This window comes from Magnolia sinica, chromosome 15 (genome assembly GCF_029962835.1).
Source record: "Magnolia sinica isolate HGM2019 chromosome 15, MsV1, whole genome shotgun sequence".
In the NCBI taxonomy this organism is placed as follows: domain Eukaryota; kingdom Viridiplantae; phylum Streptophyta; class Magnoliopsida; order Magnoliales; family Magnoliaceae; genus Magnolia; species Magnolia sinica.
Genome location: NC_080587.1, coordinates 20,296,875 through 20,368,963, shown reverse-complemented (window position 1 = coordinate 20,368,963; position 72,089 = coordinate 20,296,875). Strand labels below are relative to the sequence as shown.

At 40.3% G+C, this 72,089-nt stretch overlaps 2 protein-coding genes across 12 annotated transcripts; one reads left to right on the top strand and one right to left on the bottom strand.

Moving 5' to 3' along the window:
- Nucleotides 1-40,956: 40,956 nt before the first annotated feature.
- On the bottom strand, nt 40,957-49,225 carry LOC131227673 (uncharacterized). 11 transcript variants are annotated; one of them, XR_009162422.1, is made up of 4 exons: nt 49,093-49,225; nt 48,072-48,540; nt 42,574-42,855; nt 40,957-41,266 (listed from the first exon to the last, which is right to left on the bottom strand). XR_009162422.1 is itself a non-coding variant. In XM_058223470.1 (4 exons), exons 1-4 carry the CDS (start codon nt 49,208-49,210, stop codon nt 40,994-40,996), a joined length of 348 nt encoding a protein of 115 aa, XP_058079453.1. In that variant the 5' UTR covers nt 49,211-49,219; the 3' UTR covers nt 40,957-40,993. The 11 variants fall into 11 exon arrangements, 2 of the variants coding, with proteins under 2 accessions (XP_058079453.1, XP_058079452.1); XM_058223470.1 differs by lacking the exon at nt 48,072-48,540 and having other exon boundaries at nt 40,957-41,053; nt 41,195-41,266; nt 42,758-42,855; nt 49,093-49,219; XR_009162423.1 differs by lacking the exon at nt 48,072-48,540.
- Nucleotides 49,226-67,886: 18,661 nt separating this feature from the next.
- On the top strand, nt 67,887-68,651 carry LOC131226867 (uncharacterized). The gene has a single exon (XM_058222579.1). The coding sequence runs from the start codon at nt 67,887-67,889 to the stop codon at nt 68,649-68,651; it is 765 nt and encodes a 254-aa protein (XP_058078562.1).
- The last annotated feature ends 3,438 nt before the right edge of the window (nt 68,652-72,089 follow it).

The window sequence follows — 72,089 nt, the reverse complement described above, 5'->3', positions numbered from 1 at the left end:
TAATACACCCTAAAGGGGTTGATGGGCCTCTAGGGCCAAATCCAGCCTGGTTGGTAGATGGTCGAACTTTCAGGTCCAAGTCCATCACCAGGCATGAAAATCAAGACCAAGCCTGTAAATGGTTGGACCAGGCCCAAAAGCCCAGAGGCTGGTCTGACCCGTTTATGGCACTTTTGGGTCTCAATTAGAGAAATCAGCTGAGGTTTGGGTGACCTCCCACCCCTAGTCAAGGTGGTTGCAGCTAGCCTGGACTCATAGTTACATCCAACTGCTGTGGGTTCTCCAGCGTATGGTCTTTCATCCACCTGTGAGGTTTTGCCGAGTGTCTAGTGATTAAGTCTAAGTTCAATTCAAATTAACAAGCGAAAATGGGAGCAGCTAGTGATTGAATCTAAGAAATATCCTCCAAGAGACAGAATCATGAGGGTAGTTGTATTAGAACACTTGGGCACTCGAATTCCCCCCATCCAAATAACCCTGAATGTTCTAATACCACTACCCTTATTTTTTAAACTCTCAATTAATTGAAAGCATTTTTCACATCTCATCTTCATGTTATTAATCTTTATTTGTGTTCTTTACTTCATTACTTTCAAAGACCATTCTGTGAGGATGGGGGCGAAGGTTGTTGCGCCTGCTGTGGTTTCCTGCAGAAGTTGCTGTTGGGACTCTTTTTTTTTTTTTTTGGTTCAGCCGAGCTTTCTTCCTTGGGAATCTTCGGGGTTGCTGTGAGGGTATTCCTCTTGCCTAGTCTCAGACATTTTCCTCTTTTTTCTTTTTTTTTTTTTTTTTTGCGCTGTACAGTGGTGTCACATGATTGGTGTGGGCTATTTATTTTGTGGCGCCTGCCCAACTTTCGTAAGCCCTCATGGGAACTTTTCATGAGGTCGAGCTGTGTGGGCCCCACCGTGATGTGTGTTGAGCATCTACCCCATTAATAAGATGCACCATTCCATGGTGGGCCATGGGCTTAAAAATCAAGTCAATCTATGAATTGGGTGGGCCACACCACATACAACAGTAGAGAGGGGTTACCTTCCCATTAAAACATTCATAATCATTTATTGAGCCCACCGAGATGTGGTTCAAAAATCCAGACCATCCATGGTGTGTGTCCCACTTGGATGAGAGGTCAGACTAAGTTTCAGCAGCATCCAAAACTCAGGTAGGCCCCACAAAGTACTTTTATATATTTTATTCATGTCTTCACATGATTTTAGATAATATGGCCCACCTGAATTCCATATATGGCTGATTTTTGGCATACCCATAACCTAAAGGGGACCCTTGAAATGCACGGTGTTGATGTTCAACACACAAGCATCTTGAAGTTGTTACCAATTAGATGATTAGATTAGGCCAATGGACTCGCCCAGGTCATTTATCACTAGCTTTGGCTTGTCCTGGGCCAATCACAAGGTCTAGATTTCTAAGTCCAGGCCTACCCTTGGACATAGTTTAGGGCTCTATGGGGGTGGTTGCCTGATCCATTGCCTAACTCCTCTGTGGTGTTTGAATTTAAATAAGTCAGGCTGTTTGAATTCAATCCCAGCCCATGGCAAAGTGTTGCTAGCATGAACTGTGTAGGCCTAGTTGGGCCCATCCCACTTTCCTGCTATTTGTGGGACCCTTTAAAAGCTTTTCTCTTACATCTTGAACAAATAGCCACGGATTCTTCAACCAGAAAAACCTGTCTCAAGCTAGAGATAGAAGGAGGAGAAGGGAATGGCAGAAGTGTAATTTTCATATGGAACATACAAAATATTTTCTTAGCAGGTAAGAACAATTATTTGAACCATACGTACAAAATATTGGCTCAATAAAATATTCAATGTAAAATTGCTCCCAAAACCACTAAGTTCACATGTTGCAGCTCTCTTGAGGATTTTAACAGGCTGATTTTCGTCTCTTCTCTTTATACTGGTGAGTTAAACCTGATTAATGGGGTTGATGAAAGAAACACCACATGGTGGCCCACACACAAACCTATGGTCGACGTCCCCATCACACTATCCCATATGGTCTAGTCCATCTGAGTTGTGGATCTAGCTGATATTTTTCCTCAAGACCTGACATTGAGTATTCCACTTGGTGGGTACCACTGTATAGATGTCGCTCTGTTCTTTAGACGGGCCACACATACGCTATGAGCCATTGGTGACCTTTCTTAAACCGCACCACATATTGTCATCCTCAAAGTAGGGTGCCATCTTAGGCTCCACTCATATGTCCCATGCACTTGCCTAGTTGGGGCATTTGGACCAGTTAATTAAATGATCCACTTCTAAATGTATGTGCTATAGATGCTCAAGAAAATGAAGTTTAAGTAGGCAGAGAAGGTTGCTCCCAATTCAATTCAAATAAGATGGAAGAAAACAACAATGCTAATGCAGTTGTAGTGGCTGTGGCCATTAATCTTATCTAAAAGAGCTGACGCTAATACTAGTTGCAACACCCGAGCAGGGGCTCGAGCATTGGCTGAAGGGCTATCCATTTGTGTGAGCCGTGGTTTCTCCAAAATTATTGTGGAGAGCGATTCCAATATTGTCGTAGACATGGTTAACAAGGGATACTCTAACACATGGAGGATGTGGTACTAGAGTGCTCAAATAGAATTTCTCAAGCATAGAGCTCAGGTTTGAGTGAAGCACACGCCACGGGAGGCAAATGACACTGCAAACGGTTTGGCCAGATTGGGCAGCGGATCCCAGATGGTTAGGCTCTTCTGCGATGTGTTGGAGCTTCCTTAGGTCATTTTAGGGGCCCTCTTCGTTGACAGGGTGGGTCTGGGAGCGTTCGTAGGGGATGATGGCCTTCCACTCTATTTCTTTCTTTTGTTTCGCTTTGGGATATATGATAGGCGGGCCCTAGTATTTTTGAGGCTAGGGGCTGCTTGAATGTAATCTGTGATGTATAGATTTGAATAAAATCTTCCTTTAAAAAATGTTCAACAAGCGCATTCTCTTGTAAGAAACTTTGGTTTTTATCATCACATCCTATTGAACAGTGCTAGGCAGATGATTGAGAATTGATCACCTACTAACAACGGTACAATGACGTGTTATACCATAACATCTTTCTCCCAACATGCCACCTGTGTAGGAAAGTTCTATTGGCTAGAATCCATTACTTGAATGAAGATAGATCTTGTGGAATCATATTGTCACTTTCAAGATGCCTTGATGGTGAAATGGTAGACACATGAGACTCAAAATCTCATGCTAAAGAGCGTGGAGGTTCAAGTCCTCTTATTTTAACCATTTGTAAGATAAGCTTATCTTATAAACATTTATAGTGGATCCAACCTCTTAAAACTATATTCCCCCTTCTCAAAAATTAGGTTGATCAGATCACTAGGTGTGGCACACCTATATACTATGTCAGACCGCTGTCTGTCCATTGATTACCATGATATGGTCCACCTGGTGGGATGTACTATGTTGGCGAGATATAACACCTTGCCTGTAGGTGATCGGTTCTCAGGATGATTTCTTAAATCGTTATATGATGGATGATGGATTCTTAATACTGGCAAAGTTCTTTTTAAATCCTTGGCCTTTTGAGATTAGAGGCATGCTTAAGGACCAAAGTGGTTAGTGGGGGAGGGACCCTCAAAGAGAGCGGAATTCTTGACTATTAGAACCGGTGTGGAAATTTTCGTGCGCTGGTCATGGATGGAGACTAAAATGCAATCACTTGGGCCTTTCGGAAGTGCATTCCTTTTTCAAAGCAGAGCTCTATTTTGAATGAGTTAAGGTTGTGATCTTGCTTCTTGAAAATCTCATGTGTAGGTTCCATGCAATTGGTTTAATTGTATTGCTGACTCTATGAATACCGGAAAATTTTATTCAGTCATCTGTTTGGATTCTTGTTGGGGAAAGGAAAGGTCACTTCCACGTAACTAAATTTCATATATTTTTGATAGATTTTTTTTTTCTTTTTTTGGCAAGAAATGCATTTTTCCATACCAGGAATTTTCTTGGAAAATGGCCCATTTATTTTCTCACCACCCCCTTTAGAAACAACAATCCCCACACTCATAGGCAAGAGAATTTTCAATGTGCCAATATGTTAGGCGAGTGAGTTTTCCATTGTCTATCTCTAAGTGCTCCACATGTGCGACACTTGCCAATGTTCCAAATGTGACAATGTGCCACAAGCCACTTGTGCTATTGTCCATCTTCAAGCGCCCTGCATGTACCATGTGGTAATGTTCCACATGTGAGACCATCCATCTTCAAACACCCCACATGTGCTAGCATCCATCTTCAAGCACACCACATGTACCAGTATCCATCTTCAAGTGCTCTACATGTGCATTAGTCCATCTTCAAATGTTCCAAATGTATCACTCTCATAGAAATTTTTTCTTTCCCACACAACAGATTTGAAAATGGGCCCCAACTTTGATGGAAATTGTTATTTAAAAAACCAATAACAGGAACTTTTCTTTTCATTTCCTTTTCCTTGGAAGCAAAATTTCCTTTTATTTCCATCCTTTGAATCCAAACAGCTCCTAGGAGAACTGTGGAGGCAGTGGTGAATTTTAAGCTTTGGGGTCCTTTTATTGTAAAGGATGTGGAATATGTGTTTCCATTGGATAGTTAAATCACCCGGAAAGATCCATTAGAAGTGGCTCACTTTGTTCTCTGTCTTGCACAAATTAGTGGGCTCCAATTACAACAAACACTATCAGAGGGAGAAGCAGAGGTTTCATTTATTTCAGAATGCATATTAAGCAGCTCCCTAAGTCTGTAGCATTATTAACTGTTATGCTTCTTACAAGTAATCAAATGGGTTGGTTTTATGTGCAATTCTTATATGTTCAAGGAATCCATTTGCCATTGTATTTACTGTTTGGCCTGATATCTCTCTGTTTACTGGAAATTTGCCAATGCCAAACAGCTAGGGCAAGAATACCAAGTATGGCTGGCCGTCACCAAAATAACAGGTTTCAAGAATTTAGGGGATCCCACAAAATCAGGATTAAGGATTATACCTTTATCCCAATTTTGGCGGGCACCATGCCCTCCACATCAGATTTGAACATATGGAGAGGCATTTTCCTTGCTTAATCACAACCATAAATCATTCTTTTTTCTGAAACTTTGTATAAGTGTGATTAAGAGGTTAAATGCTGCTTTCTCATGTGGTATTTGACATGGAGATATGGGGCCCACTTGAATTGCCATCAGGGCATGTTCTGCTTGTGCACCAAATGATCCCCAAACCAAACAGACCATTTTTTCCATTTATACATATGTTTAAATAATTAGAATTTATGCCATGCGTCTACCCAAAATGTTGCAAGGCCTCTGTTCCAGTGCTCAACGTGCATGTGGTGATTAGTCCATCCATCTGGTGGACTGCACTGATCAGATCAGCAAGAAATGTGCAGCAAACATCACATGATATCAAAAATTCCAACAGACAGATATGGATATAATAAATACATCATCGTGGGGCATGTAACTTTGATCTGCTTTGATCCGTTAGTACAACTCAGAGCTCCGGGAGTGTCAGCTCTCGTCTTCCCATGACAGGTACCCACACCAGCCACGTAGACGATGGCTGGTGCACACCAGCCAATCCGCTTCCAGCTTGGGTTAAATCATCTGGCCCAAACCATTGATAAGCTGTAATAGTTAACACTTATTGTTTTTTGAAACCGGCACTGTATTTAATACAGCAAGCAAGGAGTGAACACAATTACAGTGGACCCCACAGTTAGGATCCAGTGACCAACCTCGATGGATCCAACGATTCACTCAAACCAGCGCGCCACCAACTGTGGATTTACATGATACGGTTTTGCATTCGATACTTTTCAAAAAGCTACCTCATTAATTTAAGTGTCATTCCAGTCCCTTCAGTTATCTTTCTTAAAGGCGGCCTCTTCAGTTAGCGGCTTGAGTTGGCCCACCGTCATTTTTATGTGAAATCCACCCCAACTAGCATAAGAGCCACCTCTTTTAAGCGTAGATCTCAAAAATCAGCCTCATTTATAGTTCAGGTGGACCACATGTTCGGAAATAATATATTGCCCTTGAAACTGTCTCTTGGTGTGGCTGGGCCTGAATTTTAGGCCCAGGCTTAAATTATGGCTTAGCATCTAATGGATGGAGTGAATTTCATATATTAATTAATCATGGGCTGGGCTTGGGTTAGGGTGATTAGGGAGGGTGACTAATGGAATCGAACTGGGTCAGGTCTGACCGATTCTGAGTTGACTCAGATAAGTTGTGTCAGGCTCATCTGAGTCTTAAAACCATGGAGGCAATGGTTCGGATTTGGGTCAGGTTGGGGACTGCCCTACCCTATTAATTTAATTTTATTAAATGGGGTCAGAATTCTATCCCAATCTTGACTTGTTGGTTGTGTCCCATTCCATTTAATTGTAATCCAGTTGGGCTCGACTTACCAGATCTATCCTACACAAACAGGCTTATGTTTAGTGATGGGTGTAATTTGAGCAGGTTGAGTCAGCTTGAAGGTCAACCCAAGCCCAACCTGACCTCATGGGACCCAACCTGCAACTGAACCTGACTCAGCGGTGTCCAACACGAACCCAACCTAACCCAACCCGAACGTGCTCAATCCGTCCCAACCTGAATGCAAATCAGGTTAGTGTTTTCCAATCTGAATCCAACCTGAGGATCTTGACAACCCAACCCAAACTTAGTTTGTTTAGGTCAATTGGTTTTGGGTAGTTGCAGCCCGAGGTTTAAGAATGGAATATGGTGGTATATGGGCTGGGTTGGGTTGGTTCATCTAGCCCAGCTCATTGATAAGCTATATAGCCATGTTTAGGCAAGGTTAGGTGCAATGAAAACTATGAGCTTAAAACTCACGTAAGCTAGTGACAATCTAGTTCTTAGCTATTTCTCATGAGATTTTCAAATTTTAATGTTTTTCTTCTGATCTTGTTAAGAAAATATAGGGTTGTGCATCGAGCCGAGTCGAGTCGAGGTGGGCCAAGCTCGGCTTGACTCTTCCATGCTATACTCGAGCTTGAGCTCGCCCTCGAGCTCAAGCTTGGCTTGTTTGCCAAAGCTTTCGAGTCGAGTTCGAGTCGAGCTAGTGGTTCGAGTCGAGTCAAGTTTATCTCGAGTCGAGTCAAGTTTATCTCGAGTCGAGTCGAGTTTACCTCGGTAGGGTAAGGGAAAGAAAAAAAGGGAATGGGACGGGTAGGGTTGGTTAGGGTTTGTTAGTAAAAACTTTTAAGTTTTAACTTCTTTTTTTAAACTTAAATATATATTATATTTATTTAATATTAATATAATATATTATTAAAATATATTACTCGAGCCGAGTCGAGCTCGAGCTCGAGCTTCGAGCCGAGTCGAGTCGAGTCGAGTTGAAATACACCATGGTTGAACTTGGCTTGAACTCAACTCGAGCTTTAGTAAACAAGCTTGACTCGCCTTGAGTTGGCCTTTCAAGTCGAGCCAATCCGAGTTGAGTCGAGCCGAGTCGAGCGAGCTTTTCAAGCTAGCTTAACTCGTGTACAGCCCTAAGAAAATATCACTATATATATATATATATATATAGCTATTTTTTTAATTAATGAACAATTTTAAAATTTAAAATGTGCTATGTAATGAATTAATTTTAAATTTAAATGATTGTCATGTGAAAATTATAATAACTTTGCGTTAGCAATGCAAAAATGCAAAAATAAAATTGACCCAATTTATTGTTTAGCTAGTTGGACTCAACACGATACCCAATAATTATAAGGGAATTCTACAAAATACTAAACTTATTATTATAGTATATACAACTCACAACCTTTTTTTTTAAAGGTTATCAATAAATTATTCCATTAATTTAAGTAATTATCATTGGAGTCCTTTCCTTTAAATTTCTTAATGGAAGTGGGTCAAGTTGAGCGAGCAAGGGGTTGACAGCTTGAGTAAGCGAACTGTGATGTTTATTTGAAATCCACCTTACCTGATCCATCACCCCATGTTAAGCCTAGGGCCAAAAAATAAGCCCCATTCATAATTTAGGTGGACCACATGATTGGAAACAATGTACAGGAATAGGTCACCCTCCAAACTATTTTCCCTTGGTGTGACCCACCTGAATTACCGATGGGCCTGCTTTTTTGCCCTAAGACTAAATTTTAGTGTGGCATTTAATGTTTGGAGTGGATTTAATATAATCATCATAGTGGACCCTCTAAATCAAGATTGAACATCTCTCTTCCTACTACTTCCTTTGGTGTGGCCCTGAATCACATGGCACCTTGATTTTTGGCCCTAGTACAACTGTAGGATTACACATCTAATATTTGGAGTGTGTCTCACATACATAGTGGGTGGGAACCTTAAAAAATCAAGGGCAAGCTTCCTGTAAAATTTCTTTGTAGCAAAAATTTGGAAATAGGTCGGAGAAGCACATCACCATTGATTTTCTAAGGGGCTCACATTGATGTTTATTTAAAAATCTACTCTAACCGTTAGTTCGAGGTACAAAAGATTACGTCTTAACTTTTAAGAAGACATGAGCCAAGTTAATCGGGTATATGGATTTAGATTACGCAGGCAGTATAGATTCCAGAAATTTGACTTCAGGTTATTCGTTTGTGCTAGTGGGTGGAGCAATCAATTGGATGTCGAAGCTTCAATTTGTAGTGGCTCTTTCCACGACCGAAGCGGAGTATATGACAGTGACAAAGGCATTCGAGTAAGGTGTTTGGTTGAGAGACATGATAAATTAATTAGGGCTTCAGCAAGAGGCTGTACCAGTTAATTGCGACAGTGAGAGTGTTATCAATTTGACTAAAAACTCAGTTTATCATTCACATACTAAACACGTTGATGTTCGTCACCATTTTATCTGATAGATGCTTGAGGAAGGAGCTATGACTCTAGAGAAAATTCACACTAGCATGAATCTGACGGACATGCTCACCAAGGTAGTTCCCGTAGAGAAGTTTAAGTTTTGTGCGACTTCTCTAGGCTTGGAAAATGTGTAAAAGAGGATGAAGTATACACGAAAGCGATATTGAAATTATGATGCAAGATAGAGATGACAAAAAACTACACGTTTGATGATTGAAGATATGATGGAAATTATTATTTTTTTGTTGTCTTAAATCTATTCAGAAACAGGGTCTGTCGATGCCATTGACAGACCATTCGATGTCATCGAACAAGTGCTTGATCCCATCGAGGATTTTTAGATTTTCTTCAGTTGGTTGCTGGACATATTGGGCGTCATTTCGATGTCATCAAAGAGGTTTCGATGATAACGAAGATCAAGTTCGATGCCATCAAGAAAATTCAATTTTCCATGTTTTCTCTGGACAGTTTTGGTGTTATTTCGATGACATCGAAGTGGGTTCGATGCCATCAAAGGTTAAGTTTGATGACATCAAAGACCCATCGAATGTATGTGCAGAATTGCTTAAATCAAGTATTCTCTAAGAGCTTTTTAATTTGTTCATAGGGCTTTCAAGGGCTTGTAAGGGGAGATTTGAGGCTTGTTTAAATTAGGTATTCTCTCTATCTCTTGTAATTTCTGCTTTCAAAGTAATAGTTGTCGCTTTGTACGATGGTTTTTTTCCGCAAGGGTTTTTCCACATTCAATTTAGAGTCTTTGTGATTCGGCATGATTGTGCGATTAGAATACTTTGCTTGGTTCATCTCTGTGTGCTTCCATGGTCCCTCAACAAAAAGTTGCTTAGGCAAATCCGATTTAGGACTAAACCCATAATACAAAAGCAACACAAAGTTTAAAATTTGGAAGGAAACCAAAATATTTGAAATTCTTTCTTTAAATTTTTTTTTTTTAATGACAAATTACAACATATGATCTTAACCACGAAAAAGAAACTAAGTTGCATTTGGCTCAAGCCAGGAGAAAAATAAATTATGAATTTGGGATTTCCACTTGCAATAAAATTTTTAAAAATCATGGAAAAAATACTCATGCGGTATCAAAGAGCTCTTTCTTACCAATACAACAAAAACGAGCCCAAGTTCACAAATATTTTGTTTTTGTGTGTGTGTGAAATACTTCTAAGAATAGAAGTTCCAAAATCGCAAATCATTTTGTCTGCTCCTGAAATAGCCTTTAGTCGAAAGCAACATAAGAGCTATATACTTAGACACTGACGTGTTAAGCTATGCCCCATGTGTAAAAAATTTAACATAAGCAAATAGATCTTTATAATTAGCCGTGTCCAAGAACTTCATTTAAGCGAACACAAACATGTTTTTGAAACACACCATTTGAAGAAAGCGACTTGTCCTTTAAAGATAACAAACATGGTAACTGAGAAAAGGGTAGATCATACATTTATGTTTTGAATCTTCACTGTTTTTATCATTCCTTTCAAGTCCTTGTTTGCATATTTCAAAGCTAACCTCTTAAAAGCCAATGCAGCAGTTAGTTCAATACAGGATCCTGCCAAAATCTCATTAAGATAGGGACAGAATTTCACAGAGAGTAATTCACTGTTATCAATCAGCATTTAGAGATGGTTGGCAAGAAACTAGCAGCATTTTTACAATCTGAACTTTGGTAAGCCAGTTTTAGAATGAATCCAGATCCTCAGCTTGCCACAAGCATGACAATCCTGATTGTTTGTTACAATCTAATTGGGCCGCATCATCACACTATATTTAATACAGCATTGCTGACAACGTCGGTAACAGATATAGACCAATAATGATGCAGGAAAACAGAATTTTAATCCAGATTCTTTTAAAATTACATGTCAAGATTCCCATCCACTATTTATAGATGGCGGTTGATACTCTCAGAAAATGCTTGGAACAGTTGAGCGTTCTTAGATATCGCTGGTAATTATAGGTATTGTAGACAAAATATTGGTGCCGCCAGCCTGGTGATACCAAGAACCCCCTTGTCTGCCCCCATTCATCCCTAGCTTTGCTCTGCTCTAGTCCAATCACAAGGTTCAAATTTCAAGTTGGGGCCTGCCCTTTGGACCAACTTTAGGGAAAGGAAGACCCAAGTCCTGCCCCTGTAGGGTCAGGCCAACAGCCCTGACACATTGCCACCCCTATGCAGTGTTCAAATTTCAATAAGCTAGTTAGCCTGTATTGGAATCTCTCACTAATAACACTGAAATTAGTCAGGCTGCCTGCCGGACCCAGTTGGCCCAACCTTGTAGGGCCAGGGGTTGGGCCCTCAAACTTGGCCAGGGTTGGGCCAAGCTTGAAAACTTAGCCCGATGTAGATTAGGCACGTGCGAACGATAAGCCATCTCGGCCTGTCGGCTTGGCCTCATCGTCAAGTAGGGCATAGTAATACAGAAGAACTAGTTTAAAATTATTTATAATTGGTCTATATTCAATGTAAATATGTAGTTTAGAGGCACTTGTATTTGGGTCATGTTTCAAAGATCAAGATCCATTAGATCGTGGTACTCGTGGGAACAAAAAAATGAAAAAAAATACAAAAAACAAAAATTATATTGAACTTTTACAAAATGTTAATCCACTTGCCCTTTTTTGGTGGAGGGCCTGCCCTAGCCTGTTGAGCCAAGGTCCAGGCGAGGCCTTTTTGGACCGATTAGGGATATGGCTGGGCCAGGGCATAGTGAACTAGGGTCAGGTTAGGGCCGACCCAAGCCGAACTGGCCCTTGCATGGCCCATTGCCACCGTTGCCGGTCAATCCTATGTCCATATCAAAACCCAGACCCGGTGCCGTTGAACTATCGGGTTCAATTCCAGCCAACCGCCGCTCCGGTCGTTCTAATTCGAGATTTGGTCCGATGGGCCCAGCCCACTTTTACCCCTTGAAAACCTTAATTCACTCCTTCATCAAAGAGCCATGGATTCTACAACACAACAGTCTCAGGATGGAGATAGAAGGAGAAGAAGGCAAGGGCAAAAGCGTAGTTTTCATCGAAGGCACCTGGTTCGATTCCTACTTCAATCTTTCCATTACAGACGGATTCAATGCTTGAACTTGCAATGGTAATTATAAAAGAAAAAAAAAAGAAGAAAAGAAATTTTTAGTTCTATTTCATTCTCTCTCTCTTCCGTTTTGAGATTTTCAAACGAACTTCTTGATTTCAAAGTAATAAGATAATTACACCCATTTTTTTGATAGACACGCCATGCCTATCTACTTTTGGGAAGTAGAGCGGGTGGTGACCCCAAAACCACCCAAGTAGGTGGTGTTGGTCGCTGTGGTGACCGCCGTGATGTATGTGTTTTATCCACGCCATCCATCCGTTTGGCCAGCTCATTTTGGGGCATGATCTTAAAAATGAAGCAGATGAAAAAACTCAGTGGGACCACACTACTGGAAACAGGGCTGATTGAACGTCGACCATTAAAAACTTCTTGGGGGCCACAAAAGTTTTGGATCAAGTTGCGTCTTTCGTTCATCCAGGTCCATGTGACCTTATCAACAGGTTAATGGCAAAATAGACATTATCATCATCCCACTGTTTCCTGTGGTGTGGTCCACTTGAGCTTCGAATCTGCTTCATTTTTGGGCTTATGGCCTAAAATGAGCTGGCAAGAAGGATGGATGGCGTGGATATAAAACATATACACCACGGTTGGCCCCACAACATCCAGCACCTCCCAGAACAACCTATCTGGGTGGTGTTGCGGTCCCTGCCCTATCCGCTTCCCTACTGTTGGTGTTAGGGTACTAACAAGGGTCTACCATTCTAATACTAAGAAGTACAAGAATGGGTGTGGAAAATATATTTGAGATTTTCAATGCAGAATTCTAGATTTTTTAATGTTTAATACACCTCATGTTTTTGATAGACACACTCTGTTTTCCTACTTTTGGTAATAGAGTAGTTGGTTGTAGAAGAGTGGATCAATTTATAAAACATATAAGCTGTAGATATCAGCTCCATTTTTTTTAAAATTTTTTTTATTTTTTATTGATCAATTTTCTTTTTCTTTTTTAATTGGGGGGCAGTGTCAGAATTGGAGGCCTCCAAGAGGGCAGATCAGTGGGACTAGCCGGTTACAGAATACATCGAGGCCGCTGAAGGATATCTTGGGTATCAACAGCCAGGTTCGGTGTACCGATTCACAGCTGGGAATGGTGACAAAAGAGTCAGTAATCTTTGATCTTTTCTTTGTATCTGTTTCATTTCAATGAGATATCTCTTTGGATGGCAGAATGGATGTCTTGTTCAAAGCATAGTTCAAAAACCCAAAATCTTTACTTGACTCGATATCTAATAATTACAAAATAAAACATATATTAACATTGGTAGTAAATATGTAAAATACTTACATTTAGTATATAAGTAATATAAAATAGAGAAACAAACAGCTAGACACTGAATAGGATGCGGGTTAAGGGTGCTGCTTTTTGTGCTAGAGGTCAAGTGGCCGATTCACACAACCCTTCCATGTATATTATTTAGTAAAACCTTTAACAAGGCAAGTGACTCAGTTTGAGTCACCACCAGTCGCATTGAGTCAACTGAGTTGATGGATTGACTTGATGAGTCTCTATGAGTTGGAAACGAACCACTTCTAGAACCGAGTTCTTGTTGACCTGGCATGATATCTTGCTAATTCAGGTTGACACAGCCGAGTTTCGACTCAAGGTAGCTAGTGTTAGAACTATGCTTCAAAATGTGGACGCTATTTATCAATTGGGTTTGTTTTATGGGAAAAATGATGATACTCTAGTATGAATGTGATGGTTTTTATACATGTATGTCAAAATTCTAGGCCCTACTTTAGATGGGTTATAAACCAAAAACTATACCGAACTGATGTCCTAAGTGGCTGGCTGGTGGACATTAATGCACGGTTAAAATGAAAAAAAGTTGTTAATTTGGCATGTGGGCCTTGATCAACATCAAATACATGCGTGGTATTTGTTGTTTGTTAGATGGGGTTGATACTTGTTTGCAATGTCTGCACTTGTCATAGACATTTGAGAAGCAAGGAGTGAAGTTAGAATGGCGATGAAGATGCCAGGCTTTATCTGATAGAAAGCAAACTACAACTGAAATCCTGGATTTTCTTATGGATGCTAATTACGACCGAGCGTAAGGCTTTCGTCCTTGATCGCCATCCATCAGTTTTATTTAGTTTTTTCGATTTCCCTCTCCATGCTTTACCCAATGCATGTGGTTTGTGAGTGATTGCATGCATTCGCAGGAATTAGTCTCGCCTTTAAAAAAGGGGCAGGGACACCCTATTGTCATTAAAAAAAATGTTTTCAGCTTTTTGTGTGAACTTCTGTATTTTTATTCCTTTTATGCTCTTTTGAAGTTTGCATATAGAGCTTCGCTAAGTCCACATGCATGTAGGAGGCAGCTGTACACGCCACACGTGCTAGCATTAGAAATTGATATGAGATCCAATCCATCAAAGGCGTAACATTATGTGGATTGTCTCGCCCAATAATCGGGTTGGTCCACTTCTTAGGTGGACCACTATTAAGGAAACAAATGTCGTCATTGTATCATCATCATTATCTAATATCCTAACTACTTGGGGTTGGCTACATGAATCCTTTTATGCGATTCCACTCTATCAAGGGCCATAACTTCAGTTAGATCATAGGTCATCAAGTATTTTCTTATTACCTCCACGGCTCTAGCCACATCTTTTTGGGCTTTCCCTTGCCCTTTTAGAGCCCTCAACTTGTATCAACTCCCTCCTAACCATTGGAGTTCTTGGTCCTTAAGTGTACTTTCTCTCATCTTACTACCTATTGGTGCTACTCCTTAATCCCCTTGAATGTTTCATTTCTGGTTCTATCCTTATCTTACCACTCATCCATCTCAACATCTATACTTAAACCTCAACATCTTAACGAAACAAATGTACAGCTAAAAACAATTGGCCGCAAATTCTTTTTCTTTTCATTTTTTTTTAAAGCGATGATAATGAAATTTATTAAAAGAAAGGCCCAAGGCCAAAGAATATAAAAGAAACAAGACAAAGAAAAGCAAAATGACAAAAAAAGAAAAAAAAAAAAACCTTTACAACTGATGCGGACATCAGTGTTGCACCTTTTAGAGTGTACCAAAGGAGGAGGTGTCGCTGACAAAGTACCGGAGTGGAGGAGTTGATGTGGATGGATGCCGGGTCTATCGGATTCATTTTTTGACACGCTACGAGTGCAGGAGCGGCATGATTGCACCCTAACCGCAGGCCCATAGGGCGGATTTTACACCCTGTCGCATGGGTGTTTTAATTTTAGGTATCTTTTTGTTCTTTTCCTTGTTTTCAGGGGCTTTAGTGCACTTTTACTTCTTCTATGGCTTATATATACTGTGAGAGACCTTATTTTATCATAGAATGAATAAAAATTCGTATGCTTTTTCTTTTTTTTTTTTCATCTTTTATCAAAGAGATTAGGGTTTCAGGATTGACCTTGGGTGTTGAGGATTCCACCCTGGTTTTAGGTTTCCTTCTTTCTAGATCTTCGAGGTGTAGGAAAAGGTAAGAATCAACAATTTTCTTTTCTTTGATGCCCTAGAATCCGTACCTTCTTTATCTTAAACCTAACTCTTCTTCATCCCTTTCGTTCCTCTCTAGATATTCCCTTTTGGTTTGAACGGAAAAGAGGGATGGCAAGGTAGGAGAATTATATCTAAACTTGACTGGGGAGTGGGGACTAACTTATGCTAGATTTGGGATATCCTCATCCCTAAGTCCTCCCTTTTTTACTGTTTACATGATTTTATGCTGAGGGGCATGATCCCAATGCAATGATTTCATCTCTGTGTTGAGTTTGCTTAATCCTCTTGATTGAAAACAGTTAGTTGATTAATTTATTTATTTGAATATCTTCATCTTAATTATACATGCATCTAGGGTTAGGTCATCACATGTCCTTGCATAAACAACTCTAAGCAACTAATAGGCAACTGATCAGCAGCCAAAATGTTAGTTGCATGCGCCCATTATATTACATTTTGTTTTACCCTATTGAGAACTTCCAACGAACAACCCCTATGATTTTCGAAACAACGATTATTTCTCTCTTACCAAATACACCAAAGACCTAATAAACATAGATTCCAAATTCAATTCTTGCCTTTACTTTTACCCCCACTATGCCCAAGCGAAGACAAACTAATCAGTCAACCTTGGATTAACTCATAAGGTTCCAAAAAGGCAGAGAATGACAGAGATTGAATTGTTTGGAATTCTGGCTTCCTAACCAGATCCGAGAGGTATATTGCATATATATACACTTCGGATATTGTAGGTTACAAGAGATTTGAATTTACAATCAAAGAGGGAAATAACAACATAATAACAACCCTAACAAACATTTGATTTGAAATTTAAAATACAAAACCCTAACAAACATTTGATTTGAAATTTAAAATACAAAAGAGAGGTTTGTTAGGGTTGTTGGAGAAGATCAAAGGATTTGACTGTCTTTATCAGTAATCTCAGTCAAAGTTATGGATTATTTCTGCTTAACATATGGAACAGACACACCCGCAGCTTGTCTCTAAGAAGACAAAACCAAGCTGAACTTAACCTCTTAGTGAACACATCAGCAAGCTGGTCTTGTGTGGAAAGGAACTGAAGGGAAATGTCCTTATTAGCAACCTTCTCCCGAATGAAATGAAAATCCACCTCAATGTGCTTAGTTCTGGCGTGAAAAACAGGATTGGAAGCCAAGGCTAAAGCACCAATGTTATCACACCAGAGAATAGGAGGAGCAGCAAGTGGAATGCAAAGAGCCTGCATGAGCATCCGTATCCAATGCAACTCAGCAATGGCAAAGGCAAGAGCTCGGTACTCGGCTTCAGTACTGGACCAAGCCACCACAGGTTGTTTCTTAGCTGACCAAGACACCAAGCATGAGCTAAGGAAAATATCATAGCCTGTAGTCGATCAACGATCATCAGGATTCCCTGCCCAGTCAGAATCACAAAAGGCCTGAAGAGACAGAGGACCTTTCGTGTACCATAAGCCATGATGAATAGTCCCCTTAAGATATCTTAGTATTCTTTTGGCTGCAGACCAATGAGAGGAAGTGGGACAGTGCATAAATCGGCAGAGTTGGTTGACAGAGAATGAGATGTCTGGACGGGTGAGGGTGTAGTATTGCAATGCCCCAACCGTTTGCCTATATTCTGTCACTTGATTAGCAATAAGTGGCTCACCACTAGTAAGGGACAATCGAAGTCTTGATGAACATGGTGAGGGAAAAGGTTTAGCTCCTGCCATTTTAGTGCGATGGAGAAGATCACTAATATATTTAGTCTGCCTCAAGTGTAAACCAGAAGAGTCCCTGTGAGCTTGAATGCCAAGAAAGAAATGCAAGTCACCAAGGTTCTTCATCTTAAACTGAAACTGGAGCTGACTGATGAGGGAAGAAATCATGGTGTGATGTGTCCCGGTCACTAAGATGTCATCAACATAAATGATAAAGAATAAATGAACATCATCGTTGTGATAAACAAACAAAGAGGAATCCACAGTGGATGAGGTAAAACCAAACTCCAAGAGTGACTGGGACAGCTTCATAAACCAGCCCAAGGAGCCTGTTTCAGGCCATAAAGCGATTTCTTAAGTCTGCAGATATAATCAGGAAATTCTGAGTTAACAAAACCTCTAGGTTGCTCCATATATACTTCTTCCTGTAACACTCCATGTAAGAAAGCATTAGAAACATCCAGCTGAGTAATAGTCCAGTCAAATTGAATGGCAAGATTAAGAACAATCCGAATAGTTACAGGCTTGATGACTAGACTAAAAGTCTCAGTATAGTCTGTGCCACTTTCTCGTCGATAGCCAATAGCTACCAGCCTTGCCTTAAATCGATTAACCTCACCCGTTGAGGTTTGTTTCACCTTGTAAACCCACTTGTTATCAATAATAGTATGGTCAACAGATCTAGGACAGAGAACCCAGGTTTTATTGGCCATCAAAGCATCATACTCCTCTTGCATGGCATGACACCAAGTTGGATCAAGAGATGCTTGTTTGTAAGAACTAGGTTCAAGAGGTACCATAGTACTGGTTAGAGCAATAGGTGGGTGTTTAGTGGAGTGGAAGGAGGTGAAATCAGGGAACTCACGGGTTCTGAGGGTGCCTGTTTGGGATCTAGTGGTCATAGGATACAATTTTAGAAGTTGAGTGTTTATAGGAGGCGAGGAAGGTATGCTAGGTGCAGGGGTAGTTGAAATGGACAAAGGAATAGATTGAGATGGAGGGTCAGAAGTGGATATATTGGTAGGAGGAGAATTTGATTCGGTAGAGGAAGGTGTTTCAGTGACTATAGGAGAAGGATTAGGATGAGAAAAAATAGGAGGAGAATGAGATAAATCAAAATTTGAAATAAAAGGAATGGGAGGAGATGTACCTATCGAGGAAGACATGCTGTTAGAGGTAGAGATGGATTGCACTTCTTCAGCTGCAGAAAACTTAGATTCATTAAACACAACATGCCGAGACACATATATCCTATGAGAAGAAGGATCAAGACACCTGTACCCTTTTTTATTGGAGCTGTAACCTAGGAAAATACATCTCTTAGTTCTAAACATCAGTTTGTTAGAGGAGTAAGGCTGTAGGAGAGGATAACATGCACAGCCAAAAGATCGCAAGGTTGAATAATCAGGATCTGAACCAAATAGCTTAGAATAAGGAGTTTGATTATCAAGAATAGTTGTAGGTAGCCGATTAATGAGAAAAATGGCTGTAAGAAAAGCATTAACCTAATAAGTAGTAGATAAGTGAGATTGAGCCAACAAGGATAACCCCATTTCTGTGACGTGTCTATGTTTTCTCTTGGCCACTCCATTTTGTTGATGTGTGTGTGGATAGGTGACTCTATGATGGATCCCATTATTTTGAAGGAACAATTGAAAGTGTTTGGACATGTATTCCCCTCCTCCATCAGTTTGAAGTTGCTTAATTTTGCAGGACAATTGATTCTCAATTAGGAGTTTAAATTTACCAAAGCAAACATACAAATCTAATTTGTTATGAATACGATAAAGCCAAGAATAACGATAAAAATCATTAATAAATATAACATAATAGCGACAACCACCAAGAGATTTGGTGGAACAAGACCACACATCAGAATGAATAAGCTCAAGAGGAGAGCTAGAAGTTCGCATGGAATTAGAGAAAGGAGGTTGTTTACTTTTGTCAAATTGGCAATGTTGACAAACATCAGAATTATTTAAAGAACCAACAAAAGGAAGAGAGTGCTTGTTCAACAAAACCGATACAACTGAATTGGAAGCATGCCCTAATCTAGAATGCCAAACTTAAAACAGGTGCTTTAACTCCTACAATGGCTGCCATAGCAAGCGGCTTATTGAGATCTAAATTCTGCAACTTGAGAGGATAGAGTCCACCACTACTCCTGCCTTCCAGCAATGTCTGCCCCGTGTGATTGTCCTTAACAAAATAGTGAGTTCCAGTGAGTATAAAGAAGCAATGATTATCTAGACAGAATTGATTGATGGAAAGTAAATTTGCACAAGCTTGAGGACAATGAAGAACACGATCTAGTTTTAGTTTGGAAGTAGGAGTGTGAAAAATGGTAGAACCAGTGTTATGGATACTCAAACCTTGTCCATTACCAACAACAACAATCTCTTGACCAGTGTAAGGTTGATGGAGTGTCATCTGCTCAAGATTGGCCGTGATGTGCTGATTAGCTCCACTGTCAGCAAACCAAGTCTCTTCACCTTCTTGTGTGGCATTAGAGTGTGCAACCATTGTAGCTAGTTGAGCTAGAGGATGTCGGCCTTGATAAGCATAGTCCATGCGGTGGAAGCAGTCAAGAGCTCTATGATTAGACTTGCCACAGATTTGACAGGGTGATCTGGGCATGCTGAATGGCTACTACTGTTGCTGATTGGGTTTTGGAAACTAATAAGGCTGCTGGTTGGACTGTTTAGGAGGAGCTGGAGAGTGGTAAGGTGTTTGCAATGAGGGCTAGTTTGATTTTTCAGGATATTTGGGCTTGCGGTTAGTGAAGTTTTGGTGCTGGGAATTTTGGTTGGAGCGTGGAGGAAAGTTGTTTTGTTGGGAATTTTGATGCTGAGGTTTTCGGGCAAAGAAGGCAAAGTTATTGGTGTCAGGTGAAATGGTTTTGAGTTGGTGCTCAAGTAAGAGTTCATTGGATAGTAGTTCAGCTTGAAAATCTTCAAAAGAGATAGTTCTATCTCGGGAAGCAATAGAAAGAGATGTGATAAAAGGAAGGAAAGAAGAATTCAAACCAGAGACAATATAATTAATTAGATCATCATCATCAATGTGTTTCTTGGCTGCACCAAGTTCTACCACAATCTCGTTTGCATTATCTAGATAGGTGGAGCAGTTTCTAGAGCCTTGAGATAGGGATTGAAGTCTTCTCTTCAAATGGCTAATCCGAGATTTGGACTGAGAGGCAAACTTGTTGGATAAAGTAGTCCAAGCAGCCTTTGCAGAAGTGATGCCATAAACCGAGGGTGCCACCTTATGAGAAAGAGTGGCATTAATCCAACCAAGAACAAACTGATCCTTTTTGTGCCATAAAAGAAAAGCAGGATTGAGATTAGAGGTCTGTCTTCCATGATCATCTGAGAGGAACTTATCTAGGCACGGTTCTGAACCATCCACGATGCCCATCAAATCATTACTTTTGAGTACATGAACAATTTGTGATAACCACATGAGATAATTCTCCTCATCAAGCTTAGCCAAAACAAGTTGACTAACGTTAGGAGCAACAAAAGCAACAACATGAGAATTTGAAGAAGAGGAAGCCATGAGGATAGGATGGGAGAAAATATATGGATCAGAAGTTAGTCAAGGGCTCTGATACCATGACAGAGATTGAATTGTTTGGAATTCTGGCTTCCTAACCAGATCCGAGAGGTATATTGCATATATATACACTTAGGATATTGTAGGTTACAAGAGATTTGAATTTACAAACAAAGAGGGAAATAACAACATAATAACAACCCTAACAAACATTTGATTTGAAATTTAAAATACAAAACCCTAACAAACATTTGATTTGAAATTTAAAATACAAAAAGAGAGGTTTGTTAAGGTTGTTGGGGAAGATCAAGGGATTTGACTGTCTTTATCAGTGATCTTGGTCAAAGTTATGGATGTTTTCTGCTTAACAGAGAACGTATTCAGGTCTCAAGATGCAATGGAGCAATGAATAAATAAGTGATCAATTGACTCCTCACTGTTATAGCATAGTAAACACACATTTGGTATTGTCATGCCTCGCCTTCGTAAATTGTTAGTAGGAGCCTTCCTTCTGTCCACTAGCCTGGTAAATGCCACCACCGAGGATGGAGCTCCATAATGCCATACGTGAGCTGTAAGACATATAGCTTGCTTAACATGCAACCCATCTAGTTTCTTGTAAAAGTACTTCACCGAGAATTTTCTAAATTTTTTGATGAGCCATACCAATGTATCTTCCCCCGAGGGCAATGGATGTTGACTTGACAACAGTTACAAAAGCCTCAATAACTCCATCTCTTCATCATCAAGATTTCTTCTACAAGGAAGAGCCTAGATGAATGCCTCACCTTAAAATGAGAAACACCTTTCTACCAAAATATTTGGCTCTATGGCAATACCCACTAATCGGGGAAATAAGATGCTCAAATTTTTTATTCCTAACCCAGACATCTTTCAAAAAGCAAATCTTCTTACCATTCCCAAGTAAGAATCTCACATTTTCCCAAACATTTTCTTTCATAAAATTCCTCAACTTCCATAATGAGGAGGCCCTACATAAAGATGATGTTTTTATCCACCCTTATTCAACACCATATTTTATTCCCAATACATGGTTTTGAATGTCAGTATCGGTCGGCCTAGTCAAAAAATGATACGATACGACGTTGTGTATCGGTATCAGCCTAAATCAGTAAGAATTTTTTTAAAGAAAAAATATTTAAAAAATAAAATAAAATAATAATAATAAATAAATATTAGGAAAAATGAGATATCCAAGAATCTATCATTCTTTGTATTTTGACCATTTATTAAATGGTGTATCGGACCATTATTTGATGAGAATACTGTTTGTCAATTTGACTTGTTGAAGTCAATTAAATTGGCCATAATTGAGCGCAAAACAAGCATGATTTGGTGAACTAGGGCCTATTACATTGAAATACAATAAAAAAGAATATGAAAATATAAAAAAAGAAAGTGAAGGTTTACCATTCTTTCTGATTTTTCCCATAATGGTCCACTTCATTTTGATTTGTCAAATCCCATTCAAATCATTTGTTTTGATCGCAAAATAGGTCTAAATCTAGCCTAAAATGAGTTTTTAACTTATTACATGGTTTAAATGAAGAAGAAGAAGAAGAAGAAGTGGAGGAGGAGGAGACATGAGTAAAATTTTGAAAAGAATAAAAAATAAAATTACGCTTTTATGGGCGTATTGGTGTCGATACGCCTTTTAACGGCCAACATGGGCTGATACAGGCTAATTATATACGAGTCCGGATTTTATTTTATTTTATTTTTTTTGTATCGGGCCGATATGACCTCATATCCCGTATCGTTTCGTGATGATACAGGTACAGTACGGTTGTATCGGCTGATATGGTACCAAGATTCATATGCATGACCCAATACCTCTCTTCACAAGTTACCTTCCCTCTACCCCGATACTCTAGACCTACTTTCCTAATAGTGCCATATCATTACCTCCAAATCTCACAAGCCGCACCCTCCTGAACCATTGGTTTACATGCTTCTTCCAATTTTAGCAAATGAAATTTGTGATTATCTACTGAATCTTGCCAAAGGAAGTTGTGCCTGATCTTTTTTAGCTTAGCCACGATGGATTTTTACCAGGCTGTGGTTTTCTTACCCTCCAACTGTTTCTAATATCATGGCCAACATGTTAGATGGACTAGATTTATTATGAGGTGAGAACATCTACATGGTCAGACCCACCTAATGGCTTGGATATTACCTCTGTTGGCCCTACTGGCACTTGTGGCATCGTTTACATGAGCTGCTTGTAAATGCATGTGGGCAATTGATTTGGATTCTATAAATTATTATCCTTCTGCTATGAATCTGTCTTTAATTTCTTAACTCACTAGCAAAATGGATGACCCCACTTATTGATCTTGGGCTTGTTGTAAAACAAAGTCCTTGGTTTTTTTATTCAGTAATTGTTGTGCTCATGTGGGTTTGAAATTCGTTGTGTATTATTTTGCTTATAGGCATTTTGCATGATAGCTATAGAGTTTACTTCTTGAGGACCAATCAGTGGCTCCATAGACCTTCGCAAAATGTGGTTGACCCTAGTTTCCGCCATACATGGGCATGTTATGACAATCATATCTAGTCAAGAGGGATCCCTACCATGGATGATTGATGGAAAATCAAACTGTATGATCCTAACCATCCAACCAACAGCCTGCAAATGGCCATTAAAGCTAAAAATGACTGACAATTCATATTCAATAGATGTTCCTCTGTTGATTTTGATTGAATATTTATGCTTATGCAGTCGGCACCCCTTTTGTCAAAGTTTTGTAGCCAATCAGTAAAATGTGAATCATGGTCAAAGGTATTCAATTCTCAGAGGATATCGAGCAGTTCTGGCTTTTATTTCAGTATACACCATCTGGTGTTTGAGGTTTTAACTTGGGACATTCGGGAAGTGTCATTCCTGTCCCTTGTACTTTCTTTCTTGCTGGCAAATTCCCATGACTTGCATAAAATACATTGCGGTTGTCCATGTGAGCCAAGGATTGGTAACCCACATTGCGTAGAACTGTGCATATCAACATTCAAGCACGTGCCCATGTGAAGTACATGGGAGAGATCTAAGCTTTCCATCTGGTGGACTACACTGTTTAATTAGATCTTCTGGCCTAAAAATCCAGCTTCACTCCTGATGCAGGGGAGAGCGTGGAAAGGGAAGATGAGGAAGATCACCGTCTTCCTCAAGTGATAAAACCCTTGAATCCATAAGGTATTTTCTTGAATCTACAAGAAAAAAAGAGATAAAAGCTCAAGTTTTATTTATTTATTTATTTATTTATTGAATAATGTCTGTTAATGTGTAATTTTTCAATTACACCATTAATAAAAATAAATAAATAAATAAAATTCGTAATTATAAAAAATAGCAAAATTCTAACCCTAATAAAAGTCTTAGTTCTAGCAAAACACTTCTAAAGCCTAATTTCTAAAAGTAAAAATTATAAATAAACTTCTTCTAGAAGAGTCCTAGAATAATTACAAATAATTTCAAAAATAAAAAATAAAAAATGATGGAAGTCACCTACAAAAATTGGAATTACTAAAAAAATTAATTTCTTCCCTTACGTTAAAGATTGATTGGTCGTGCATCCCGTAATGATACTCGGATCAACAGTTTTGGCCAATTTATGGTTCACCTTCTTTTGGTCCAACCATGCCAGGAATGTATCTGTGCCACGTCCTACATCAGACCCCTCCACTTGGAAAAAACTCATCCTCGAGTTACTCAAGAGACTTGGCACATGATACTCAAACAACTTTTGGCGCTGAGGTTTATCGGTCTTTTCCTTGTACTTTGCATTAGGCTCCTAAGCTGGCATAGTACATGTACTTATGCTCTCCTTGACTCAACCCTTATGGATTAATTCCTCCGCTTGCATCTCGCATTCTTTATGATAATTCATCCATTTTTTGTACATTCTGGCCCACCTAGGAGTGAAAACCTTTTTTTTTTTTAGTTAAAATACCTTATCAGTGTAGCCTACCTCTTGGAAAGCTTAGATCCCATTAACGGTTGCTGTACTGGCACATGATGGACCGCGCTCTACACCCATATGAGTTTTAGCAAATCCCCATATAGGCCTCTCCTCATCTTTTCTTGGGAGCAACATTATTTGAATTATTTTCCAGTTAATGGACATGAAGAGTTTGACTGGCATGGAGTAGTTGGAATTTCCAGCATTTCTTGGGTATTCATCCTAAGGGAAGGGGTTTCTGCATCAGTTACCTTCATCAGAATTCATGCTTTCAACCCATCATGTCTTTTTGGACCGGTGTTCTAAAATTAATGGAAACCATAATTGATGGAATGTCACTGTCTTGCTTTGTGGAAAGATTGTTCTTTGATTATTTATTTGCTTTTCCATGAATTTATGTTTGTAGAGACTGCATTTCTGTTATGTACAATGCCATGACACGTTTACTTGATTGATGTTATGTAGGAAGAAGTTGTTAGCAAGACCCAATCATTTGACAGATGAAAGCTGAAGCTGAAGTTGAAAAATGCTTAGCACAAAGTGACAAGTTCAAAGATGAGAAGGCAGAATTTGAATTTTCCCTCTATACGAAGGTGTGACTTGTGTCCTGCATTATCCAAAGATTATGCTTTGATTTCACTGATTCTTCTGTTTGAGCTCAGGATTGTTTTTTTTTTTTTCCTCTTCAATAATGATGATCCTAAACCGACTAAAAACAACGATGACGACGACAAAACTAATAATGTTTAGAAAAAAAAGGAAAAGATTGTGTGCTCAGTGTTGCACCATGAGCTGGCACACACATCCTCCACCATCAATAAAGGCAGCAAGATTTCTTAGGGCCCTTTTGAATGCACTTCCTCAAAAGGGTGTTTTGCGAAATTGTAGGTTTCAAGCCTGCTTTTTCGATCATTTAAGAGGGAAAAAAAAATCAGATTTGGTTTTGCTGAATCGGCATTTTAGCGCCTATTTTGTCTATCTCTTGAAGGGTGTATTTGTATATGCAGAATCTGTTCAGAAATGGAAATTATGTTCTACTGAAAATACATCTAGGCTGTTTGGATACATGGATTCCACAAAGTAATTATTACACATTCATGGTTATGATTTTCTGGCATAAGAAACTACGGTGTTGTTGTCCAATAAATATTAAGTTTCCACTTGCTATTCAAACCGGACACCTAAGAATGGAATTCATTTTTCAACAGTTTTGCATGGAAAAAATTTGTTTTTCTTTCCCCATATTTTTCCCTTGGATTCATCATATATCCAAACACGCTCTAGGGAGATTGACACCTCAAACTTATCACTGTCAAAGTCAAACGCAGAAGGCCTCTAAGGCTTGTGGGACCTAGGCACTAGTTAAGTATGTTCATGGTTCTTCAAAGTCAAGTAAAATGAGATATTAGTCCTTGGTGTAGTTATTGCTATCTGACACATTTGAATGGATTTTGAAAATCCTATTTCAGAACATAAAAGATACCATTTTGGGATACATATTGAATTCCTGCCCACCATCATTGGGCAGTGAGAGCTGTGAAGTTGGGTATTGTCCCTTTATTCTTAATCACATTTATCTTTAATTTGTAATTAGTTGTCTTTATATCCCACTATTGCTTTTATTCACATTGATCTTTTAGGCTGCCTTTGGATGCACAATAAATTTGAAATGCAAACGTTCAGTTTAAATGTTTCTTTATTATTATTATTATTATTATTATTATTCTTGTTTTGAGCGATTTAAATTTGGAGACAGATCCTCAATATGTATCTGGAGAAAGGGGAATTTCATGTGATTATCTCCACTTCAATAGACCAGTAAATGGCAATTCAATGAAATGGTGCATCCAAACGCAACCTTGAAATTTTGAGTGGCTAACCTTGAAATTTGATTAAAAAATAGATACAAAATTTTGAAGTCAATGCACTGAATCTGTCCACACTGTCCACAACTGACCATTGCTGACCAGCGGTTCGGGGTCGACCAGGTCCTGACAGGGTTGATCAGGTCACCCTGTCCAGCGGCCCATGGTCGATCGGGTCATGACGGAGTCGACCAGGTCACCCTTTCCAGTGGCCTGGTCGTTGTAGGGTGGGTCACCCTTGAGTATTGATAATTTCAAGGAGCTAAGGTCGTTGTCGGGTGGGTTGTTCCGAAATCATACCCGTCTCTTGACCCTAGCAATTTGGAGTTGCCCAAAGCTTGAGTCTCTGTCGGGGGAGCTTGGAAACCTTGCTGCTCTAGAGTCTCTGTCTGTTAATGACTGTGATGAGCTGGTATCATTGACGGAGGAGTTACAAAACCTCACCTCTCTCCGGAATCTATATATTTATGGGTGCAATGGCCTAAAGTCCTTGAGACTACAAGGCCTGAGCTCTCTTAAACATCTTACCATTCATTGTTGTAAAAGCCTAACGAGTTTGATGGGGGGCCTTCAACACCTCACTGCCTTACAATACTTGTATATTCAAAATTGTCCGGAGCTGGCTTCTTTACCAGAGGATATGCAACACCTAATGTCCCTTCGACAACTTACCATCAACTGGTGTGATAAGTTGACATGTTTGCCGGAAGGGCTAAAACATGCCACAACACTGCAATACCTAACAATCGGGGGTTTGAAAAGTCAAACGGCTCTGCCGGAGTGGATAGGAAACCTCTCCTCGCTTCAATATTTGCACATTGAAGATTGTGATAAATTGGGGTGTTTGCCATCCGGGTTGCAACTCCTAACAAATCTCGATGGTCTACGTATCAGAGATTGTCCCCAATTAGAGAAGCGATGCGAGAAGGAGAAAGGCGAGGATTGGCACTATGTAGCACACATCCCAGATATTGAGATTGGATATACCAAATCCGAATCCGAATCCGAATCCCCGAGAGGAGGCAAAGGGTGTGGTCGTCTGTTGGGGTTGAAGAGGAGATAGCATCAACGCTCTCCTTCCTTCCTTCCTTCCTTCATTCCTCTTCCCTCCCTTTGTAACTATCGCGCTTCTCACTCAAACCTATCCATCTTTGCTTTTTAATTTCCCATTTTTTACCACAAAAGCATGATTTTCTATTTTCCTTAACTATTATGTAGCAGAAAGTGCTTCTGGCGGCTAAAATGGCCCAACTACTTGCATCCTGTTTGGCTCGGTGTTCTAGTTTTAAACTGTGGTAAAAGCGTATTGATACGCAGAGGTGGCTGTTTGAAATATTCACGGAAGACGAATTTTATCTCCCTCCACCTTGTAGAAGCGAAAACTCTGTGGGCCCCACCATGATGTATGTGTTATATCTACGCCGTCCATTCATTATATCATATAATTTTAGGAAATGAACCCAAAAATGAGGCAAATCCAAAGCTCAAGTGGACCACACCAAAGGAAATAGTGGGTTCCATGGTGGTGTGATTACTCCCACCCACTGCTTCCTTTGTTGTGGTCCACTTGAGCTTTGGATCTACTCTATTTTTGGGTTCATGGACTAAAATGATATGAAAAAAATGAATGGATGGCATGGATATAACACATGCATCTAACTAGTGTATTTGACCTTATATATATGAGCCATAAATCTTTTTTAAACAAACAACCCAAAGGGTGGTGAGGTGATGTATTGGCTATGAACTACACATCGCTCAATAAAATCCAAATGACCTTGGGTGGTGTGAGTAACTCTTCACTAAAAATGCAAAATGAGAGCTTTTTAGGAACTCTGCAATAAAAATGTCTAAGTTATTATTTGGAGACTTATTATCATTTCAATTAATTGTAATTCAGGAGTGCAATGGAGATACACAGGGCATCAAGAACTGACAATGTACATATGTTATAGGACCTCCTAGATGTATGGTTTGCTTCATCATATCATGGAGTGAACAGGCAAGCTTATTTGCGATGCCTGCTAATATATCTCATTTAGTACTACATTGTCAATAGATTAATACTCAACTTGTCTTTTCTTTTTACTTTATTTTGAATTCTTTTTTTCTTTTTTTCTTTTTTCTGATATATTTCTTAGACGTATTCCAGTGCTTGTCGCATTCTCTTGTAAGAAACTTTGGTTTTGATCATCACAGCCTATTGAACAGTGTTGGGAGGATGATTGAGAATTGATCAACTACTAGCAGCAGTATCGCAACTTCTTGTACCATAACAATTTTCCTGCCAACATGCCACTTGTGTAGGAAATCAGTACTCTGAAAAAATATATGCCCCCCTTCTAAAAAATTAGGCTGATCATATCAATAGGTGGGTCAAACCTATCTGTTGAGTAAGGCTGTCATCTGTCCATTGATTCCAATGGTATGGCCCACCTGATGAGCAGACTGGCCTGATTTTTGTGCCAGGTGATCTTCATGGTGATGCCTACCATTTTTGTAGTACTGCTGTTATACGCAAGCAGTATGTACTATGCTGGTGGGATACAACAACATAAGGTGTCATACCTTGCCTGTAGGTGATCGGTTCTCGGGATGATTTCTTAAATTGTTATATGATCGTTTCTTAATACTGACAGAAGTTCGGGTTAGAGGCATGCTTAATGAGGATGGGAGAAACAACATCCAATTTGTCTTTCCAAGCTAATGGGGAAGGGATCCTCGAACAGAGCAAAGTTCTTAGCTATTAGAATAGTTGAGGAGATTTTCGTGAATTGATAGCAGACGGAGACTCTATAATGCTATCTCTTTGGCCTCTAGGAAGTGCAGTCCCACTTTGAAGATGAGCTCTATCTTGAATGAATTAAGGTTGTGCTCTTGCTTCTCAGAAATCTCATGTGTAGAATCCCAGTAGTTCTTTTAATTGTATTGTTGACTTTCTTGCAGAGGAGAATATTGGGGTTTGCTAATTTCAAATGGAAGCCCTGCCATCCAAATGCAGGCACATGTTCCACTCTTAGATCTTCTTCTCTAAAATCAGGCCACCAACATACAAGATGAATGGACGCATAGAAAAAGTTGTTTGAATGGCCAGTTTACTTTATACATTGTGACCCACATGAGTGAAACTACCAATTTTCGAGGTACAAATCATCTAAGGGTGTGTTGAAATTTTTCCAAAGTTCTCTTTAGAATTGTTTTTCAGTTCCATTTTGGTTTAATTATTGAAAAGAAAACAGCCCATCATACTTGTCCTCTGAGGGTCCTTTCTCATGTCTCGGTGGTAGACTCGCAAGAGTCTCAACATGAGGTCATGGATTTGAGTACCCATTGTGGTGAAATTCCATTGTGGTTTGAGTGTGTGGGTGTGGGTGGGGTGTGAGTGCGTGTGTAAAATAAAAATAAAAATATACTTGTCCTCTGGAATTGTCAATTGGTCTTATGTATTGTGACCTGATTGAATTGAATTCATTGTCTTCCTTTTTCATTCTTTTAGGAAATAGTGATTATTTACGAGAACAGTTATTTGAGATTTCATACTTTCTTTTGTAGGCAATCGGATTTTCATACTACTGGAATTGTGAATTGTGATTTTTCTTTTGCAGACCCAATCCAGTAGAATTTATTGCCTTCGTTGTTCTTGTTTTTGTGTTTGATAAAGCCCACCTCAGTCTTATTACATTTTCAATAATGGGAATTTATTCTTTATTTGTTATTCCTAACAATTGATGTTCAACATGTGATTTCAAAAAGAACAAAACCCATTCACTAACTTCTTTTATCAAATCAAGAATTGGATTTTGTTTCTTGCAACCTGATTTCATAAGAAGCATTCCCTTTGTTCTCGTTCTTTTACATTTTCAGTAATCTAGAACCCTCAATTTAAAGAGCATCTCTGCGATTATCCTGCTTTCATAAAGTGTGAATTAGGTAATATGTGCTCATGTGAGATGTCTGAGTAATAGAGAGTAATTATGTTACTAGAAAGAGTGTTGAGATGGGGAAGAACAAGATTAAGATAGAGAGATTGGAGATTGCGGGTGATAGGCAGAATACATTCCTCTAAATGATGAACGAAATCTTGAACAAAAGTTTGTGAATGGGTTTTTAGTAGTCATTGAAAAATATTCGAAGATTAGTCCCTGAAATGCATTTGTTCGATGAAATGCATTTACGAATACTGTAATCTTTTCAATTACTTGCAACAGGAGTGACAGAATTATGAAAGTTTGACAAAGATAGTATTTTGTTGACCATCAGGGGTATACATGTGTTGCTGTGTTTTGATATAGTCCTGTTGCTTCTTATATTCCCTTGCCTAATGTTGTGTTTGTGCATATCTCTTGATTGGCATTAGCTCCAGAAATCATTCAGAAGGCAGGATCACAAGATTGATGTGAAAACTTTTTCTGATGAAAAGTAGAGTTGAATTCAATCACTAACCTAAGAGGCATGCTACCTGCAGGCATGCATCTGCAGACACCCAATACAAGTGTCTCATGAAAAGTTGAAACACGTACTGATGATCCAAGCCGTAAATCACACTAGTCTCATGATGAATGTCTTCACCTAGGATCGTATATCTATTCATCAGGTGAACCACACTTGTATTGAGAAAATGGATAGTTAAAGGATGGACAACCAATGGTACAGGGTTGGCCCACCTATTCACCTTATTAGTGGACTGACCATATTTTAAACTAGGAAACTTTCACCAAGGGTTGGACCTGATGAATGGATTGGATCTCATACACGTAACGTATGCCATACTGACAGATGTGAGGGGCCTTCTGTTTGTACTCTGCAGAAGTATAGATACAGGAAGCATTCATCTTAACTGCATCAAATGAAAATTTTCTATACATTGTCTAATATTTTCAATTTTCTGTCTACTTTATTTATATACTATCTCCACTACAGCCAAAGAATTGGGTTATGTTCATAGGAATGTATCAACTTGTAACCGTAACATTCTCTAGAAGGTCAGTTAACAGTAATAGCATCACTGCCTTATGTGCAGGAATTGCAAAATCAGTTTCAGCTGTTGCAAGAAATGCTCACTGAAGTATAGATTGAGGTGTTGTTGTTATCTATAGCTGGAGTTTCTGCACTCTGTGTTTGTATTGCATGCATACATGCACACACATGTAGCCTAAATATTTGTGTGAACAGGAAGTGTTATATTTATTCACAGAATAATGGAAGTTCACAGAGTATTATATTTTTTCTTTTATTTATTTTGTCAGTTGTTGGACCATACCAGGAAATGTCAATAATGCGCTCCAAATCAGAGTAATGGAAGAATCTCTAATGAAATCTCTTGATTCACATCGAGAACACTAGGTAGTTCTATCTTTTTTGTTTTCAAGATCTATATGTCATAGCTGGCATTATAAGCAGAAGCTTTTTCCATATAATCTCTAACAGCTAAGGCATCCATGGAACTGAGAGAGATTATTTGGCTGAGATAAATTATAATGGACTTAGACCAATACGTTGTATTAAAAATTAAAAATAGCTGGAATAATATTGAACACATGGTTTGATAGTTGTACCCTAATCAGTTTTATGTTGCAACCCAGTTTTTTATGCAAAAATTATAGTTTCCAGATTTGCCTATAAAAATAATATCATTTTTTCAAAAGAAAAGTGCTTAGAAAAGGGTGGCGGATGCCTTTTGGAGAGCTGATCATTGAACCTTCTTTTCCAATCGACCATGTAAAGTCAACCCCAACATACCGGGAGAAAGGGTAAGATGATGATGGTGATAATATACTCGTGAGCCTTTGCATGTCCATCTTTTAGATTCTCTATACAAAATGGAGAACAATCTCTGTATACAAAGCTTTGTTTTTGGATTTTATAGTACCTCAAACAGTAATACTAGTGGAAATATTTCTGAAATGTTTGGCGATATCTACAGGGGCATCGTTGTCTATAGTTACCTAATCATGGCAATGTACGGAAGCTTAAGTGAAGATATCAACTGCTATCGACTTTCTGATGGCTCAATGGTACATGCATGGTTTTCTTAATGCATGTGATTAATCACTAGTTTTAGAGAAAAAAAAATTAATCCAAGTTACTGTTATGTTGCAGAGATGCCGCATACTTGGTGGAATTTTCAGATACAGGTTGAACCTCAAACTCCAATTCCCCATTGACAAACGGGTTACAATTTTGCTCCTTCCAACATATACCGTTCTATGAATGGATGTGACCAAACTTCCATTCAATACAACAGCTTGGATTAGAGAAGCTAGACCTGGTGCCTCTCATCCATGTTCAAGTCTATGAGGTAAAAGGGGGATACAAGTCGAAGTAAAGGTTGTCTTCTCTGCAATTGAGGGCCTATGACTCAGTTCATTCATGGATGAGGCCTACTTGACTGCACGGTCAAATGATCAAGACCACTACCCATCTGCTTGCCCCTACCGTTGTGGATGATTGTACAGAAGACACATTTATAGGAGAATCTGAGCTGCCTAATTAAGCTGCATGGTCAGATTATGAAGATCACACGTCTGCTCACATCTATCGCTTGTGGGTGATTGTACAAAAAACATGCAGATACAGAATCCTACCTGTCTGATTTTCTCTACTGAGTGTACTCTATTTGGCTGAATTTTTTCATCACCTGTTTTCTTGAAGGCTGTTACTCAGAAAAATAGAATTGTCCAATTGATGTGATATTTATACAGTTGCCTGTCAACCATAGGGCTTATAAGATTGACATACCAGATAATACACCCATGAGTTGTGCAGGCCCAGTCAACCAGTGGACCCGTAGACATAAGGGCAAGCTCCAAATTGAAAATGAGTCAATAGGTCTCTTGTTTGTCAAGGGTGGGCAATTTTGTCTTCAAAAGGGATTCTTCAAATTGAGCATAGATGTTCCTCATCGCTTGTGAGTTCATCAGCTAGCTAGGCTTCATAAATAGATTTTGGGTAGGAATGGTCACTTTACTAGCTGTTTGTAGCCCTATCCATGTGTTCAGTTAGAAAGCCAATGTATATAAAACGGATCTGCAGTTACTGTTATGCTTGTTACAAGTAATCAAACAGGTTTTGTATATGATATTTGTGTTAAGGAATTGATCAGCCATTGTATTTATTGTTTGGCTGTGGATATCTCAGTTTAACCTTTTGCTCATACTATAAAATTTCCTGAGTTCAGTTCAGTATTGATTCAATTCAGTGCACTGATTCTCTAAGGCTGTGTTTGGAACTTTGGATATGCAAGTGATTTGAATTGCAAACACAATCAATAAACGACATAATTGTAACTAAATTGCTGAGTTTAGGTCACTGTCAATTCAGTTTAGAACACTGATTCTACTGAGGCTGCGTTTAGATACACAACTGATAAACACTCATCCAATCAATAAATGACCTTTTTCTAAGTAATTGGCTGAGTTTCAGTTTGCTATCAATTCAATTCAGTACACTGATTCCCTAAGGATGCATTTGGAAAACTAAGTGGAATTGCAAATGCTCACCCAAGCATCTGAATTGTAACTACAGTTTGGTTGTTTCTACTTCACTGAGTAATTAATGCAATTGAATTAGTCGGCACTGCCAGATGCAGCATACTTTTGTAGACCACTGTTAGAAATAAAGAATCTTGTACAGAACGAAGGATAGAGGAAAAAGATAATGAGACAATCAGATCTATCGAGTTCAAGGCTTGACTTAAATAGTCAATATCTCAAGACAGATTTGCTGTCCTTTTTCTGGTAGTTCCAGCAAGGGCAAACGTAGGAAATCTGCAAATTGTCTTCAGGATACAATAAACTCTCAATTCGAATTTCAACAAGAAAATTTGCACATTTAAGTGTTGAACAAATCTCTAGATTTGACACCGATATGCCTTTAAGACTTTAAGAAAAAACTTAGAAAGAGGTCAGATCGAGAGTACTTGTACAAACGATGATATTATTTTAAGAATGAAGAGTATTTCTTCTGGATTATAATATTCAGGATTTATAGCAATTAAAGGGTCATGGAGTTTTTCTTGAAGACATGCTAATGCGTCTCTTCAAGAAATTCATACTCATTCACAGTAAATAATTATCTTTCATTAAAGGACATGACTCTTTGTACTATGATAGTTATTTTTGTATCCTTTCAGACAGAAATAGTTATCCCACAGTATAAAACTGTAGCCACATGTTCTAATAATCTTAACTGTTGCCACATAAGCGACACGTGGCATAGGTGCCACATGTACAACCATGTCACGGTCACTCTCAATCAACACTTAGGTTAAAACATTTCATGGTAGACCTTAGTTCAATTCTAGTTGCACCGTGGCTCAAAAATATTTGAACCATTGCCAAAAAGACTAAGGCTCCATGTGACGATGTGCACGTGTGAAGTGCTAAGTGTGCCTGATAAAGCGTCCAAGCTGCGTGCGTGAGCGTGGACAGTAAGAATCCTTGAGGAGATTAGAACTCTGGTTGCAGAAGCAAAATCCTTTTCCCTTACCATCTGACTACACACTCTGTTTATTAAAAGTTTTAATTATCAATATATTTATTTACTTATTAAAATAAACTTTTATTTTAGAAATTTATTTTTTTTATTTTGAAAAACACAACAATCCCCCACAATTTTTAAAATAAAACCAGATTTTAGAACGAATGTCATATCAATATAAATAGATGCATAAGTAAATGTATTTTTTGAATTTGAACATTTACTTTAATGTATAGAGTATCAAACCTTATATAACTATTCATATGTAACTGGAGATCTAAAAGTTCGTACATTTCTAGCCTAGTGCGTATCCTGATTTCATAAGCATTCTAAAGATGATCCCAATCTCACCGTCCTTGAGGAGATTTGAGCCCTGGTTGCATAAGTAAATACCCCTTCTCTTATCATCTGACTACACATTCTGTTTATAAAAAGTTTTAATTATCAATATATTTATTTACTTACTAAAATAAATTTTTATTTTTGAAGGTTATTTAAAAAAAAAAAAAAAAAAACACAATAACCACTAGATTCACAAGTTGAGATTTCTTTTTTACAGCAACAAGTTTTCTTTTTTTTTCCTTTTTTTTTTTTTCTCTCTCTGTTTTTTTTTTTTTTGCTCTCTTGTCTAACCGATAACCTGGTGTTGAAATTAGTAAGGACCCCAACCAATTGTATTGTGTTGAATTGCAATTCAATATGATTCAACCAATCCCAAGTGCCAGACGATTTTCATTTTTCACTGATGTTTATTATCTTTATTATTCTCACTGTCAGAATCGTCATGCCAGCGCCTGCGCCAAGAACCGAGCGGAGTCCAATTAATAATACACCCCAAAGGGGTTGATGGGCCTCTAGGGCCAAACCTGGCCTGGTTAGTTGCTGGTCGAACTTTCAGGTCCAAGTCCATCCACAGCAATGATAATCAAGACCAAGCCTGTATATGGTTGGACCAGGCCCAAAAGCCCAGACAGGCTGGTCTGACCCGTTTATGGCACTATTGGGTCTCAATTAGAGAAATCAGCTGAAGTTTGGGTGACCTCCCACCCCTAGTCAAGGTTGTTGCAGCTAGCCTGGACCAGGGGCTGGACCCATAGTTACATCCTACGGCTGCAGGTTATCCAGCATATGGTCTTTTCATCCACCGGTGAGGTTTTGCCGACTACACCGAGTTTTGGAAGTTCATATCACTGTGGAACGTCATGTTTACATAATTTGAGGTTTGCTAAGGGGGCACTCTCTCCTTCCGTCTCACTATGTGATGATTTAGACGTTCATCTAGAAGTTCACTCAGAAGATGATCCACACAGAAAATCTTACTTGTATAAAAGCGACTTGAAACAATGGTACATATGTTATGGGACCTGGAAGATGTCATATCAATGAGATTTCTCTCATGTGGGCCATATGTTATAGGACCTTCTAGATGTACGGTTTGGATCATCATATCATGGAGTGAACAGGCAAGCTAATTTGGCGATCCTTGCTAATATATCTCATCTAGTACTATACTGTCAATAGATTAATACTCAACTTCTCTATTCTCTTTACTTTATTTAGAACACAAATTTTTATTTTTTTTTTGCCTGATATATTTCTTAGACATATTCCAGTGCTTGTCACATTCTCTTGTAAGAAACTTTGGTTTTGATCATCACAGCCGCAGTATCACAACTTCTTGTACCATAACAGTTTTCCTGCCAACATGCCACTTGTGTAGGAAATCAGTACTATGAAAAAATATATGCCCCATTTCTAAAAAATTAGGCTGATCATATCAATAGGTTGGTCAAACCTGTACGGTTTTTTTTTTTTTTTGGTTAGCTTGTTAGTACACCCCCACTGTCAGTTCACACTTCACTATTAGCCACCCCCACTAGGGAATCGATACCAAGACCTCTATCGACTGTCCATTGATTCCAATGGTATGGCCCACCTAATGAGCGGACTAGCCTGATTTTTGTGCCAGGTGATCTTCATGGTGATGCCCACCATTTTTATAGTACTGCTGTTATACACAAGCAGTATGTACTCCGCTGGCCGGATACGGTACCATAAGTTGTCGTACCTTGCCTGTAGGTGATCGGTTCTCGGGATGATTTATTAGATTGTTATATGGTCGTTTCTTAATACTGACAGAAGTTCGGGATTAGAGGCATGCTTAAGGATGGCAGACACAACATCAAATTTGTCTTTACAAGCTATCGGGGAAGGGATCCTCGAACAGAGCGGCTATTACAATTGATGAGGAGATTTTCGTGAATTGATAGCAGACGGAGACTCTATAATGCTATCTATTAGGCCTCTAGGAAGTGCATTCCCGCTTTGAAGCCGAGCCCTATCTTGAATGAATTGAGGTTGTTCTTTTGCTTCTTAGAAATCCCATGTGTAGATTCCCAGTAGTTCTCTTATTTGTATTGTTGACTTTCTTGCAAAGGAAAATAATGAGGTTTGGTAATTTCACTCAGAAACCCTGCCATCCACATGCAGGCACTTGTTCCACTCTTAGATCTCCTGTTCTAAAATCAAGCCACAAACATACAAGATGACCGGATGAGTAGAAAAAGTTGTTTGAATAGCCAATTTACTTTATAAATTGTGACCCACATGAGTGAAACTATCAATTTTCGAGGTACAAATCATCTAAGGGTGTCTTGGAATTTTTCCAAAGTTCTCTTTAGAATTGTTTTTCAGTTCCATTTAGGATGAATTATTGAAAAGAAAACAGCCCATCATACGTGTCCTCTGAGGGTCCTTGCTCATGTCTCAGTGGTAGACTCACAAGAGTCTCAACATGAGGTCATGGGTTTGAGTACCCATTGTGGTGAAATTCTAGTGTGTGGTGTGAGTGTGTAGGTGTGTGTGGGGGTGTGAGTGCGTATGTAAAAAAAAATACTTGTCCTCTGGAATTGTCAATTGGTCTTATGTATTGTGACCTGATTAAATTGAATTCATTGTCTTCCTTTTTCATTCTTTTAGGAAATAGTGATTACTTACGAGAACAATTATTTGGGATTTCATACTTTCCTTTGTAGGCAAAATCGGTTACAGCTGCTGCAAGAAATGCTCACTGATGTGAAGTATAGATTGACGTGCTGTTGTTATCTATACCTGGAGCTTTTAAGAGTTAAAAGCCATTGCACTCTATGTTTGTATTGCATGCATACACACACATGTAGCTTAAATATTTGTGCGACCATGAAGTGTTTTTACCATCCCTTATCGACTTGGCATGAGAATAGAATAATAGAAATTCACAGCGTTTTTTTCTTTTTCTTTTTTGTTTATTTATTTTGTCAGTTGTTGGACCGTACAAAGAAATGTCAATAATGCACTCCAAATCAGAGTAATGGAAGAATCTCTAATGAAATCTCTTGATTCACATCGAGAACACTAGGTGATTCTAACTTCTTTATTTTCAAGATCTATATGCCATAGCTGACATTATAAGCAGAAGCGTTTTCCATATTATCTCTAACAGCTAAGGCATCCAAGGAACTGAGAGAGATTACTTAGCTGAGATAAATTATAATGGACCTAGACCAATATGTTGTATTAAAAATTAAAAATAGATGGAATACTATTGAACACATGGTTTGATAGTTGTACTCTAACTTACAGGCATTTTTACGTCATAAAAATCAACTAAATTTGAAGAGGACAGATCACCTACAATCAGTTGTATGCTGCAACCCAACTTTTTATGCAAAAATTTTAGTTTCCAGATTTGCCTATAAAAATAATATCATCTTTTCAAAAGCAAAGTGCTTAGAAAAGTGTGGCGGATGCCTTTTGGGGAGCTGATCATGGACCCTTCTTTGTCAATCAACAATTTAAAGCCAACCCCAACTTACTGGGAGAAAGGCTAAGATGATGATGGTGATAATATATTTGTGAGCCTTTGCATGTCCATCTTTTAGATTATTTATACAAAATGGAGAACAATCTCTGTACACAAAGCTATGTATCATTCCTTCCCATTGAGGCTATAGGATCTATGGGTTTGGATTTTATAGTACCTCAAACAGTAATATTAGTGGAAATATTTCTGCAAATGTTTGGTGATGTCTACAGGGGCATCATTGTCTACAGTTACCTAATCAGGGCAACATTCGGAAGCTTATGTGAAGATATCAACTGATATCGACTTTCTGATGGCTCAATGGTATGGGCATGGTTTTCTTAATGCATGTGGATAATAACTAGTTTTAGAGAAAAAAATTTTAATCCAAGTTACTGCTATGTTGCAGAGATGCTGCAAACTTGGTGGAATTTTCAAATACAGGTCGAACCTCAAACTCCAATTCCCCACTGACTAACGGGATACAATTTTGATACTTCCAACAAATACTGTTCTATGAACGGATCTGACCAAACTTCCATTCAATACAACAGCTTGGATTAGAGAATCTAGACCTGGTGTCTCTCATCCATGTTCAAGTCTCTGAGGGAAAAGGAGGATACAAGTCAAAGTAAAGGTTGTCTTCTCTGCAATTGAAGGCCTATGACTGTGTTCATTCATGGATGGGGCCCACTTGACTGCATGGTCAAATAATCAATATCAGCACCCATCAGCTTGCCCCTACTGTTGTGGATGATTGTACAGAAGACACTGATGGGAGAATCTGAGCTGCCTAATTAAGCTGCATAGTCAGATAATGAAGACCACCTCTGCTCAAATCTATCGCATGTGGGTGATTGTACAAAAAACATGCGGATAGGAGAATCCTACCTGTCTGATTTTCTGTACTGAGTGTAGTCTATTGGCTGAATGTTTTCATCACCTGTTTGCTTGAAGGCTGTTACTGAGAAAGATAGGATTGTCCGATTGATGCGATATTTATACAGTTGCCTGTCAACCATAGGGCTTATAAGATTAACATACCAGATAATACACCCATGAGTCGTGCAGGCCTAGTCAAGCAGTGGATCCTTAGACATAAGGGCAAGCTCCAAATTGAAAATGAGTCAATAGGTCTCTTGTTTGTCAAGGGTGGGCAATTTTGTCTTCAAAAGGGATTCTTCAAATTGAGCATAGATGTTCCTCATCGCTTGTGAGTTCATCAGCTGCTAGGCTTCATAAATAGCTTTTGGGAAGGAATGATCACTTTACTAGCTGTTTGTTGCTTTATCCATGTATTCAGTTAGAAAGCCAATGTATGTAAAATAGATCTGCAGTCTAACTGTTATGCTTATTACAAGTAATCAAACAGGTTTTATGTGTGATATTTATGTTAAGGAATTGATCAGCCATTGTATTTATTGTTTGGCTGTGGATATCTCTGTTTAACCATTTGCTCATACTATGAAATTTGCTGAGTTCAGTTCAGTGTTGATTCAATTCATTGCACTGATTCTCTAAGGCTGTGTTTGGAACTTTGGATATGCAAGTGATTTGAATTGCAAACACAATCAATAACCGACAGAATTGTAACTAAATTTCTGAGTTTAGTTCACTATCAATTTAGTTCAGAACACTGATTCTTCTGAGACTGCATTTAGATACACAACTGATAAACACTCATCCAATCAATAAACACGACCTTTTTCCAAGTAATTGGCTTGGTTCAGTTTGCTCTCAATTCAATTCAGCACACTGATTCCCTAAGGATGCATTTGGAACTTCCTATATGCAACTAAGTGGAATTGCAAACGTTCACCCAAGCTTCTGAATTGTAACTACAGTTTGGTTGTTTCCACTTCACCGAGTAATTAATGCAATTGAATTAGTCGGCACCGCCAGATGCACAATCTTGGGGGTTTTCTTAGTTGGATGTGGGCCTTTGCAGTATTTTTTTCCCCCTCCATCACCACCTACTGAGAGGCCACAGATCAAATGGTTAGGAATTGATGTTGCCCTGTTGAGGAAATTTTTAAGGTATGATCCATCCACAATGGGACCCATAAACAAATTATCCAGATCACTGAACCATATTGTGCATATCCTCTGCTCATGGTTCATATATTGTATCTTCCCATACTTGCTTTTCTACAACTAGAGGTAGTCATCAGCAAAATCTGCATCAATTGATGAAAACACTGATGTAGATAAAATTACTGACAATGAATTTACCTGGGCATTCTGTCTGTTGGGCCCCACTGCATGCCCTGATGGTACCCAAGACAAATTGAATTCAGCATCCAAATCTGGTTCCTTACCAGGTTGAAGATACGCCGGCACACCCTCAGACTCCGTCTCTGTTCCAATGTCCGCTTCCAAAGCATCAAGCTCTTTGTGGTGTTAAAAGAGGAGAACCGGAACAAAAGAAAGAGAAATCAGCATTGCAGATTTCATAGGCATTTGATCACAAACACCAGGAATGAAAAAGAAAATTCCACACAATACAAGCTGGCCGAAGAGAGTACTATCCTAAATTACTGTATCTCAAAAGTACCACCCAAAGTCCTCCCTCGTTAATGTCATTAAGTACACAAGATTCTTCTGAACGACTCTTGGATTTTGTTGCTCACATCCATCAGATTCATCATCTCATCTTGCATATTCGACATATCCAATCCATCAAAGTGATTCTTTTTAAAACATCGTGATTAAAACACCATATGCCCATTTTTCAATAGGTTGAGACCAAAAGGAAAAAGGACTTGATCGTTTTAGAATCTTAACTGTGAAAGAGACCCTAAATTGCATTTGGCCCAGGCCAGGAGAAAAATAATTCATTATTCTGGGAATTCCACTCTCAATAGAATTTCCGAAAATCATGAAACAATGCTCATGTGATATGGAAGGCCTCTTTCTTTCCAATACAACAAAAAAGAGCCCAAGTACACTGTTTTTATTTATTATTATTATTATTATTATTATTATTATTATTATTATTATTATTATTATTATTGCGAAATACTTCTAAGAGTAGAAATTACAAAATTACAAATTAGGATGTCTGCTCCTGAAATGGCCTTAAGCCAAAAGCAGCATAAGAACTATGTAACTTGGACATTGATGTGTCAATCCATGTGCCAGAGATGGTCCTTCTAAAAGTCATAACTGACAAAGGACACACAAATATTTTAAATAATAAAATAAATTATTACATTTTAATAGTATATTGTAAAATTTTAAAATATACTAGTACTTTTTAATAGTATATTGTGTAATTAGCAAATAGATCTTTAAAATTAGCCATATCCAAGAACATCATTCACGCAGATACAAACAGCATTGAAATGCACAATTTGAAGTGACTTGTCCTTGTTACAAGGCTTTAAAACTAACAAGCATGGAAACCGAGAAAAGAGTAAGGCGGGATCATGCATCTATGTCCTGAATTTTCACAGTTTTAACCATTTCTTTTGACTCCTTGTTTGCAGATTTCACAGCTGACATCAGAAAAGCCAATGCAGCAGTTGGTTCAGTACAGAGTCAGCGAAAATCCTATTAAAATATGCGCATTATTTCACTGAGAGTAGTAAGCCTACTATCTCTCAACATTTAAAGATAAGGCAGGAATCTAGCAGCATTTTCAAAATCTGAACTGTCATAAGTCAGTTTTAGAATACATGTCAAGATTCCCACCTACCATTTGTAGGTGGTGGGAGATACTCTCAGTGAATGCTTGGCACACAATCACATCACCAACTCTACTTCTACTTCTTCTTCTTCTTCTTCTTCTTCTTCTTTTCTTTTTTGAAAGGCAACACTGCCAGGGATTGAACCCTGGGCCACTCACACACACTACACGCAATCATATCACCATCTTTTACCAGGAGAAGCTTTACAACATACCGTCTGTTGAGCATCTTTAATTCCCTTGGACGCAACGTAGCCCGATCATGGTTAAATGGCACGCTGTCCCTCGTACCTGACCAAAAGGTGCATGATTGTTAGATGAAAGACAATAGAAAATTTTAGCTTATGAGCATATATAGAAAAACATAATGGTATTCAGGAATGTATTAGCTGGTAGAATGGCTTACAGCAGATCAGTTAACAAGCAGGGCACCTATACTTCATGGTTCCCAAGATTTTCTGATACAGTTCTCATGGACTGGTACAGAACGCCCTTTCTTCAACCCAATCTGATACTTTTCCACCTAAATTAACCTATTAGTCACTTTTTCCACCATTTTGTAATCTCATTTCTACGAACCCTAAATGCTTCTAACATCTCGAAACTGCCACTGACCTTTTGCTTGATCCTAAAAATACCCCTTCCCTACTTCATGTGTCTTTCTGAAATTCAAGGATAAATGTTACCAAGAATGAGTACTTCATGGAAGTTCCATGAAGTGTCGGACCCCACCATTCATGGGAAATTTGGATCATCATTGGGACCATTGACCTACTAGGCCATAGCCCAAATCATGGTTGATTGAATGATCCTAACCATTCGATATTTGCAAGTTTGAACCATTAAATTTGGATTGCTGCTCATTCTTAGCTCATCTTCATGTCAATATCCATTTGCAGCCCACTAAGCAGGTATGGCTCATCCACAACTGAAGAACTAGGACAATGGTTGTTCTTAAAATACACACGCTGCAAGTGGGCTGCATGTGCCAGCATGGAAAATGCACCTGAGATCCAACCCTTCAACTGGCAGGTCCCACTGCACGTGCCTCAGCCAAAGATCAGGTGACTCCATGTAATTCTTTTGTTTATTTTTGAAAGGCCCACTCCATCTATTTTTTTTACCACACATACAGAAGTTCATTTAAGTGGGCGACCGGGATTGTCAAACTGATGCAATTTTGTGTGGTATAGCCATCCATTGTAGTGTGTAGGTTCCATTTGTAAAGCAGAAAGTTTTGATAAAGAAAGACATGTTCATTGCAACAAACCCAAACATACACTACATATTTTCAGAAGGCAGAGAGCATTTTCAAATACACTACACATTTTCAAAAGGCAAAGACTGGTGATAGTTCGCCTCCATTTTCAAAACGGTGTGGCTCATCCATTATACAAGTGACATTCTTCTCCTTCCCCTTCTCCTTCTTCTCCTTCTTGAGGGATCGCAATTTTATCACAACTTGTAAAAGCTTTAAGAACCTAGCTCAACCGATCGCCATCCTCTTCGCCTTTAAAAAAAACATTAACTGGCGAGCTTACTTTGCTACGGAATATTTTGTGGTTGCATTCAGACCATATTGTCCAGACCATGGTAGTAAGGAAAGTGTTCACAGCACCTTTTCTTGGACAAAAAAATACCCATGCCAAACACGGATCAGGTCTATCGAACGGGCCATTGCACATCAAACTCTAAACAAACCAAAGCATCTCCCCCACAGCTCGTCCAAAATCATAGTGAATAAATAAGTGGTTCACTGACTCCTCATTTCTTAGTAACAGAACGCACAAGTTAGGATGATCATCTATCTGCTTCTAAGATGATCCCTTGTAAGCACTTTGCCTTTCCCAACTAACCAGCTGAGCATGACCACCCTAGTTGGAGCCTTATACTTCCATAGCATCATAGTCTTGGCTAGAGCTGCAACTTGGGTTCGGGTCAACCCAAACCCGAGTTTGGGTTTGGTTTGGTTTCGTTCAGGTTTTCAAGGTCCTTAGGTTGGTAATTGCCATTCCAATTTGAATTCGAGTTGGATTCATGTTGCACAAATTCGGGTCAGGTTGGATCTGGTTCGGAAAAATCGCATGTACTCGGGTCGGGGTTGGGTCTAGGTCAGTTTGGGTTGAGTATAGAGGACTTTAGGTTGGGAACCTTGTGCTGCAATTCAGGTTGGGCCCTCTTGAGATCGAGTTGGGCTTGGGGTGACACTCAACCCGACCAAACCCACCCAAGTTGCACACCTAGGTGAGGCCCTTCCATATCTCCCTCCGTCACAAATCATCGGTGAGTAAAATGATTTAAAAGAAAAAAAAAATAAAATCCTGACCACTCACTTTCTCTAGACCCACCGATCATTTTCTTCTAAAGAAGGCTCTAAGCCACCATGAGCCTAACAAATTGTTTGATCTCATCTTCATTAAGATTTGTCCGAAGACCTGGTGTCTGCACCGCTGCAATCCCTTGATAGTGAATAGCATTTTGTAATCAGCACCCCTTTTTCTAGAAAACCAAATAAAGCCAAGGGTGAGTGGAAACGAAAAAAAAAAGAAAAAAAGAAGAAGAAGAAGAAGAAGATCCCTAAGACGAAGATTTGGTGTCCATGCTACTCAATCCACAATAATGACCAGCATTGTGGAACCAACACCCTTTTTCTGATACCAGTCCACCGGATTAAGATGAGGATAGGTCAAAAGTAGGGTATTGTCCTTCCACTAGACATAATTAAGATCATTCTATCATTGTGATTTCAGTCTATGCATTATCAACAATGGGATACACAATATGGATAGTTTGGTGCTTGTATGCCAGGTATAGGGTGGATGAGTCACCACCCATTTGATATCGCTGATAACCATCAGTGCAGTGTTCGAAATATCGGTATCACATTACGTATCACATCCTTGAGATATAGATAGTATCAGTTATCATATGGGATATATTGTTTGTATCGGGTGATTTATCACACTTTAAGAAACATGGAGAAACATTGGAAAAATAGTTGAATTTTTCAATGAAACTTCAGGGATTGTTAAAAAACAAGGACCTTAATACACGATTTTAAATCATAACGTCTCAAAAAAAAAAAAAAAGTGCACATTATAGGTTTCCCTTGTATAGAGTCCTAAGCTATGTGTTATTTGACTAAACTAATGCAACTATATTCAAATTGAATGTATAACATTTAGAGTGTATGTGATAAATCATTTCATCAAACACTCTAAATACTCCGAAATTAGTTTCAATTGACAACTAGTTGAAGGGAAATTTGAAAGAAAAATAATATTTTAATAATTTTTTTATTAAAATTGATTTTTATTTTCCAAAAATTGACAAGAACTTAACAAATTAGTAGATCAACCCTCATACATGCTTGATTTCGTGTTTGGAGTGCAACATTGCAACCGATTTGGGAGAAATTGGGGAAATTTCAAAAAAATTTCCAATTTTCCCCAAATCGGACCACCTGCACTCAAAATTTGAAATTAGAGTATATGTGATGATCATTTCATCAGATACTCCTAAATACTTTGAAATTAGTCTCAATTGATTGCTAGTTGAAGGAAATTTTCAAAAAAAAAAAAAAAAAACAATATGGAGAAGGCTTTCTTTTCAATTCACATTAATGGTCTACCTTATGGTTTCTTCTCAAGCTTTAGGGGCTTGAGACAAGGGAACCCTTTATCTTTGTTAATGTCTGTGGATATGGGCAACACAACTCAAGGTGTTCCATAACAGTAACGGTGGCTGTAACGGCCACCACTGTGCTTCAAAGAAATATTTGGTTTTTAGGTTCATCCGAACAACAACTAAATGGCAAGTATTGAGGTTAACAACTCTAGCCTTAATTGTTTAGTTGAAAGGATGGAATGTAAAGTTCGAGGTTTCCCAATTTCTTATTTGGGCCTAGGATCAAGAGTATCCTCAAAATCAATTTCGGACCCGATTATCAAGAGAATTGAGAAAAGACTCACCTCTTGGAAGAGGGGTTGTCATTCACAGGGAAGAAAGAAAACCCTGGTCACAACTCTAGCCAACTTGCTAGTGTACTTCCTATCTCTATTCAAGATTCCAACAGTGGTAGCATCTAGAATAGAAAAATCCAGAAGCGGTTTCTGTGGGGCAGCTCGGGGATCTAAAAAAAGTCACTTAGTAAAATGGGAGGAAGTTAAGAAGACAAAGGAGGTTAGAGGGTTAGACGCATCCGTTTTCTTGTAAACTTATCAAGATATTTTTTGAGGATTGGATAGAGCAATCATGAGAGAGAGAGAGAGAGAGAGACTCCCATGATATGAGTTACCACCCCTTGATCACTTATACTACCCCAAACATCTGACTACAGTTTCCAACTGAAATGGAAGAGAGAGAGAGAGAGAGAGAGAGAGAGAGAGAGAGAGAGAGAGAGAGAGAGAAGGAGATTTGGAGTTGTTTGGAGGGGAGGTAATGTAGGGGCATTTTCACACCAGGCTCGAGTGGGGTTGCCTGTGGGATGCAAGGGCACACTCGGGGTGGGCGGCCCGTGTGAGGCGGGTGGCTCGAGTGAGGCAGTACCCATGTGATTTGGGGCCCACGAAGGGGGTTCAACCGAGGTCCTAACCCATGAGATGTGGGGCCTGGGCTATGAGATAAAGGGATTAATTCGTCATGCTCTATTAGTTCAAGCTTTTAGAGCAAGTGGTTAATTGTCCTGCATCACGATGCCCTGTGGTTTTCCTGGAGGAGTTCTCAACATTATATATCAAAGGATTCCCGGAAGGTTGGCTACTAATAAACTTCTCAAGGGTATTTGGGAAAATAAGTCCCAACATTCGGATATTGTTAGTGGTGATAGATTAACAATCTTTAGCAATTTATTCCAAAACACAAAAGATAACGTTCCAGAATATAAAAGATACCATTTTGGAATACATGTTGAATTCCTGCCAACCATCTCTGAGCAATAGGAGCTATGAAGTTGGGCCATGCAAGGTGTTCCGTAACGGTAACAATGGCTATAGCGGCCACCACCATTACCTTCAATATGGGGCATAACGGCTGCTACAGCCCTGTAACAGCCATTACAGTCTCTCTATTTTATTTTTTCATTTATTGAAAAAACCCTCAAAAAACGTGTATCTACCCCGTAATGTTGATTAAAAAGTATGAAAAACATGTATATGTCCTGTGATAGACCATTATGAGGCTATTATGGCCTTTTATAGTATATGTAACGTCTCGTTAACGGCAATTACAGGTCATTTTTTTCCATAATGGTTGTTACGGCCTTTACGACCACGTAACGTGTAATGGTTGTCACCGTTACCTTTACGTAACGGCCTTTAAGGCACACCATGGGGCCACATCCCTTTATTCTTTATCAAATTTATCATTGATTCATAATTGGTTGTCTTTATAGCCCACTGTTGCTTTAATTCTCATTGATCTTTTAGCCTATGTTTGATGTACAATCAAATTGAATTACAAATGGTAAATTTAAATGTTTCGTACTATACGGAATTTTAAAAAATTACCTTGAAAATTTGGAGACAGATCCTCAAAATGAATGTGAAGAAAGGGAATTACAGTGCAATTATCCTCAATGGACTAGTAAATCGCAAGTTAATTAAAGGGTCGTTTGATGCCTGTAAACGGTTTAAGTTGTAAATGCAGAGCCTGTAAATGAAATCTGAATATTTTGCCTTAAAGTGAGATGGGCTTAAATGCTGTAAATCATTTACAGCCTATAATGTAAATGATTAGCAGGCAAAAAAGGCCATCCAAACGTAGAATGTAAATGATTTACCTGTAAATCACTCGCAACTTGGCCCTTTTACAGGCATCCAAACGACCCCTAAATGGTGCATCCTTACACATCCTTAAAATGTTGAGTGGGTAACCCTTACCATGTTTATGTTTGTCCTCTTTTTTATTCTTTTCTTTTCTTCTTCTTCCCCTTCTAGTTTCTAGTTTGCTGGGGTCTTGAATTCCAAGAAAGCCAAACTGCAAAAGCTCCAAGTTAAAACTTTCAAAACTCGAAACTAGTGGGAAATCGCTGCAAGCAGAGGATAAGTCCACTAAGAAAGCGATGATGTGGAAAGCAAGAACAACCCACAATAAAAAAATAAAATAATAAAAAGAATAAAAAAACCCATCTTCCCAGCACTTCAAAGAACACTAGAATGATGACGTAGAAGGATCAAAAGACAAAAACATGCGCAAAATCAGACACTCTAAAGGGATTGGAAAAGGATTGTTGAATCCGACCATCGAATCGAATTTTTCACCAATGGGAAGATCCTAACCAACTGACCAGAAGCAAAAGAAGAATTATCTGAGGGGTCGTTTGGAATCCTTGAGTTCTTTCAGTTGTGTTTGACAACCTGGATTTTCAATACGCGGAATCCGGAAACAGTTTTTGGATGATGATAGGGAAGCATGTGTGGAGAGGAGATGCTGCCGCTCTCCTTAACTAAACAATCAAAAGAAAAACATACGACAATGCTCAGGTTTTGCAAGCTAGCATTCATAGAGGAATTGAAAAGTGAGCTTTACCTCCGATTTGAAATCCAGTAGGATTTGAAATCCCCAAATGACATAGACCTTTGATCAAATGGCCATGAAAACAAAATATACTGAAATGGAAGGCTGATATTGCACGATCGTTGGCCATTACTCGTCGTTTGTTCGTGGATCTATGGAATATTCTTCACACTGATCAAAGGGCTATCTTATCAAAGAGACTTTTGGCGCCCCGCATCAGGAAACGGATTGGCTACTCCCCCTGACACCAACCCCGTGGCTGGTGGTCGGTGCTCTATGGGCCCCACCATGATGTAGGTATTTCATCCATTCCGTTCATCCATTTTTAAAGATCATTTTAGGTTTGGGTCCAAAAATGAGAGGTATATAAATATCAGGTTGACCCCACCACAGGAAAACAATAGTGATTGGATATCCATCATTTAAATCCTCTTAAAGGCCCACTATACTGTTTATTTGACATCCAATCTGTTTATTAGGTCATAAAGACCCAGATGAAGGGAAAAAACAAAGATCAACTTGATTCAATACTTTTATGGCCCCCAAAAATTTTTTAATGGTCAATGTTCATTCAACACTGTTTCCTGTAATGTGGTCTACTTGAGATGGGATATACTTCATTTTTTCTTTTAATACCATTAAATGATCTAGAAAAATATATGGACGGAATGGATGACACACATACATCATGGTGGGGCCCACAGAGCACTGACCACCAGCCATTGGCCGGTGGCGGGGGAGTAGCCAATCGGTTTCCGATGGTTGGTGCTCTGTGGGCCCCACCATGATGTATGTGTTTCATCCATTCCGTCCATCTATTTTTATAGATCATTTTATGTTATGAGACCAAAAATGAGATATATCCCAATCTAAAATGGACCATATTATAGGAAACAGTGTTGAATGAAAATCGACCATTAAAAACTTTTTGGGGTCGATAAAAGCTTTGGATGAAGTTGATCTTTGTTTTTTCCCTTCATCTGGGTCTGTATGACCTAATCAATAGATTGGATGTTAAATATACAGTACAGTGGGCCTTAGAGGATTTTAATGGTGGATATCCAACTGACATTTATATCCCTCTCATTTTTTGATCAAGCCCTAAAATGATCGGTAAAATGGATGAACGGAATCGAAACACATACATAATGGTAGGGCCCATGGAGCACCGACCATCAGCCACTGCGCTGGTGGCTAGGGGAGTTGCCAGTCCGTTTACCTGCAGGATGGGTCTGTCAGCTCAATGGATAGGATCATTGACGCGTGGGCCCTGACATAGGGAAGTGGATTGGCTGGTGTACCACACACCACCGATCTGACAGATGTGTTGACGTCACCAAGTTCTGTGGGTCCCATTTTGAGGCACGTGTTATATCCAGACCGTCCATCCATCAAGTGGACCACACTGTAAAAAGCAAGTGGGGGATTGAACGTTGACCATTGAAACCCTTTTGAGGGTCACAGGAGGTTTGGATTAATATAATATTTGTTTTCCTCTTCATCCAGGTCTATGCGACATTATGAACAGATTGGATAGAAAATAAACATTATTTCTAGCCTAACAAATGTTTTAATGGTGAGAATTATTACCCCACTTGTATTTGTGGTGCGGTCTACCTGAGCTTTGGATATGACTATTTTTTACTAATACTCTAATACGAACTTGGGAAATAAATGAGCAGTGTGGATATAATAAACGAACTTGGGAAATAAATGAACGGCGTGGATATAATAAATACATATCTTCCTAAGGAAAAGTTAGCTCCTTGGCAAGAGAGCAGTTCGGAGTACGGTACACCCCTCACATGGGGCTATCAATGACATGCATTGTCCTGATTTACAGGATGGGTACAACACTTCATATTCAACCTACATTTGTGACCCAACACATGAGTGGATCAGGAGCGTGTTGACGGTGGGGTACACCTATCCTATCCGATCTTGCAGTTGTGTTTTGCGATGAATAGGAAAAGATGTTACACGTGTGTTACAACTAAGCTTATTTCTTTCAAATCTTAAAATTAAAGCTCTTAATTTATAATTTTGATGCAAAATATGAAAAATAATAAATTTATAACAACTTAACGCTGATTTAATATTTTTAATAGAGAAAAATAAAAATAAAAAGCAAAAATCGAACAAGGCACCAAATCAAATATGTAGAATATATCTTCCTACTAGTGCGTTTTGCATTGCACAAGTGCAATATAAGATATTTCATGAGATATATAGGCGAATATCTTCAATGCTTAAAACACTATCAACCACTTTAGATTCCACCAATCAAAACAAAGAGGCATTTCATCTGTTTACATAATATTACACATTGAAGGATATTATTATCCAATAATAATACACTAAGGTCGTGTTTGTTAATGCTGAATTTTTGCACTTAACATGGAATGGGAAAAATTTTCCGTGTTTAGTAGTGTTTGTTAATGCGTTGTTAACACGGAAGACAGAATTCTTTCCGTGATAGGAGTCTGGCTTAATGGTGAACACGGAATGCGCTCGATGATTTTTCATTAAACAAAAAAATTTTACTTCTAAAAGTAACCATTTTCAAATAACTATGGAAATTTTTTCTTTTAAATTATTTATGCAATACAAAGTCAACCTTTAACCTGTTAAACTTCTTTATGCCCCACCATGATTTATGTGTTTGATCCACACCGTCCATTTACTTTTCAGATAATTTAAGGTGTGATCCAATAAAAGAAGCAGGTCCATAGAAAAACTGGACCACACTGCAAAAAGCAGAGGGGGATTGAACGTCTACCATTGAAACCCTTTTGGGGTCACAGAAATTTCAGATCAATATGAAATTTGTTTTTTCTCTTCGTACATATATTTTTGACCTTATGAATAGATTAGATGGAAAATAAATGTCACAGTGCACCTGTGAATTTTTTAAGGGTGAAAATCATTATCCTGCTGCTATTTTTGGTGTGGTCCATTTGAGCATTGGATCTGCCTCATTTTTGTGTTCATTTCTTAAAATAATCTAAGAAAAGGGATTGACGGTTTGGATGTATAGATATATCACGGTGGGCTACCCACAGAACTGCACATTCGGAGCTAAGGACGGGCGAGGGTAGTACGCAATCCACGTCCTCGCAACTCGGCGCTCGCCTTGGACACGAAATGGATTGGCTACTCCCCAGCCACCGTAGTCAGTGCTCTGTTAGCCCCTCCATGATGTATGTGTTTCATCCATTCCGTTCATCCATTTTTACAGGTCATTCTAGTGCTTCACCCCGATAATTAGAGGATATAAATCTCAGGTGGACCACACCGTAGGAAAACAATAATGATTGGATATACATCAGTAAAATCCTCTTAAGGCCTACTGTACTGTTTATTTGACATCCAATATTTTTATTAGGTCATACAGGCCCAGATGAAGGGAAAAAACAAAGATCAGCTTGATCCAAAACTTTTATAGCCCCCAAAAGGTTTTTAATGGTTGACGCTCATTCAACACTGATTCCTATAATGTGGCCCACTTGAGATTTTGATATATCTAATTTTTTGTCCCATACCATGAAATGATCTGAAAAAATAAATGGATGGCATGGATGAAACACATACATCATGGAAGGGCCATAGAGCACCGACCAGCAGCCATTGGCCGGTGGCCGTGGGAGTAGCCAATCCGTTCCGGACGCGGATCTCCTGCAAAAGCCTTTCGCGGGGAGTTCCTGCGCTGGGAACGCATGTGGGGCCACTGGGATGTTTGTGAGAAATCCTCACTGTCCATTCATTTTATCAGTTCATTTTAAGACATGAGGCCAAAGATGAACTGTATCCAATGCTCAAGTGGGCCGAAAACGTGATAACTAAATGTCCACAGTTGAAATATTCGTGGGGCCACAGAAGTTTTGAATCATGCTAATATTTGTGTTAACACCGTGGAAGGACGTTTCTGAGGTGGTTTGTTCGAAATAGGTGGGGTCCACCCCTGGTACTTTTCGGAGGATCCACTCCTTTCATAATGTTGATCGTATCATATAAATCCACATGCTCAGATATGGGGCTGATCTGAGTTTTCAGTGGGCCACACGCTTAGCAGATGCACGGATAATACTCACCATTATAACCAAAATCGACTTACCACGTACGCTTGGTCCATGCATGCATATCTATTTACACTTTTTAATTCCCAACTAACTTCTAATGTTTGTTTTGTGGTAATGCACCGTCCAATTACTTTGAAATTGGGTAGGTATTCTCTGTTTTTTGTCCCATGGGTCAAGTTTGGGCTCCGATCTCCCAAGAATAACCAAGATACTCCTTTAGTGGTTGATACACTTTGAAATAATTTCTTTATAATCTAAAGTATTTCCAAACAGGAGATAGATAGGGGCAAATGTGTCAAATTAACATATTTCAGACATTTCAGATATTTGTTAATAAACAAATTGTTTCAAATTGAGTACTTAATTTTCAGACTTCAGCCATTGTTACCAAACAAGTTTTTTGACTTCAGATTTCAAATTCAGGCTTCAAATTTCAGATTTAACAAACGGGGCCTAACTATGATTATACATACCCTAAAATAAAGTAAATTCCGAGGAATTGTGGGTCCCATTTATGCAAACTGATAACATGAACGGGCCACACAAATTCTCTACCTAAGAATTATCAACTACCTTCTATTTTGGTAGATGCATGCATTGTATATGTCTTAGATTGCTTTCTATGGTTAACTGATTTGTTTGGAAAACAGGACATTTAAACACCATCGTTTCATTGAGGGATGGGAGTGGGACTCTTGCGAAAGTAATTGAGAAGGGCCTACCAACACATGTGATTGAGAAGATACTGAGCAAGGAGGCTGCTGGTTGGACCAAAAATCAGGTAAGTCTACTTATCAGTTAGATTACAACCGTACATTGGATGTGAACTCAATAGTTATTTTCTTTGCAAACTTTCCATTTTTGTGTTACAAATGTGTGGATCACACTGATTAGTTTTATAAGTTCATCTTCACATAATTTGTGGTTTGCTAACTATTGGATGTAGGCCAGTGGGGCCCACTCATAAGCAATCACTAGTGGGTTCTTTCAGCTTTTTCCTTTTTGTTGAAATATCAAATTCAATTTTGAATTTGATTTTGGATAGGAGATAGGGAGAAGACCAGATAATTTGGTCTCATCCCATCTCCTTCCTTTCCTATATAAAGGGATACCTTTTCTCTCATAAAAGGCAATCATATAAAATATCGAGAGTATACAGAGAGATATAGTGTGCACAATAATCTGTCCCTTTTAACTTGTCCTTGGGACAATCTAATCCATAGATCACAATCCGGAGCCACTTATACTGTAGGATCAGAGGTGTGAATAGATCCATCTACTCTAATAGTAGATAGGCGGGCTGAGCGTCGATCTTCTGCTTTGTGAGGGTTCTAAAACTCGTGTAGACCGTCAGATCTTGAGGGCTCACCTTCAGCGATTTCCCATCAGTGGTATCAAAGCGTTAAACGGCGGATCTCCAATTATTTTCTTCAAAAAGGTAAGTGGCCTCCCCCCCTTTTTTTTTTTTGGAATCATACTCAAATTTTTATTTGAATGGTATCAGATCAGTGTGCGTACAGTGACTTGATATGCACATATGCACTAAATTTGGGCTTACATGGATGCATGTACATGTGTAAAATTTGGACTCTCAAATGTGCATGTATTGTACAATACCTACTAACATGGCCTAATAATTTAGATGATCTGGATTCCAATCATTATTTATTATGCATAATCTATATATATATATATATATATATATATATAGAGTCATGCTCCCCTGCGCACCTACGCACGTGCGCACCTTTGCACACGTGCCATGGGTGTCTAATCTGAACGGTCCATGTGATGCGGAATCCCGTGAAACCCCATAAGAAGAACTTTCACCCCGATCTAAAGTTCTGCTGGGCCATAGCAAAAGATCTGGAAGATTCAGGCATTCCCCATCATATTAAGGTTTGGATCACTGAGCCATTAGCCCTAAGTGCATGGGAAAACCATGTAATTTCTTATTGTGCTAGATTTCATAAATTCAGGGCAATTTTTTTAATAATCCAGACCTTTTATCCGATGGGATCCACTTTGGATGAGCACGGGCCAACGATGATCATGATCTCCAACCATTCATGAGGATGCACGCATGGATCTTGATAAATGCTTGCCCTGTAGGGCCGAGCCCACAAGCTGCGAAGTAGGCCCGCCCGTTCCCGGTGGTAAACATGCCAACTCTATCGCTAATGGACGGTTCAAAACAATCCACCGTGACATACTCAAATAAAACATTTCTATATGCTTAACCATACGGCCACCGTGACGTACACAACTATGAGGTTGCTGTATTGTCGCACCCAGCTATATAGCTGCAGTCACAAAAGTAATAGCTATGTAGACGCATTCTTATTCTGATAAGTGGGCTCATATATAGTTGTTGTATTAAAGTACACCACTACATCATAGCTGCTGGTGACGTATCTCATCATACTGCCAATAGATAATTGTATTGACATGTCACGCACCCAGCTATATAGTTGCTGTACAAGTGGGAAGCTGATTGGCTGGTGTACATCACAGCTGCCGAACACGTGGGAAGCTGATTGGCTGGTGTACATCACAGTTGTTGTACACGTGGGAAGTTGATTGGCGGATGTACATCAAACCAGCCATATAGTTGTTGTACATGTGCGTTTGATCACGAGATATGTGTTGTATCCAAACCGTCCATCCATTTGGTGAGCTTGGTATACGGATGAACGACATGGATGTAAAGCACATACATCCTATTGATGAAGGATGTATAGCATGGTGGCCCCACACACAAACCTATGGTTGTCAACCTACTCCCATTGTTCTCTGTGGTTTGGCCCACATGAATTGTGGATTTTTATTTTTTATTTTTGCACAATAGAATCGAGGATAGAACCTGATTGACGGATTAAATTTTACATATACATTATGGTGGGGTCCACAAGATTAGGTGTTTTACGCTGCAGTGGATTCGTCCCCCATGTGACCATCTATAACATGTATAGCTGTAATGTACAGCTGTAGATACAAATCCTTTAACAGTCAGATTTATGAATAGGATCTGGGCTGTCCATGGGGTGGGCCCTTACATGGTTTGGCCACCGTCCAAAGTAATTGTATATTACTTGTCTTGAACAGTGGACTTCAAATGGACGGTTAAATATGGATATGATAAGTGGTCACCTAATTTTTTTAAAATTCTCCTGCAATTTAGCTTATGCAATTTTTGTATGATATATATTTGTTTTTAGCAAACTGTTAACCACATTTAGCGAAAATATGGATGGTGTAGATTAAATCTTCTTTGAGAATTAGTGATCTAGAGATCATTAGTGATCGAAACGATCATTAACCATGATGATCAATATTGATGATAGGATCCATCATCAATAATGAACATTAACGGTAATGATTGGATCTATCACTAATGGTCATGATCACAAGTGATGATTGAACTCTCTTTATGATTATACAATTCACTTTTTTCGGATGATTATATGTGTGATATAATTAGGCTTGATGTGATCAGATCTGAGGTATTTTTTTTTAAAATATTGGAATATAGAAAATTAGTGCTAGTTGCTTCCTACACATAAACATAGGTTGTGCATAACCTGAGTGAGAGTTTATTCTCCTCCACCAAATGATACATGCAACCAATAATGGAAGGTTGCCCGTTATAGAAAATTATTCTTATAAAAGCATTAAACTCATCTTAAATAGAGAACTTGATTGTTCTACAACAACCATTCGGGTATGTGGACTTTGAGATCTCATTAAGATGTGTTGACTACTTTTATACTTTGAAAATTTATATAACACGTAGAAATGCTGATGATTAGTGTCAATACCTTAGATCATAGCTAAGTAGTGATACTTATGCAATGTAGAGATGACCATCAAAGCGTTAATCGCTGAACAGCTGAAAAGACAACATTTCGACGGTAACAACTACGAAGATTGGTCCTGCGCGGTGCGATACCTTCTGGACGAGAACGACATATCGCATACACTCGATGAAGTTTAAGAGGAACCCATATTGGCTAAAAACGAAAATTTACAAGAACATAGGGTTGTGATGACTCGCTACAACAAGTGGCGAAAACAAAGTTGTTCTGCTTGTAATGTCCTTCTTAGCACTATGCACAAAGAACTCATACCTACGTATGAAGTGCATGATACCGCTAAGGAAATCTGGGAAGCACTGACAAATGCCTATGTGCAAAATTCAGATGCGAGAGTTCGGGCAATAGAATTAGAATTCCAGGAATATAGGATACTAGTTGGCTGCCCCATCAAAGATCATATCCGTAAGATAGAGCAAATGATAGGTGCCCTTAGGAATGTTGGGTGTAAATTGACTGAAAATCAAAAGATTATAACCATGCATCGTTCCTTGCCTGAATCTTGGGCCCCAATAAAAAGAATTTTGAACCATACTGATTCTATCACTACGTTTAGAGACTTTTGTGGTCACTTGGTACATGAGGTTGAAATGAATGCAATTTAGCTAAGTTCGGCCAAGGCCTTTGTAGCAGAGACCTATAAGCGGAAAGATAACAAATAACAGTTTAAATCTCGCAAGAAGGCGAAAAATAATAACCAAGAACAGAAGATCACAGCACCTCCTCCAAATCTTAAGAAGGGGAATAGAAAGAAGAAGTAAAAAAAGATAAATATAGTTTGCTTTGTCTGTGAAAATTTCGACTATTATACTCGGCAGTGTGCCCATAAAAAGATGGTAATTCCTAAGTCACTAGATACTTTGTATGTAGGCGTTTGTTCTGAAATTCTTTCCGTTGATACTATATTTAATGAGTGGATTTTGAATTTAGGCGCAACAAAGCACGTGACATAGAGTCGTCGAGGACTCGATGAATTCCAGCCTCTAGCCAAGGGAAGTTACAAGGTGTATATGGGAAACAATGCTGTCGAAGACGTACTAGGGATTGATGTTTTCCATCTCTGTACGCGCATAGGGCGAACAATAATCCTCCATGATACTCTTTATGCACCGGGGATGAGTCGGAATTTAATTTCTGTTTCTAGGTTATTATTTGATGGTTTTGATATTTAATTTTTCGGGACAAGAGTTTCTTTGAGATTGAATAACCTCATCTTTGCATGGAGAAATTTAATTTCAGATTTATTTATTCTGGACGTAGATAGTGATAATACTCCTCTTGCTTTATCTGCTATATTGAATGAAACTGTAACATCCCGTCTAGCTGGAACAGTGTCTTGGGGCGTCCACGTAGGATTTGCCGCAAGACCGTTCGATTATACTACACGTGGTGAGGTACCGCAGATAAAATTAAGCCAGGATTAGCCAATGAAGTAGACCAGACGGGTCATGGCAAGACCAAGTGCGGGCCGCCAAGCAGGATGACCGCTTACACTTAGCAACAGCCCGTGCGGGCTATATCGCGACGCAGGAAGGTCAGAAAAATCTAAAAATTTAGGGGACCTTAGAACTCACTGGGCTTGTGGATCATCACGGACCACGGACCCAGTGGACACCCAGAAGTGGGATCTGGCACAGGCTAAATACACCTCATCAATGCTAGGACCGGAATCTGGCACTCGCAAATGAAACCGAGATTCCGGGCTATCCAACCATCAGATCTCTTCTACATTTACACTCGTCCACAAACTCTGGGACCTGATCGAGGAACGGTGACCGTTGATCACAAATCGGACCCGTACGACCAAACCCCATATCCGATCGTCTCCAAATTTTGCATGGCCCTTCATCGGGCCATGGAGTATCTATCCTATAATTTTCGTGGCCAGAGGGCCACCAGAACCAATCCAGTCACCAAAATGGACCCCATAGGGCCATTTAAAGGTCAAGATCACTTACTCAGACCCTATATCCATTCATCCGTTTGTCCCCAAATTTTACACGGGCCCTATTCGGGCCATAAGATACTTGCCCACCAAATTTGGTGGCCAAAGGAGTGTTAGGGCCAGCCCTAGACCAATAGGGAGCCCTAGAGGGTCATTGTAGGCATTTAACGAAACTTAAGGCCAAAGGGCCCAAGTCTAGGAAACAAAACCCTAGCTCTCTCATAACTTCCTCCTTTACTACAACCACCAAGGGTAAAGAGAGAGAGAGAGAGAGAGAGAGAGAGAGGAGAAGATAGTGTGAGAGAAGGAGATACAAGGTGGACCCTAGATCGAAGTGGGGCCTAAGAGAGTCAACCCTTCCAACTCCCTACCTCTCTTACAAGGAGAATCTCTCCTCCTTAACCTCAACAATCGTCCGTGGGTTGCCTAGGTAAGATCTCTCACCCATTCTTCTTGAAATCCATGTACTAAGATGGGGTTGGCTTAGAATTCTAACATGCAAGAGCTTGTTTTAGGGATTCCGGCCGATCAACCCGAAAGCCCTCTTTCCTAAGGCGTTTTTCGAATCTCCAACAACCCATAGGTGCGGACTATTATTCTTAGGTGGCTTAGCACCAATTTTAGTATAAGCTTAATGATTTTGATCGTTTTGATGCAATGCTTGAAATTCTAGAGAAACCCTAGGAAGTACTATTGATAAGGGTCGAATATTACATATCAGACCCTAATTATTACATGATTTTACGTACATGATAATGCTTAATGGAATATTTTAATTATATTTTTATTGCAGGATGAAATCAGGAGCGTTGATGGAAAAAGAGTACTACAAGCATGGATTTGACACTCCGAAGTCACCAGAGCAAGGGACGCACTCCAGAAAACTAAGACTGAAGAATTTACATACCAGAGATCCGAGAAAATCAAGTCGTTCACGTTAAAAAGGCCCAAAAATAGTCCAAAATGCAAGATCACATGGTTTCTGTCATCCGATTGACTCGAAACTTCATACATGACCTGTAGGCCATAAATAAACTGTACATATTAAATTTCAACCATTGGATATCTCGAGAAGTGGGCCAACGGACAGATCAGCCCATTAATCTCCAATTTTAGGCCCACCTACAATCTGGATATACTTCAAAGTTGACCTAGACGATTTAAATAAGATGAGAAATAGGATGGACGGATTGGATTTCTCGACAGCATCATAGTGGACCCCACCTTTTGTGACATGTGCATAATGCACATGTGCACTGTCCGTGCACCGAGCGAACCTACGTCGGTCAGCAGCGCTGACTCGACTTCCTTTCAAAAAATGGAAGTTTCCATTTCTGCGCCGCGTAACGGACGAAAAATCCATTTTTACGGACCTCTGTGGGCCCCACCCACGGCACGTACGTCTAATCCAAACCATTCATCGTGTAGAAGGGTTCAAGAGCTACAAAACCATGTTTACAGTTTGTGTCTATACGTGCACACGTGTGCGCTACAGAGGTCACAACCGGACTGCCCTGCGACGTTCAAAAAGATCTCAGCATGATTCCTTCTCTGGGCCGCGTCAATGGACGTTCAAAACCATCCATCTTTGAACGAAATTTCGTCCTGAATCCAATGTACGGGGTGGATTTTTCCGAAAATGCTTATGTGGGGCCCACCGAGCATCACAGCGCCGGACGTGCGAAGGCTTACGCACGTCCGCGAAAAGCGGACTTCCAGGCGGTTGTGGCCCACCATACTTGATCAGATGAAAGATCTGATCCGTCCATCATGTAGAGAACTCGGAAACGTCTTAAGGGACGATATTTTTTTGGAAACTGAGCAAGGAAAGATGGGTTGTTTTGCGTCTGATCTAGGCTATGTAAAGAAGTTACCCACGCTGGTGCGTAAAGACCTTCCCACCGACTCTTTGTACGCATCCCAGCACAGCTCTGCACCGTACCTGAGAACTATAAAAGAGAAAGAAAAGGCTCGTTTGAGAGGGAGGGGAATAGGGAGGGGAATACAAGGAAGAGGTTCGTTTTGGAGAGAAGAAAGAAAGAGAGAAGATAGGAGTGTGTGGCTGGACGTGGATCTGAGACCACCTCCATTACCGATTCGAGAGATAGAGAGAAGGGGAAAGAGAAAAGAGAGCAAATCCAGGGAGAGCTTAAAGAAAGCAAAAGAGAGAAAGCAAGAGGGAAGAGAGGATGGAGTTTTTCTTTTATAAATATTATTTTTCCGTCTTCCTACTTGATCCCATGAGTTTCTAATCTTTTAGCTAGGGCTGAGATGAAGCCCCTAATTTGAATAACTTTTGTATGTGTTGATTTTATCTGAATCTGATTGGATTGTTTCTTTCTCTAGTGTGATTAACAGAAATTTCCGTACTTCTCTATGCTAAGAGCTCAACCAAAATCTAGTTATGGATGTTGTTTGGAATATTATTCTAGGTGCTTGTGTCTGACCATGAACAGGTTCCTATAGAGGAAGAAACAGGAATCTACATCTTTCCATGCCTGACCATGGATGGAAAGATGTGATCCATATGCTTTAAGGAATTATATATTCTGTGTGCCCGACCAAGGACATAGAGTGCGCTTTATTTATTTTGATATCAATCTGAATTAGGGTGAATCAACAGGTAGAACAAGGTTTATGATAATTATGGGTGGATTCGAAAGTCCTAGTCTTCTCCTTGATTGAATTTTTCTCATTATTCTCGGTTATTTTTCCATTGATTTTTGTTTAGTTTACTCAATTACTATCTCAAATATTTGTTGGATTAGTTAAGAAGAGTCTTTAATTTTGAATTGTGACAATCAGTCCTCGTGGGAACGATCTTGTAATACGTACCACATCTACATCTGATTCGTATACTTGCGAGTTTAAAATCATTTAAATCAGGTTGGTTTAAATAAAACATCATCTATTGTGACTAAAATTGTATGGATTTGTATGTTTGGCACTCTTGATGTCTTTCTTACCTCTCACATGATTTTTGTGTATGTATGATTACACGATTATGCCTTGTTTGATTTCTTCATGTATTGTGCCTCATAGTATATATGATGTTATTTCGCTTGCGCACATGATTTCTTAATATGGGGGAAGTGCTTAACTTCCTCATAGGCCCACACAACTCACATGCACTTGTTCATGATAGTGATAGCTTGCTTGTTGAGCATATGCGATTTGTATGATTGAGATGCATGAAAACATGATGCGATATGCTAATTGATAACTTGGATTTGTATGATTGAGATGCATGAAAACATGATGTGATATGCTAGTTGATAACTTGGATTGTCGGTATTTCATGGATCACCCACACACTATTGGGTTGGTCAGGAACAGGATGAGAGACGGTAGTCCCATTGGTAGGACTATACTATGGCAAGACCCGTGGGTTTGGGCGGGTGTGTTCAGGTAGCTGTAGTTCGACTACATGGGTCCCTTGTGCCCGATGACACTCATCTCACACTCGCCTGACTCGCGTGGTCTAGCCTATTGTCTAACCAACCTTATTTTGTTAACCATGCTTGTCACACCTGTATGGAACTTGGAACACCCTACCACCGCAGTGGCCTACTAATAACCGACTGAAACTGGTCCACAGTCTTTTGAGCCGGGCATGGTGGAATGGGACACTGTGTCTCAGCTGTCGGCCTACGCTGGGGTACCGCGCCTCCCCGTAGTGACCGTGAGCGATCCTTTTCTCTTGACACTCCTCATGTGCTTGAAGTCGGGGATGAGGAACCCGACAGGATCACGGACCACTGGGTCTCGGCCTCACGCGTTAGGGGGTATTGGCCTCGCACCAGTTTAGGACATTGATACGTGGGGTGTATCAGAATTCTCAACCTGCTGGATGAATGGATGTAATAACTCGGCTAACACGATCGCATTGCATCGCATTAGTTAGGGTGGCGACTCGGCAGTCGAGGTTGCTCTGAGGGAGTGTTGACATACGTGATCGTTAGAGGGAGTCGCTCGAGGGAGCATTGTGGCGAGGGCATGCATCATATCATACAGCATGCATGCGCATTAATAAGATTAGTTAGATGTTTATGATTGACTGTTTTTCATTAAGATCATATTATAATTGATGCCTGTGATAACTTAAGTTTAATAGCACCCACTGAGTTGATCACTCACTCCCACTCTGGGACGGTGTTTTAAAACACCAACCAGACCCGTTTATAGATGCAGGTGACTCAGGACTGGAGGAGCCTGACGAGGCGTGCCTCTACGAGGAGGACGAGCTATCATATTTCCAGTTGATGGATGACTCTCCATTGGCTTGAGGGGCAGGATTTGGGATTGTTGGGCTGTAGGCTCGACCTTATTCTTTTGGACATAGTATTCTTTTGTTGTTTTGATTGGGCAACGCCTTGTGCGACCCATTTATATTTTTGGACATGTATATGTGTTAGATTTCTTTCATTTCAGTAGACTTGTGTGAATATGTTCATGTTCCAGGAAATTCCAAGCTCTTCAACTAAAACGGATCAAATGCATATTAATGAAAATCTGTTAAAAGTGACTCTCGGAAACTCGGGAGTTGAGCGTATGCACGACCCTCGATTTCCTGGGCGTTACAAGTTGGTATCAGAGTGATAGTTTGGAATCAATTGGGCCATGGGTCATGAACTCACGCGTCCGCTGACTTGAGGGTCGCATGATGGAAACCATGAAACATTAGGAACCACCCCATTCCCGAACAAGAAGTTGGGAACTTGACGGCGTAGTTCGATTCGATTAACTAGGAAGTTCTGTGTCTTCCTTTCTCGTTAAACCTAAGAACTCACCATCATGGGATTGGAAATCCCATATTATATTTTCCAAAACGATGCTTGTTTAACAAACCGATGAAATAAATTTGGAAATCCCACCCCACTCAATTCAGGCGCCGCAGTCCCAACCTTGAGTTGAGATTAACCTCGCAATCCAAATCAGTACAACTTAATGCCGCTAGCCAAGTAGGCCAAGGATTGAAATTCCTTTTTTCCAATATATCTTTTTAGGTACTCACCTGTCCTTGCTCTATTTTCAAACTTTCCCCCGTATACTGATAGAGACGAGTCATAGACTGAACGATTGCGCAACAGGAGCCCTCGTCCAAGTCCAAATGAGCAAATATTAGGCCGACATGTTAGTTCCAACCCATGCAGGGGTTATTAGGTAGGGGCAAACAAAATTTTACAGGAAGTAGAGAGAAAGGAGAAAAAGGAGACTTTGGCCCCTAACCAAAAAGAATCTCATAAAGATACTAGGCCTATTGCGGAGATCATTTTCTCCTACCCCAAAATCATGTGTAGTACTTTCCGGGGAGCCATTTTGATGCCCGGAAGCGTTAAAAATGCCTCGGGACTTAAATCCGCGTGCGCCCCGCCGAAACAGCGTGCTCCCCGCCGACCTTTCAGCGAGCCGCGGGCTCCCCACCCCCGGTCCGCATGCGCCCCGCCGAGACGGCATGCTCCCCGTCGACCCCCTCTTTGTTGGCCTTTGCAAATCTAAAAATGGGGCGGGCCCCACCACTTTGTGCCCTTTAAAAAAAAACCTACCACCCCACCTCTTTTCTCCCTCATTATACTCCTCTACTAGCCACCCTTTTCTCTCTCATTTCACTTACCCTCCTTCCTCTTCACATAAACCTTCTTCTACTCTTCTTCCTCTTCCAAAACCCATCCTCAACAACTTCCCATTCTCCCACAAATTCTTCTCCTTTTCTTTATCTACCTTTCCTTACAAACTCCTAAAACCCATTCCATCCTCATTTCCAAAACCTATCCCATTCTCAAGTTACCTTCAACACCCAACCTCAAACCCTCACACCCAACATTCCCTCAACCCATTTCCCAAATCACTCCTTAGGATCCATCCCTTAACTCCATTTTCCTTAAACCACCTCAATCCCTCCTCAAACCCCACACCTTCAACCCAACTTCTTTTCCTTCTCTCCAACCCATCTTCCCCAAGCCCATTCTTCAACCTACTTCCACCCTTTTCAAAACCCTATTCCCAAACTCCTTTCCAAGCTCCATTCTCAAACCTTTTTTTAAAAAACCACATTCCAAATCCATACCCAACCCATATTTTCTCCATCCTTTCACAAAGCCATTCCCAAAACCCAAGCTATAACCCCTTTCTAAAGACCCGTTCACCTTCAACCGAGTAGTATGGCGTTCTTTGCCACCATTGCCTCATTCTTCACTATCCCAGTAGTCCTTTCCCTTGTGGGGAAGAAAAGGGCGGCTCCTGAGAAGGCGGGGCCGAGCCAAGAGCGGCATAGTAAGAAGAAGGCCGATCGAAAGGGGGATGCAAGCTTGGAAATTCGATCCAAGAGGTGGAACGATTCCCAAAGGGATGAGGCGCAAGTTGAAGACTTGAAAAATTTTCGCATACGCCAAGTCACCTTCGAGGCCTCCGTGGAGGAACATTTGCTAGGTAATAACTCCCTACTCAATCGACTTATGGAGAAGGATTGGGGCCCCATGTTTTATGTAAACGAGCAAGCCGATGTGGGGCGGGCTAGGATGTTTTACACTCGGATTAGAAATCCTCAATTCGAGCCCCTTGGGTTTGATATTTTAGTTCGTGACAAGAAGGTCCACTTAGGAGTTGAGGATTTTGCTGAAATACTAGGAGTACCACTGGGGGAGGTGCAAATTGATGAAACAAATCTCGACTCGAGAGAAGCCTGCGATGAACGAACTCGCTTCTTGTGTGGCCGCCTTGCCCCCTAGAAGAGAGAGGTCAGCTTGTATGCAACATCCCTTACTCCCGAATTTCGGGTACTCCACCGCATTGCAACCCACAATATATACCCGAGAATGAGGAACCGCAATGAATGCTCCCGTTACATGGTGGAGTTCATGTATCAAGTGGCTTGAGGAGCAAATGTGTGCGCCCCTAGCATCGTACTCTACCAAATTGTGAAGGCCGCAAGGGCGGTGCGAAAGGATGTAGCTCTCCCGTTTGGTCGTTTAGCCTGCCACATAGCCGAACAATATGGGATAGGCGGGTCGGATGGCAACCCCATACCCACGAAAATCATGGGGGATAAGATGCTAAACTCCATGGGATTGAGACCCAAACAGAAACAGGCCCACATCGACAAGTACAGAGATGCTGATGAAGGGGAAGAAGAGGGCGACAAGAGTAACGAAGACGAGGATGAGGAAGAAGCCGAAGGGGCAGAAGGAGCTGACGAGATCGAAGAAGCTGGCAGGGAGCCACTTACCATCCCAGACATACGTAGGTGCTTGGATGCGCTCAGGGTAGAGGTGGTAGAGATCAAAGAAACCCAAGCAAGGAACCAAACGAAGCAAGAGAATGGAACAGGAAGATGCACCGAGCCATAAAGGCCCTCATCTGCTGCAGCAAAAGGGAAGAGGTACCCCCACTTTCGCCCGACTCAGACAAGTAGCAGCACCACCTTACTGCTGATTAGTAGTTTGCTCTAAGTTGTTTAAGACTAATTCCATGTACTGAAGAATGCTTAGGACTTTTGTTTAACTAGCTTGTATTTCCTTTTCGTTTAGCATATCTAGTAATCTATATAATCTATGTTGTAGCATGTAACTGGCCATGTTAATGGCATTTTGAAATTAATGCTAATGTATGGATTGACTTGAAGTTCTCCTTGCTAGAAGTGTGCCCTGCCTATGTTGTGGTTATAATCATGAATATCAGGCTATAGGTCTGGTATGCCTAGTGTAAGCAATGTTCTAGTGACTAATACTTTAAGAAATTTCTTCTCAGGAAATGCCTCTGCGACCAGAGGGTCGGTACGTTTGCCTTCCTCACGGTGGCCTAGTCGATAGGGACCTCCTCCCCGACAATCAACAAGGCCCCCTAAGTGGGAATAGATCCCAGAATACGGGTAGCACTACCCAAGAGGCGGCCCGGAGTACTCCGCCACCGCAAGCTACGGCACCCGTACTTCCTACGCCGTAAATTATGGATCGAGTAGACCAGATGTTGCTTCTCATGCAACAACATCAACAGATGGTGGTCACTAATATGCAACAACAACAGCAAATGATGGCTACTATGATGGAGGCCATGACCCAAAACTTGGGCACGTCGCAACCTGAAGCACCTGGCTTAGCCATGCCCGCAACCAACACGCACAACCTATATGAGTGGTTCCAGAGGCATAGGCCGCCTACTTTAGCCGGCACCCACCGCCCAGAGAAAGTGAAATACTGGCTCAACAGGGTCATCAAGTTACTACGACCTCTCTACTATTTTGAGGCGGAGAATGTCTAGCTCGTCTTATATCTCTTTGAGAAGGAGGCGGAGTTATGGTGGGAGAGTGTCCTCCGATCTATTCCCAAGAACCACATATAGACGTGGGAGGCATTCGAGGCCCGTTTCAATGAGAAGTATATCCCTCAATCGTATCAACATGAGAGGGAGAATGAATTTCTCTGCCTCCAACAAGGGGGGATGAGCGTGGCTCAATATGAGAACTGCTTTACGGAACTCTTCCGCTATGCTTCCGAGATGATCTCCAACGAGGCAATCAAGATGAGACGATTCACGTCAAGATTAAGGAGTGGCATCCGCTCGAAGATGTGTTATACTAACCTCAGGACCTACGCCGAGCTCGTCGAAATGTCTATACAGGCGGAACAGGACGAGGAGCAAGTTACGCGGACCCGCTCGCAGTTGGGACCCTGGAGTAGGACGGAGGGACCATCCTCTTCTTTTATCGGGAAGAGTCCGCGCCCGAGCTCACCACCTAGGCTTGCAGTCACACCGGCTCTTTCTACACAGTCTACACAGATATGTGGTTATTGTAGGAGGACTAGCCACTCGGAGCCTTATTGCTTCACCAGGATGAGGGATCTTGGCTTCACGCCACCACAGCGAAACAATAGACCCCCACAGCAGGCCTTGCAAATCTCGCCCTTGTGAGCAATGGGGCCTAGTCAACAGTTTTGCCGTCCACCACCACCTCAGGTTAGGCCGCCACAACGGTCCATGCAGCGGCCGAACTTCCCGCAGCAGGCTCGGGTGCACGCCTTAGTGGCCGAGGGCCAAGATGCAGTTATCCCTACTCCAACAGCCTTCGAGGTGATGGCTCACATACAAGGTACTCCCATATTTTTATTGGTGGACACCGGGTCCACAGCCTCTCTCATATCACATACCACCGTCAAGCATCTAGGACTACGCTCTACTCCATTTGATAGAGTAAAGATCATTACAGTTGCTGGATCCTTCTCAGAGGCAACGAAGATATGTTGTGATTGCCTCATTGACTTGGGATGCAAGGTGGCGCTTGTGGATCTAATAGTGACCAAAATCTTCCATTACGACGTCATCCTGGGCATGGATTGGTTGACAGTGGTGAGGGCAGAAATTGATTGTGAAACAATGACAGTGAAGATATACGAGGAAGGCAGTACTTCCCTCACATTTCCAGTTCAGGTTAGCTACGATCGTAGGATTTTATGTTTTGCTTCATTAGAGGAGGGTTATCAGGGGCCTTCGCTAACTTGCACTCCCCTAGTTCAAGACTTCGTCGATGTATTCAAAGCCATACCTGGACTTCCTCCTCGCCGTGAGATAGACTTCACAATCGATCTAACTCCGGATGCTAAACTCATCTCCTTGCCTACTTACCACATGCCCCCATGTGAGATGGAAGAGCTAAGGTCTCAAATTGACCAATTGCTATAGAAGGGTTTCATCCGGCCCAGTGTATCACCTTGGGGAGCCCCAGTCTTATTTGTGAAGAAGAAGGACAGGTCATTACGATTGTGTGTAGATTACAGAAGGTTGAACCAAGTGACGGTTCAGAACAAATACCCGTTGCCCAGAATCGACGATTTATTCGACCAGTTGAGGGGTGCTCAATATTTCTCAAAGATCGATCTACAATCAGGGTACCATCAGCTATGAGTTAGGGACGAGGATGTACAGAAAATCGCCTTCAGGACCTGCTTTGTCCATTATGAGTTCCTAGTTATGTTGTTCGGGCTCACCAATGCCCCAGCGGTATTCATGGACCTCATGAATAGAGTCTTCAGGCCGTTCTTATACAGATTTGTCATCGTATTCATCGACGACATATTGATTTTCTCAAAGAGCCGTGAAGAGCATGAAGAGCATCTAAGGGTGGTTCTTGAAACCCATGAGAAAAATCGGTTGTTTGCACAATTTAAGAAGTGCACCTTCTGGAAGGAGGAGGTAAAATTTCTGGGACATGTAGTGTCCAAGGAGGGAATATCTGTAGATCTCGCTAAGGTGGCGGCTGTACAGGGTTGGAAGCAACCGAAGTCGGTCACGGAAGTGAGGAGCTTTCTTGGTCTCGCCGGCTACTATCGAAGATTCATTAAAGACTTTTCAAAGATAGCCCGACCGCTATCCCAGCTTACACAGAAGGACCTCAAATTTGCCTGGAATGAAAAGGCAGAGGCAGCCTTCCAAGAGTTGAAGGACAAACTAATGTCAGCACCTGTGCTTGTGCTACCTGAGCAAGGAGTCAAGTACATTGTTTATACGGACGCCTCTCATGTGGGCTTGGGTTGCGTACTCATGCAAAAAGACTGGGCAATTGCTTACGCTTCTCGTCAGCTAAGGAAGCATGAGGAGAACTACCCCACTCATGACCTTGAACTCGCAGCGGTAGTCTTTGCATTAAAGATATGGCGACACTATCTTTATGGTGAGGAGTTTGATCTCTTCTCTGATCATAAGAGCCTCAAATATGTCTTCACTTAAAATGATCTGAACATGAGACAGAGCTGCTGGATAGAAACGTTGAAGGATTTCAAGTTTGATGTCTCATATCACCCTGGCAAGGCCAATTTGGTGGCGGACGCCTTGAGTCGTAAGAAGACAATTGAATTTGCGGTCCCGCTTATGGTGAGAGAGTGGGATATGGTAGAATTCGTTCGAGACTTCGACATGAAGCTCACCGTGGAGGAACCATACGAGGTCGTAGCCCACATTTAGGCCCAGCCGCTGATTAACGGTAAAATCATTGAAGCTTAAGGGGGCTATGAGCATTTGAAGAAGATGAGGGAAAGAGCAAGGAATGATGAGAAGTCTGAGTAGAGGATCGGTACCGATGGAGGGTTGCGGTACCGAGGCCGCCTTTGTGTTCCAAACCTTCAAAGACTATGAGAAGAACTCTTGAATGCCGCTCACAACTCCAAGTTAGCGATGCATCCTGGTAGTACAAAAATGTACCGGGATTTAAAGTGAAACTATTAGTGGGACAACATGAAGAAGGAGATAGCGGAGTATGTATCCAGATGCCTCACGTGTCAACAGGTCAAGGCCGAGCACCATCGACCACCGGGTTGCAGCCCATGCCCATTGCCGAGTGGAAGTGGGACTTCATATCCATGGATTTCATCGCCGGTTTGTCCAAGGCTAGAAAGGGGCATGACTCAATATGGGTGATTGTGGACAGGCTCACCAAATCGGCCCATTTCCTGCCTATCAAGACTTCGAACTCCGTCGACGATTTGGCAAGTATATACATCAAGGAAATAGTTAGACTCCATGGCGTTCCGTTGGAAATTGTGTCAGACCGGGATACTCGATTCACGTCGATCTTCTGGACCCACATCCAAGAGGATGAGAGTGAAGTTGAAGTTTAGCACTGCTTTCCACCCGCAGACAGATGGGCAAACCAAGTGTGTGAACCAGATTTTGGAAGACATGTTGCGGGCTTGTGTCCTGGACTTTCAGGAGAGTTAGGACGATTGTCTCCCATATGTCAAGTTCGCCTACAACAATAGCTTCCAGGCTAGCATCGGTATGACGCCTTACGAGGCTTTGTATGGGCGTCCGTGTCGAGCCCCGCATTGTTGGGAGGAAATCGGCGAGAAGAGTTTGCTGGGACCAGATTTGGTGCGGATCACGACCGAGAAGATTGGAATTATCCAGTGCCGTCTCTTGACGGTTCAAAACAGGCAGAAAAGCTATGCCGACACAAGGCGGAGGGACTTAGAATTTGAAGCTGGGGACCACGTATTTCTCAAGATCTCCCCAATGAAGGGCGTTTTACGCTTCGGCAAGAAGGGAAAGCTCGCGCCACGGTTCATCGGGCCATTCCAGATTTTGGACCGAGTTAGTGCGGTTGCCTATCGCTTGGCCCTACCCATGCCTCTAGCCGGAGTGCATAACGTCTTCCACGTATCAATGTTGAAGAAGTACGTCCCCGATCCTTCGCACATCATCAAGTGGGAATATGTAGAACTTAAGAAAAATGCCACATATATTCTCTGGCCCAATTGAATAATGGATAGGAAGGAGCAGGTCCTACGTAACAAGGTCATCCCATTGGTCAAGGTATTGTGGACCCATCACGATGAAGAGGAGGCCACTTGGGAGATAGAAGCAGAGGTCCGCAAGCATTACCCAAGCCTGCTTCAGCAATACGAACATGTACAAAATTTTGAGGACGAAATTTATTTATAAAGGGGGTAGGTTGTAACATCCCGTCCATTCGGAACAGTGTCCTGGGGCGTCCACGTAGGATTTGCCGTATGACCGTTCGATTGTATTATGCGTGGTGAGGTACTGCAGATAAAATTAAGCCAGGATTAGCCAATTGAGTGGACCAGACAGGTCATGGCAAGACCAAGTACGGGCTGCCAAGCCGGATGACCATTTATACTTAGCAACAGCCCGTGCAAACTATACCGCAATGCGGGAAGGTCAGAAAAATCTAAAAATTTAGGGACCTTAGAACTCACTGGGCTTGTAGACCATCGCGGACCACGGACCCAGTAGATACCCAGAAGTGGGATCTGACACAGGCTAAATGCACCCCATCAATGCTAGGACCGGAATCTGATACTCGCAAATGAAACCGAGATTCCTGGCTATCCAGCCGTCGGATCTCTTCTAAATTTACGGTGAAGGTCTAATGTATTTTTCTATGCCCGTCCACAAACTCTGGGATCTGATCGAGGAACGGTGACTATTGATCACAAATCGGGCCCGTATGACCAAACCTCATACTCGATCATCTCCAAATTTTGCATAGCCCTTCATCGGGCCATGAAATATCTATCCTAAAAGTTTCATGGCCAGAGGGCCACCAGAACCGATCCAGTCACCAAAATGGACCCCACAGGGCCATTTAAAGGTCGGGATCGC

Coding starts and splice junctions, on each gene's coding strand:
- LOC131227673 (XM_058223469.1), bottom strand. CDS start 49,210: ATGGCCAACGATCGTGCAATATCAGCCTTCCATTTCAGTATATTTTGT. Junction 42,856..49,092: donor TACTGGATTTCAAATCGGAG/GTAAAGCTCACT, acceptor CCTTTTGGTCAG/GTACGAGGGACAGCGTGCCA. Junction 41,267..42,757: donor ATGTTGTAAAGCTTCTCCTG/GTAAAAGATGGT, acceptor AACACCACAAAG/AGCTTGATGCTTTGGAAGCG.
- LOC131226867 (XM_058222579.1), top strand. CDS start 67,887: ATGGGGCCTAGTCAACAGTTTTGCCGTCCACCACCACCTCAGGTTAGG.